General features: G+C 57.0%; 1 protein-coding gene, 7 non-coding genes and 1 pseudogene across 8 annotated transcripts; all 9 read right to left on the bottom strand.

Moving 5' to 3' along the window:
• Positions 1-7,314: 7,314 nt before the first annotated feature.
• LOC126423500 (U2 spliceosomal RNA) lies at positions 7,315-7,513 on the bottom strand. Its single transcript, XR_007576153.1, has one exon. It is a non-coding gene; the product is annotated as a U2 spliceosomal RNA (small nuclear RNA).
• A 12,128-nt stretch (positions 7,514-19,641) lies between these two features.
• LOC126423489 (U2 spliceosomal RNA) lies at positions 19,642-19,840 on the bottom strand. Its single transcript, XR_007576152.1, has one exon. It is a non-coding gene; the product is annotated as a U2 spliceosomal RNA (small nuclear RNA).
• A 12,050-nt stretch (positions 19,841-31,890) lies between these two features.
• LOC126423323 (U2 spliceosomal RNA) lies at positions 31,891-32,089 on the bottom strand. Its single transcript, XR_007576140.1, has one exon. It is a non-coding gene; the product is annotated as a U2 spliceosomal RNA (small nuclear RNA).
• Positions 32,090-32,822: 733 nt separating this feature from the next.
• LOC126480402 (uncharacterized) lies at positions 32,823-41,015 on the bottom strand. Its single transcript, XM_050103865.1, has 2 exons — positions 40,493-41,015; positions 32,823-35,452 (listed from the first exon to the last, which is right to left on the bottom strand). The coding sequence occupies exons 1-2, from the start codon at positions 41,013-41,015 to the stop codon at positions 32,823-32,825; spliced, it is 3,153 nt and encodes a 1,050-aa protein (XP_049959822.1).
• Positions 41,016-44,268: 3,253 nt separating this feature from the next.
• On the bottom strand, positions 44,269-44,454 carry LOC126421118 (U2 spliceosomal RNA). Its single transcript, XR_007576120.1, has one exon. It is a non-coding gene; the product is annotated as a U2 spliceosomal RNA (small nuclear RNA).
• A 6,128-nt stretch (positions 44,455-50,582) lies between these two features.
• LOC126421107 (U2 spliceosomal RNA) lies at positions 50,583-50,768 on the bottom strand. Its single transcript, XR_007576119.1, has one exon. It is a non-coding gene; the product is annotated as a U2 spliceosomal RNA (small nuclear RNA).
• Positions 50,769-56,886: 6,118 nt separating this feature from the next.
• LOC126421096 (U2 spliceosomal RNA) lies at positions 56,887-57,072 on the bottom strand. The gene has a single exon (XR_007576118.1). It is a non-coding gene; the product is annotated as a U2 spliceosomal RNA (small nuclear RNA).
• A 6,128-nt stretch (positions 57,073-63,200) lies between these two features.
• LOC126421085 (U2 spliceosomal RNA) lies at positions 63,201-63,386 on the bottom strand. The gene has a single exon (XR_007576117.1). It is a non-coding gene; the product is annotated as a U2 spliceosomal RNA (small nuclear RNA).
• A 6,134-nt stretch (positions 63,387-69,520) lies between these two features.
• Positions 69,521-69,696, bottom strand: LOC126421063 (U2 spliceosomal RNA; annotated as a pseudogene).
• Between the last annotated feature and the right edge of the window lie 367 nt (positions 69,697-70,063).

Below are 70,063 nucleotides of genomic sequence, written 5' to 3'. Positions count from 1 at the left end.
AATCCCGCGATAGGCGCGGCCTTAGATATTTCAGACCGGGGAAAGTTTGGAACTAGTTTGGGATCTATTTTGTTTATTGCATTCTTCTCCATGCCCTGACAGCACACTGCACATGCACGGCTGCCAGCGGCTGGTGTGCCACGCACGCAGGCGGGTCACACACAGCCGGACTCCTCCCCTCTGTCCGCCTTGCGGCAGACGTCACTGGGGTGTCGTGGCAGGAGGGCGTTGCTTCCCACGCTGGCTGGAGACTGCCGGGCAGTAGGCACACGTTTGGCGCCGCCCAGCACCGCGCCAACCGAGGTGGGGGCCATATTCGGCGGACACCATGGAGGGAGGGGCACCAGGCAGCACCGCACGCACCGCTACTGACTCGGCACTGCTGCAGTGCGGCGCGAAGATGGTGTAGCGCCGCAGGTCCCGCGTCGTGGAGGAGAATCTCGACGCCGACGTCACGAAGGCACCGACCTCGAAGTTCTCAGACGACTGCAGTCTCGAGGGTCTCGCAGCCTGACGTCAGAGCATGCCACAGTCTAGGGGGACACATACTGGCGGTGGCCAGTAATGTGTTCCACGTAAATGTCTTGGGACCACTTGATGGTGTCAGACACCATCAGCCGCCGCATCAGTTGGCAGTAGCGGCTAGCGATGCCTAGGTGCCGAAGCACTGCATCGTTCTGGCGGTCCCACGCCCCCAGACTGCCGACAACCAGGGCGTCGACAGTGACGGAATAGCCGCGAGCGGCTAATCCGCGCGCAACGTCGGCGTACTTTATCCTCTTCAGTTGCCGAGCGTTGTCGAGCGCAATCCGCCTGTTCTCGAAGGGGATTGTCACATCGACGATGGTTACAGTCTTCGCGGCCTCGTCAGTTATTACGAGGTCCGGACGCAGCCCACTGCTGTCCCCTATGACGGCTTGGTTGATCCTGATGTCAGGAACAGCAGTGTTTCCTCTTCTTGGCCGCCCTGCGACTGCTGTCGCGAGGCGGTTGAGGACCGCGTTGTGGCGATACTGCAGGGCTGCTGAGTGCACCATACACGCGTTGATTACGTGTGGGAGCGTCTCGTTGTTGTGTCCACAGCGTCGGCAGGCTTTGTTGTTGTTTGCCCGCCCATCAAAGCGGCGACAACCGTTCAGAGGCACGACTCCGAGCCTGGCGCAGATACTACACTTTTTTTTTTTTTTTTTTTTATATTATGGGCCTCCTTCCTCCCCTACAGCCCTACCTTGTCCTCTCCAAATTTGCCGCCATCCTAGAGTGTCGACGCAGCACGTACAACAGGGTGCATTGAGTAGCAAGACTTGTTGCCAGGAACGAAATTAAAAGCAAGGGGCATACTCTGCTATGCCGCAATGGGCGACGACACTTGACTCAGAAAGACACCTCGCTCTGCAGGTGTGAAGAAATAGTGATTTGAGAACCAAAAGGAAGAAAGAAAGATAGAAATGAAAGGAAATTAAAAACAGGGACGGCAGCACACACAGGTGAAAATGAAACTGGCGAGATAATCCCATTGCCCAGAGAATTAACGAAGAAATAAGCTTCTAAGATTGATGGCGTGATTCCTATTTTTCCAATAAAGTTTTTGCAATAATTGTTCCAATTGCGAATCTAAGGTGAGTCAAGTCAAGGATTGGTGCAAAGAACCAGGGGCAAGCCCAGGCAATGCCTGGATAAGGTGCCCTAGGCAACCTGGAACACCGTTTGACATCCATGGATCATTGCAACTTTCAAAAACCGGGCAAAAGTGGTCGTATAGTTTCGAGCAGACTCCGCCACGCGATGCTGGCTCCACAGGTAGTCCATGAAAGAGACAGCATCGGTGAGGGAAAAGTCGTAGATCGTGAAAATGGTGTGGCCCAAGAGCCACACCATTGCGTTACGTCTTGGTCGGGGTTGTGTTTGAAGATCAGGGGTAATGAACCAGTCTGTGGACACATTTGCTGGTGTCGTCCCACCTATCAGCGCTATGAGCACACGTGCAAGGGCCCACACTTCTGTGACGTGGGGGCAGAGGAGGTGATGCTCCCTGGTGTCGACGTCACCACAGCGGCCGCAAGCAGCCGAGGGCCGTAGGCGGATGGCCGCCAGGCGATGGTTAGTGGGGATTAAATTGTTGACGACACGGTACCAAAGCGTCGAAACTGCCGTGGGAAGGGCTGGGTTGGTAATATTAGCCCAAACTTGGTGCCAGATGACCGATGGTCGTCTGTCCTCTAATTTATGTGGCGTGGGCTGGCCTCGGAGTGCCTGGTAAAGGCGCTTCGACGTTCTTGCCTTGTCAGTGGCCACTGTGAGGACATAACTGCGGTGGAAGTAATAGTCTCTGACCGTCGTCAGCCGGAACGGAATATGTGTCAAACAGACCGGTGCACGCGCCGAGTGTGGACGATAACGGTCGAAGAGGACCGCTGTAGTCCCACCGGGGTCGGCGTCGCGCAAAGCGGCGACACGGTGAATCAGAAGGGCCGCACATTTCCGGGAAAAGTCAATGAGGCCGAGGCCGCCATCGACCTTCGGCAGTGTACAGGTCAGCGCATCAACCTTGAACAGCGCATGCCGCCACAAGAGCCAATATACTGCTTGTGAGATGGCTCGGCCGATCTGCTTCGGCAGTGTAAGGAGTTGGGCGACATACCATGCTCGTGAGAGGAGATAACCATTAATCAGCTGGATGCGTTGATGGAGGTCGAGCCGCCGATCAGCGTGGCTCACGCAAAGTCCCCTGATGCGTGTGAGAAGCCGCCGCCACGTGAGGGTTAACATACGCTGCGGACAGGCAGTCACCTCAAGACCCAATATACGCTGTTCCCCCACAACTCGGTACCAGGGGCGTGCGACGGTCAATGATCGTGGCCCTAGCGGAAGCAACACGGTCTTGTTGGGATTTAACTGAGCACCGGAGGCCCGTTCATAAACGTCGAGAACGCGGCGAACGGAATCGATGTCCCTGGCGATAGCAACGAACACACCAACGTCATCGGCGTAGGCCGCACAGCGGAAGGTGACGCCTGGGAGAGCGACACCGTCGACCAACCGGCCAATGTCACGCAGCAAGGGGTCCAGCGCTAAGGCAAACAAATACATCGACAAGGGACACCCCTGTCGAACTGACCGTCTGATGGGAATGGGGCGCGACCGGCAACCGTTCACCACGATAGTTGAATTCGCCCCATCCAAGAAATGCCGGATGATGCGTATGAAACGCTCCCCAAAACCCATCCGCGACATAACGACCAGCAGGTAAGGGTGCGAGACCCTGTCAAAAGCACCGGCGAAGTCCAAGGAAAGAATGGCAGCCGGGGTGCGAGTGTCAGCGGTGAGGAAGACAACATCGCGGTACAGGGAAGCGGCGGTGAAGATGTTCCGACGCGAAACGCCACAGGATTGAGTGGGGCAAAGTACCTTAGTCATCGCCTGTTTGAGACGAGAGGCCACGCATCGTGCCACCAACTTATAGTCAGTGTTAAGGACAGTGATAGGACGCAGGTCTTGAGCTCGACAGTGACCAGTCACCTTGGGAATAAGGGCAATACGTCCAGATAAAAAGTCGGCGGGTAAGTCGCATCCAGCAAAAATCTCCTCGCACATTTTGCAGAAACGGTCGCCGAGCAGGTCCCAAAATTGTTGGTAGAACTCATAAGGGAGACCGTCGGGGCCAGGTGATTTGCGTCCCGGACAGGCACGGAGGACAGATGTGAGGTCAGCGAGTGTCAGGGGCTCAGTTAAAGAGTCGCGGTCATGACGATCCAAAGAAGTTGGCACCCCACTGACAAGTGCACGTTGGGCGGCGACGTCGACCTCAACATCCTGGAAGAGGTGTGTGAAATGGTCCGTCAGGTGTTGGAGGACGTCACGGTTGTCCGTGATACGCGCACCATCGTCTGTCTTAAGGCGCAGAATGGTGTTCTTCTTGGCACGAGTTCGTTCAGAGGCAAGGTGATAAAGGGATGGCTCCTCGCCTTCAATCAGAGATGCAGAACGACACCGCACCACCATACCGTCGGCTTTCTCCCGAGAGAAGCGAAGGATTTGCATTTTTAAGTTTGTTGAGGCGCATGCGGAGCTGATCGCACCTGTCAGCAGGAAGAGTCAGGGCGTCAGTGAGACACTGCTGATAGAAAGCCAACGTGCTACGTTTCCAGTGGGCGACGTCGCGACTATATTGCCGGATAACACGTCGCAGCCGGGGCTTCGCACAGCGGAGCCACCAAACCACCGTGGTAGGGTACCGGGAAGTGTCCACGAGACAATCCTGCCACGTTTTCGTGACAAGAGCACGAAGTTCGGGCAGGGACAGATGAAGGGTATTCATCTTCCAAGAGGTGCCACGAGGAACCGGGGCAGGACCCGCGATAGGCAAGGAACACGAGTACGCACAGTGGTCACTAAAGGCCACGGGTATGACTTGGACGGCACAAGGGGCGGGAGTCAAATCAGCCGAGACATAAACACGATCAATACGGCTGGCTCCAGTGGGATAGATGTGGGTAAATTGCGTGTAGGCGGGATGGAAGTGGCGCCACGTGTCAGTAAGGTCAGCCGCCCGAAGGAGTGAAGCGAGCGCTTCACACCGCATAGGCGTCGGGACCTGGTCAACTTCAGCTACCACACAGTTGAAGTCTCCGCCAAAGACGATAGGGCGACGAGCTGCTAAGAAAGGGGGGAGATCAGACTGAAAAAGTGTTGTTCTGTCATGCCTGTGGTTAGCACCGGATGGAGCATAGACATTTAGAAAAAGGACATCTTGAAGGATACATGCAAGAACGCGACCGTTGGGTAGCGTGGTAACGTGGGATGGAGTAAACTCTGATCGGTAGAGCAAAGCAGTACCCCGCCGGGCGTCAGGGTCGATGTTATACAGTGCCTCATAACCAGTAAGGTCAGATAGAAAAGGGGCACAAACCTCCTGGAGAAAGACCACATCAAACGCACCAAGGCGGAGAAAGTCCTTCAGAGACCGAAGTTTGACTGGGTTGGAGATGGAGTTGATATTGACCGTTAAAAGGGAGAGGGCTCCCGGCGGACGGTCAAAGGCAGGCATGGGAGAGCAACACAGAGTAGACAACGGCAGATAGGGTCACGGCCGTAGGGAAGCAGGTGTGGAAACATCCACACCAGAACCCAGCGATATCACCCCGGATGTGAGAAACAAATACCAAGCAGCTCATGTGGGGAAAGGCCCACTCAATCACGCATGTCATCGCCCTCGTCGTCAGCCCAGTTCAGGCCTCCCCCATCGGCAGGATAGTCTGAGCCAGGCGGCGCAGACGCGTCGGACACAGTAGGATGTGAAAGGGTACGAGTACGCTGCATTGGCTGGTCGCTACCCTGGTCATGTTTTCGTTTTGCAGGGATCGCTCCCCGATCTCGCGAGGAACTGATAAGAGCCTCTAGTTGCCGAGCAGTTTGCCGCATACCGCCCGAGCGGTCAGCGGAAACAGAGCGGGAAACTGAGGAGGCCTGAGAGTCAGCCTCACTGCCGCTCTCAAGGGGACGGAAACCGTCCGCCTCCTCCGCCGGCTGGTCCGGGTTCGCCTTCTTGCGCCGATGACGACGGCGGGGGGACTTAGCGTCATCTGCCGGGAGGGGCGGGGTAGGAAGAACGACCTCCATCTGTTCTACAGCGACCACATCACTCGCCATAGCAGGCACATCAGACGCCGCCGGCGGTACCGCCACAACGGGCGTCTGGTCCGGGACGGGTCCGTGTACCGGTGCACTGGGTGCCGGTTGCACTGCTTCTGGCGGGGGCGACACGTCAGTTCGCTCAGCGGGACGGGGGGCAGCGCCCGCCACTACCTCGCTGAGGAGAGGCACAAGGTCGGTACCAGCAGTGCGTTCCCGCGGCAGTTGCACAGGACGCCGGCGCGGGCAGTCCACGCGGAGATGCTCCGTCGATTGACAAAGGGAGCAAGTCTGAGGTTGCCCAATATAGGTGACCTGGGCCCTGGTACTCGCAACATTTATATACGACGGGATGTGCTGGCGGAGGTCCATGCGGACACTACGAACGCCGCTGTTGCCCTGGAAACGGTAGGCACTTCCCCACTTCTCATTCGTGATGCTGAGCACCGTGCCATACCGCGACAGGACACGCCCGATTACGTCATTGGGACACTCTGGGGGTACGTTAAATACCCGCACAGTCCGTATCCCAAAGCCAGATGGCACTATATGCACTGTTCCGACAGTTCCATCGAAGTAGCGGAACGGATGTTCGCCCGCGAGTGCCAGGCCATACTTTTCGTACTTCTCCTGGTCGATAAATTTCACGAATAACGAGAATAAGACAAAATCCAGTTGAAAGGTGTCGACGTCATTTTCCGGTACTTTCAGATCACCAAATATCCATTCCTGTATTTCAAAGGCCGTAGGCCGTCTCGCTGCTCTGTCGAATACGCATTGAATACTGTTCGACCGGTTCGACATATTCACCGCAAAAATATCAACGCTGGAAAAACCAAGAACAAACGAAACGACCACGAAACGCGACTCGCGACCCGCTACAGAGCACAACGGACCGCTCCGACCGCGGGGTGCTTCTTAGCCAAAAGGCCGAGAAGCGATAAGGAAAAACCGCAGTCGAAGGGCCTAAATGCTTGCAGCGTGTGCGCTCCACATGTGGGAGTGACACACGGTGGTACGGGCCGATATGGCAACAGGCAACCGTCGAAAACATCGCAAAAGCAAGTGCCGGAAGGAAGGACAATTCGCGAGAGCACTCGTCAACAGCCCAGTACTACCCTCCATGGCGAACAGTAAATTGCGACTCCCATTTGAACGCCGCCGGCTGCCAAGGCAGTGGAGAAGCCGTGAGGCCGCCCCACAGCAGCGCCAGGCCGGCGCGAGCTACACCGGCGCGAGCTACACCTAGCCGAGTGCTTACATCGTCCACCGCCTACTGCATACGTGTGTACACACGTATTCTGCGTGCGTGCGGCGGCGACGACGACGACGTTCGCGAGGAGCTAAGGATATAACTCCAAAAAATGTAATTAAAATTATCTGTGGCCGGACCATATGTGACGCCAACGAGGCATCCGAAGGCACTCTTCCGTGGCCACATAAATAACCAGCCTAGTGTAATGCGGCTGCAAGAGCGTTCCGGCTAACAGCAAAAAAAAAAAAAAAATAAATAAATAAATAAATAAATAAACTTCGTAAGATAATGTTAAATTAATTACAAGAAATCGTGGTGTGTAAGCAGCTAACTACTGGGCAAATCGACAACTACAACAAGTTTTGCTACCAGCAGAATATCCGATCACTGCAGAATATTAACCCATTTCAGGCTGTGTTTCAATTAATTTTAGGTGGGCCGATCCCGGCGGTACTGCAATGCCGGGCCAACCCGCGACAGAGGTGGAGCAAGCCCCTAGCACTCCGTCATGAGCCAAAAATGAGTTTAATATTCTGGTCCTGCGATGCAGGACGTATCAGATATTAAGCTGATAAGAACAGATTTTTATTTTCCGAGATAATTCTTAGTTACAGTTTTAAGAAGTATAAATTTAAGAAAGAACATTCATGACTCTATACAAATCGAGTTTTACAAATTTAATGAAAATTTAAGTTGAAATATATAGTAGACGGTTCTAACCGCACTTAAGTAGTTGAATCTAATTCTAATTCGTGGGTTAAGCCCACTACTTAAATATTGGAAGACCGCGTTAGGCGCGGATGCTTAAGTATATTACCTTAAGATTAATCCCGCGATAAGCGCGGCCTTAGATATTTCAGACCGGCGAGGTTTGGAACTAGTTTTAGGATCTATTTTGTTTATTGCATTCATCTCCATGCCCTGACAGCACACTGCACATGCACGGCTGCCAGCGGCTGGTGTGCCACGCACGCAGGCAGGTCACGCACAGCCGGACTTCTCCCCTCTGTCCGCCTTGCGGCAGACGTCACCGGGGTGTCGTGGCAGGAGGGCGTTGCTTCCCACGCTGGCTGGAGACTGCCGGGCAGTAGGCACACGTTTGGCGCCGCCCAGCACCGCGCCAACCGAGGTGGGGGCCATATTCGGCGGACACCACGGAGGGAGGGGCACCAGGCAGCACCGCACGCACCGCTACTGACTCGGCACTGCTGCAGTGCGGCGCGAAGATGGTGTAGCGCCGCGGTCCCGCGTCGTGGAGGAGAATCTCGACGCCGACGTCACGAAGGCACCGACCTCGAAGTTCTCCGACGACTGCAGTCTCGAGGGTCTCGCAGCCTGACGTCAGAGCATGCCACAGTCTAGGGGGACACATACTGGCGGTGGCCAGTAATGTGTTCCACGTAAATGTCGCGGGACCACTTGATGGTGTCAGACACCATCAGCCGCCGCATCAGTTGGCAGTAGCGGCTAGCGATGCCTAGGTGCCGAAGCACTGCATCGTTCTGGCGGTCCCACGCCCCCAGACTGCCGACAACCAGGGCGTCGACAGTGACAGAATAGCCGCGAGCGGCTAATCCGCGCGCAACGTCGGCGTACTTTATCTTCTTCAGTTGCCGAGCGTTGTCGAGCGCAATCCGCCTATTTTCAAAGGGGATCGTCACATCGACGATGGTCACAGACTTCGCGGCCTCGTCGGTTATTACGAGGTCCGGACGCAGCCCACTGCTGTCCCCTATGACGGTTTGGTTGATCCTGATGTCAGGAACAGCAGTGTTTCCTCTCCTTGGCCGCCCAGCGACTGCTGTCGCGAGGCGGTTGAGGACCGCGTTGTGGCGATACTGCAGGGCTGCTGAGTGCACCATGCACGCGTTAATCACGTGCGGGAGCGTCTCGTTGTTGTGGCCACAGCGTCGGCAGGCTTTGTTGTTGTTTGCCCGCCCATCAAAGCGGCGACAACCGTTCAGAGGCACGACTCCGAGCCTGGCGCGATGGATAAAGCGCCAGTCTGCGAAGCGGGTGTATTTGCCTCCCGCTATGAAGTGGTTGGACGCTGTGGACTCCCTGGTGCACTCGAACACCTTCCCCTGGTCCGGTTTCCTGAGTAGGATGTGGCGCAGGCGCTGCCTCAGACACTCGCGGAGCGTCCGCGAGAGAAGACGTTTGGCGCCCCCTCCCACCCGGACATGCTCGACGCCAGTGTTGGCGGTGCGTCCCACGCTGTCATCATCGTGTTGCGGTCCATCGCCGCCATCATCGAGGTGTCGTGTAGTCACAGGCGCCGTCCCCTCCGTGGCCGGCTGCGTCACCCCTCCGATGCCGCCGTGTTCCGCGTCGTCAGCGATGGCGGGTCGGCCGCCGACCTCCACCTGCAACTCGGAAAGCAGCTCACTCCAGCGCCAAGTGACGCCACGCGGCGCTAGGCGCCTTGTGGCGTTCCTGACGCGCGTCCACAGTGACTGGATGTCACCTCCGTCGCGTGCGAGGTCACCCTCAGTGCTGCCGCTAAGGTAGGTGGCCAAGTCGGAACGACTCGGCTCCCTCCCCAGTCGGCGGCGCGCGGCCGTAGATAGTGTGGCCCAGGCGATGTCGCAGACGGTGGCGTCGTCGCAGTGCAGCATGCGGAAGCCGTGGACGATGGTGGAGATGTCCGCAGCGTCCGCGAGCGGCGTCAGGCCGCATCCTCCCTCTCCCAGCGCGAGGTACAGCTGTTCGGTGGACGCACGCTGTGGGAGGAACAGCCATGATTTGACAGCCGCTTTCACTGCCTTGTCGAGTGCAGATAGCGGCCCCTTGCGTACCGCTCCGCCCCGCATGACAAAGTCAAGCCTAGGGAGGAGAAAGACACGCACAGCGTCAATCTTCTGCCAGGGAGCCAGCAGGGAAGCGTCCAGGTGCTGCAAGTCGCGTCGAATTGCCGCGATCGCATCCGTTGGCGTCTGCGTGACTTTGTACCCGGTGGGGACGCCAAGATGGAGGTAGGCGTCACCCGCACCGAGCACGGCTGGTTCTCCCCCTTGCAGGGCGAATACCGAGCCTAGTGTCTGCCGACGGCGGATGTGAAGCGTGGCACACTTCGACGGCTTGAAGGTAAGCCCGGCCCACGTCGCCGCCTCACCCACAACATTGAGGAGCGTCTGCATCGCCTCTGAATCCCGCGCCAGAAGCACGATATCGTCCGCATACGCCAGTGCACTCACACTGACGCCGCTGAGCGGAATACCACACTCATTTCTGAGTGAGGTTGCGGCGCGAAGTACCGGCTCGAGCGCGAGATTAAAGACGATGGGCGACAGTGGACAGCCCTGCTTGACCCCTGCCTGGATCTCTATCTCCTCCGTTAGTCCGTCAGATGTACGGACGCGGGTGGAGCAACCACCGTACATGTCGGCAATTAGATGGTGCAATTGCTCTGGTAGTCCCATCCTGCTCAGTACTCCAAGGAGGTGAGCGTGAGGCACTGAACCGAAAGCATTCGCTAGATCAAGCCAAGCAAAGCATGCTTGGCCTCCCCTGCGCCTTGCATCATCAATTGCCGTCTGCACAATGAAGTTGTGCTCGTAGCAGCCTTCAAACGTGCGGAAGCCCTTCTGTTCTGGGGAGAGCAGGTTCAACCGCTCTGCCCAGAGAGAAGTGCGGTCCGCAACGATTGCAGCAAAGAGCTTAGAGATGGTAGAGCTCAATGCTAAAGGCCGCCAGTTTGTCACGTCCGAGACGTCCCCTGTCTTGTGGATGAGGACGGTAGTGGATATTTTCCACTGCACCGGAGTCTTCCGCTCATTCCAGCAGCGTGAGAAGATCTTAGCTAGCACGTGGCAGCCAGGATCCTCACGTCGCAGGTCCGAGTAGGTGACTCCGTCTGCCCCAGGAGCAGTATTGCTCGCCGTCTGGAGCCGCTGTTGCACCTCCGCGGCGGTGATCAGCGACAGGACCTCCTCGCTGACATCAGGGGGCGTGGTGGCGGCAAACTCCGGGACAGCAGCTGGTGCATCTGTAACGGAAAAGTCGGATTTAGAGTATATTACCTTAAAGTGCTCCGTGAGCACGTTGCCATCGATTTGGCAGTACGGCGACGTCTCGCCAAGGACGCGCTGCATCGCCTTGCGCCGGTCCGCGCGGTACAGCTTCTGAATCTCAGACGCTGCATTCGCGTCGTACCGACGCTCGGCAGCCGCCGCGCGCCGTGCGCCACGTCCACCGCGCCGCCCACCGCGGCCGCGTGTAGGGGCAGGGGGAGGGGGATTGGCAGCAGCGTCGGCGCGGCCCTGGCCGCGGTGCACTGCTGCTGGTGGCCCATCCTGTCGACCTCCGGCTGCCTGGCGTTGTGGCTTCGTCTCGGCGATCTCGGAGATGAAGTCCTCGACGGCCGCGACGAATGCGTCCCACGGTTGGTTGTGGACGCTCTCCAGGGCCGCCAGCCAGCGCCGCTGCCTCTCCGTTAGCCGAGCGTCGGCCGGGGGAGGGGGGGGGCGGAGCTGCCTCAGTTGCGCCCTGTTCGGAGGGTACAGGAGGGTTGGTCGGGTTCGGTGTAGGACGGGAGTTTTGCGGCGGAAGGTTAGGACTGGGCCGGTTGTTACGGCGTCGGCGTCTCCTCCTCTTGCTGCCAGTTCTCGGAGACGCAGCTGCAGTCCCTCCGTTCACGTCGCGCCGCTCCGTCGTCTGCGTCGGTGGTGGTGCCGTGCTGCCATCTGGCGTGGGCCTCTCAGTGCTGCTTTCGATCGCCGCGCTGGTGACAGGTGGCGCAGCGGTAGCAGCAGGGGCCGGTGTAGCTTGCGCCGGCCTGGCGCTCGGGTCGGGCGTACAGCGGCTGGTGTTCGCCGCGCCGCCAACAGATGGCCCGGCGGTCGCCAGCGGCCCGCCGCCGGCGCGAGAAACACGGGGTGTAGCTCGCGCCGGCTGACCGGACGCGCCGGCTCGGCCCGGGCCGCTGTTACGCGGACTGGGTGCCCGACGATCGCTACCAGATGGCGCAGTGGTCGTAGGGGTGGCCGGTGTAGCCCGCGCCGGCCGGGCGTCTCGAGGTGTAGCTCGCGCCGGCCTGGCGCTCGGGCCCAGCGCACCGCGGCTGTTGTTCGCCGCGCCGCCAACAGATGGCCCAGCGGTCGCCCGCGCCCTGCCGCCGGCGCGAGATACACGAGGTGTAGCTCGCGCCGGCCGCCCAGGCGCGTTGGCTCGCGCCGGGCCGCTGTTACGCGGACTGGGCGGTATGATGCGCCGTCGGTCCGGGGGCGGTGGTCTGCGTCCTGCAGCACGGCGTCTGTCCCTCCGTGGGGTGACTACGTGCCACTCGTTATCTGTAACAGGAGCTTTCTGATTAGTAGCACTCCCTGCCTGAGCGGAGACGGAGTGACGGGCGTCACTCGTCGTAACCGCCGGCAGGGCAGAGGAAACGCGGCGCGTGTACGTCTGCGACCGCACAAGCACCACACCATCCGGTGCATCCGCCGGGCGCGCGGCCTTTGGTGCGTCAACCGGCGGCGCGGCTGCGCCGTGAATGACAACACCAACGGTCGCGGCGAGCGAGGCAGCCTGCCTGCCACTGTTCGCCCGCACCGCAGAGCCACCTGTTGGCGGCGTAGCGAATGCGGGCGGCAGTCCCAGGCCGGTACCCACGCTCCCGACAGATGGCGGGCGGGAGGCACCTGCGGCAGCCGCACGACGTGGCCAGCGTACGCCACTGGGTGCAATGGCCGGCGCGGGCGGCGGCGAGCCGCGGCCCATGCCGGACACTGCGCCTCTGGCCGGAGCGACGCGTTCGGCGGTAGGCGTCGGCAGCGTGCTGCCTTCGCCTCCCGAACTTGCGCTCGGCACTCGTGGCGACGCGGTTGACGTCGCGGAGCGTGTCGGCAGGGGGATGCCAGACCTCCTCGGCGTGCGCACACAAAGTACACACGACGCGGGGGTGGCAACCACCGCCGTCCTGGGCGTCGCAGACGCCTGCACACTCACACAGGGTGAGGGCAAGGCAGCCTGTGAGCCCACCACGCTGCTGCGGGTCAGGACCGCCGCGTATGTTAAACCTAAGTCCAGCCGGTCTGTCCTACTAGCTTCGGGGACCGGACTGGGCTGTGGCCATAGCCCCTCTCTATTATCTAAGGCTAGGCGGCCTATGGTACTAGCTTCCCGAGCCGCTTTCGCCTGTGGCTTTCGCCCAGCACTAACTAAGGACGAAGGGCCTGTCCTACTAGCTTCGGGGGCCCTCGCCTGTGACCTCCCGCCGGCTGACCTCTCTGGGTGCCCCAGAGAGCCAGACACGGCATCGTGTCCCATACTCACTCTCCCCCGACTGGCAGCGCCGGGGGTTGCGGAATCTGCATTGCAGAGCCGCTGGTGTAGCCGCAGCGTCTTCAGCCGCGGGTTGCGTCGGCCGCAAAACAGACACTCGAAAACGGGAACCGTTTCCGGGTCGTGCAGCCTCCTGTAGTGGCGGAGAAGGGCCGAGTGGTCCTTGTACTCCCCAAAAGTTGGCCTGCCTGCAGCCTTTGTGACGAAGCAGATCCGGCAGCGGAAGACCTCCGCCGGCAGCGTCACCACAAGCTCCATTGTTCAGGTCGCGGACCTGAAACAGGAGAATAAAAGCGACCGCTTCCCAGTGCAGAAATCAGCCCATATCAGCCCATATTAAGCTGATAAGAACAGATACTACACTTTTTTTTTTTTTTTTTTTTTTTTTGGGCCTCCTTCCTCCCCTACAGCCCTACCTTGTCCGCTCCAAAATTGCCGCCATCCGAGAGTGTCGACGCAGCACGTACAGCAGGGTGCATTGAGTAGCAAGACTTGTTGCCAGGAACGAAATTAAAAACGAGGGGCATACTCCGCTATGCCGCAACGGGCGACGACACTTGACTCAGAAAGACACCTCGCTCTGCAGGTGTGAAGAAATATTGATTTGAGAACCAAAAGGAAGAAAGAAAGATAGAAATGAAAGGAAATTAAAAACAGGGACGGCAGCACACACAAGTGAAAATAAAACTGGCGAGATAATCCCATCGCCCAGAGAATTAACGAAGGAATAAACTTCTAAGATTGATTACGTGATTCCTATGTTTCCAATAAAGTTTTTGCAATAATTGTTCCAATTGCGAATCTGAGGAGTGTCAAGTCAAAGATTGGTGCAAAGAACCAGGGGCAAGCCCAGGCAATGCCCGGACAAGGTGCCCTAGGCAACCTGGAATACCGTTTGACATCCATGGATCATTGCAACTTTCAAAAACCGGGCAAAAGTGGTCGTATAGTTTCGAGCAGATTCCGCCACGCGATGCTGGCTCCACAGGTAGTCCATGAAAGAGACAGCATCGGTGAGGGAAAGGTCGTAGATCGTGAAAATGGTGTGGCCCAAGAGCCACACCATTGCGTTACGTCTTGGTCGGGGTTGTGTTTGAAGATCAGGGGTAATGAACCAGTCTGTGGACACATTTGCTGGTGTCGTCCCACCTATCAGCGCTATGAGCACACGTGCAAGATCCCACACTTCTGTGACGTGGGGGCAGAGGAGGCGATGCTCTCTGGTGTCGACGTCACCACAGCGGCCGCAAGCAGCCGAGGGCCGTAGGCGGATGGCCGCCAGGCGATGGTTAGTGGGGATTAAATTGTTGACGACACGGTACCATAGCGCCGAAACTGCCGTGGGAAGTGCTGGGTTGTTAATATTAGCCCAAACTTGGTGCCAGATGACCGATGGTCGTCTGTCCTCTAATTTATGTGGCGTGGGCTGGCCTCGGAGTGCCTGGTAAAGGCGCTTCGACGTGCGTGCCTTGTCAGTGGCCACAGTGAGGACATAACTGCGGTGGAAGTAATAGTCTCTGACCGTCGTCAGCCGGAACGGAATATGCGTCAAACAGACCGGTGCACGCGCCGAGTGGGGACGATAACGGTCGAAGAGGACCGCTGTAGTCCCACCGGGGTCGGCGTCGCGCAGAGCGGTGACACGGTGAATCAGAAGGGCCGCACATTTCCGGGAAAAGTCAATGAGGCCGAGGCCGCCATCGACCTTCGGCAGCGTACAGGTCAGTGCATCAACCTTGAACAGCGCATGCCGCCACAAGAGCCAATATACTGCTTGTGAGATGGCTCGGCCGATCTGCTTCGGCAGCGTAAGGAGTTGGGCGACATACCATGCTCGTGAGAGGAGATAACCATTAATCAGCTGGATGCGTTGATGGAGGTCGAGCCGTCGATCAGCGTGGCTCACGCAAAGGCCCCTGATGCGTGTGAGAAGCCGCCGCCACGTGAGGGTTAACATACGCTGCGGACAGGCAGTCACCTCAAGACCCAAGATGCGCTGTTCCCCCACAACTCGGTACCAGGGGCGTTCGACGGTCAATGATCGTGGCCCTAGCGGAAGCAACACGGTCTTGTTGGGATTTAACTGAGCACCGGAGGCCCGTTCATAAACGTCGAGAACGCGGCGAACGGAATCGATGTCCCTGGCGTTAGCAACGAACACACCAACGTCATCGGCGTAGGCCGCACAGCGGAAGGTGACGCCTGGGAGAGCGACACCGTCGACCAACCGGCCAATGTCACGCAGCAAGGGGTCCAGCGCTAAGGCAAACAAATACATCGACAAGGGACACCCCTGTCGAACTGACCGCCTGATGGGAATGGGGCGCGACCGGCAACCGTTCACCACGATAGTGGAATTCGCCCCATCCAAGAAGTGCCGGATGATGCGTATGAAGCGCTCCCCAAAACCCATCCGCGACATAACGCCCAGCAGGTAAGGGTGCGAGACCCTGTCAAAGGCACCGGCGAAGTCCAAGGAAAGAATGGCAGCCGGAGTGCGAGTGTCAGCGGTGAGGAAGACAACATCGCGGTACAGGGAAGCGGCGGTGAAGATGTTCCGACGCGAAACGCCACAGGATTGAGTGGGGCAAAGTACCTTAGTCATCGCCTGTTTGAGACGAGAGGCCACGCATCGTGCCACCAACTTATAGTCAGTGTTAAGGACAGTGATAGGACGCAGGTCTTGAGCTCGACAGTGACCAGTCACCTTTGGAATAAGGGCAATACGTCCAGATAAAAAGTCGGCGGGTAAGTCGCATCCAGCAAAAATCTCCTGGCACATTTCGCAGAAACGGTCGCCGAGCAGGTCCCAAAATTGTTGGTAGAACTCATAAGGGAGACCGTCGGGGCCAGGTGACTTGCGTCCCGGACAGGCACGGAGGACAGATGTGAGGTCAGCGAGTGTCAGGGGCTCGGTTAAAGAGCCGCGGTCATGACGATCCAAAGAAGTTGGCACCCCACTGACAAGTGCACGTTGGGCGGCGACGTCGACCTCAACATCCTGGAAGACGTGTGTGAAATGGTCCGTCAGGTGTTGGAGGACGTCACGGTTGTCCGTGATACGCGCACCATCGTCTGTCTTAAGGCGCAGAATGGTGTTCTTCTTGGCACGAGTTCGTTCAGAGGCAAGGTGATAAATGGATGGCTCCTCGCCTTCAATCAGGGATGCAGAACGACACCGCACCACCATACCATCGGCTTTCTCCCGAGAGAAGCGAAGGATTTGCGCCTTAATTTTGTTGAGGCGCATGCAGAGCTGATCGTACCTGTCAGCAGGAAGAGTCAGGGCGTCAGTGAGACACTGCTGATAGAAGGCCAACGTGCTACGTTTCCAGTGGGCGACGTCGCGACTATATTGCCGGATAACACGTCGCAGCCGGGGCTTCGCACAGCAGAGCCACCAAACCATCGTGGTAGGGTACCGGGAAGTGTCCACGAGACAATCCTGCCACGTTTTCGTGACAAGAGCACGAAGTTCGGGCAGGGATAGATGAAGGGTATTCATCTTCCAAGAGGTGCCACGAGGAACCGGGGCAGGACCCGCGATACGCAAGGAACACGAGTACGCACAGTGGTCACTAAAGGCCACGGGTATGACTTGGACGGCACAAAGGGCGGGAGTCAAATCAGCCGAGACATAAACACGATCAATACGGCTGGCTCCAGTGGGATAGATGTGGGTAAATTGCGTGTAGGCGGGATGGAAGTGGCGCCACGTGTCAGTAAGGTCAGCCGCCTGAAGGAGTGAAGCGAGCGCTTCACACCGCAGAGGCGTCGGGACCTGGTCAACTTTGGCTACCACACAGTTGAAGTCTCCGCCAAAGACGATAGGGCGACGAGCTGCTAAGAAAGGGGGGAGATCAGACTGAAAAAGTGTTGTTCTATCATGCCTGTGGTTAGCACCTGAAGGAGCATAGACATTTAGAAAAAGGACATCTTGAAGGATACATGCAATGACGCGACCGTTGGGTAGCGTGGTAACATGGGATGGAGTGAATTCTGATCGGTAGAGCAAAGCAGTACCCCGCCGGGCGTCAGGGTCGATGTTATACAGTGCCTCATAACCAACCAGGTCAGATAGAAAAGGGGCACAAACCTCCTGGAGAAATACCACATCAAACGCACCAAGGCGGAGAAAGTCCTTCAAAGATCGAAGTTTGACCGGGTGGGAGATGGAGTTAATGTTGACCGTTAAAAGGGAGAGGGCTCCCGGCGGACGGTCAAAGGCAGGCATGGGAGAGCAACACAGAGGAGACAACGGCAGATAGGGTCACGGCCGTAGGGAAGCAGGTGTGGAAACATACACACCGGAACCCAGCGATATCACCCCGGATGGGAGAAACAAAGACGAAGCAGCTCATGTGGGGAAAGGCCCACTCAATCACGCATGTCATCGCCCTCGTCGTCAGCCCAGTTCAGGCCTCCCCCATCGGCAGGATAGTCTGAGCCAGGCGGCGCGGACGCGTCGGACACAGTAGGATGTGAAAGGGTACGAGTACGCTGCATTGGTTGGTCGCTACCCTGGTCATGTTTCCGTTTTGCAGGGATCGCTCCCCGATCTCGCGATGAACTGATAAGAGCCTCTAGTTGCCGAGCAGTTTGCCGCATACCGCCCGAGCGGTCAGCGGAAACAGAGCGGGAAACCGAGGAGGCCTGAGAGTCAGCCTCACTGCCGCTCTCAGGGGGACGGAAACCGTCCGCCTCCTCCGCCGGCTGGTCCGGGTTCGCCTTCTTGCGTCGATGACGACGGCGGGGGGACTTAGCGTCATCTGCCGGGGGGGGGCGGGGTAGGAAGAACGACCTCCATCTGTTCGACAGCGACCACATCACTCGCCATAGCAGGCACATCAGACGCCGCCGGCGGTACCGCCACAACGGGCGCCTGGTCCGGGATGGGTCTGTCAACCGGTGCACTGGGTGCCAGTTGCACCGCTTCTGGCGGGGGCGACACGTCAGTTCGCTCAGCGGGACGGGGGGCAGCGCCCGCCACTACCTCGCTGAGGAGAGGCACAAGGTTGGTACCAGCAGTGCGTTCCCGCGGCAGTTGTACAGGACGCCGGCGCGGGCACTCCACGCGGAGATGCTCCGTCGATTGACAAAGGGAGCAAGTCTGCGGCTGCCCAATATGGGTGACCTGGGCCCTGGTACTCGCAACATTTATATACGATGGGATGTGCTGGCGGAGGTCCATGCGGACACTACGAACGCCGCTGTTACCCTGGAAACGGTAGGCACTGCCCCACTTCTCATTCGTGATGCTGAGCACCGTGCCATACCGCGACAGGACACTCAGGGGGTACGTTAAATACCCGCACAGTCCGTATCCCAAAGCCAGATGGCACAATATGCACTGTTCCGACAGTTCCATCGAAGTAGCGGAACGGATGTTCGCCCGCGAGTGCCAGGCCATACTTTTCGTATTTCTCCTGATCGAGAAATTTCACGAATAACGAGAATAAGACAAAATCCAGTTGAAAGGTGTCGACGTCATTTTCCGGTACTTTCAGATCACCAAATATCCATTCCTGTATTTCAAAGGCCGTAGGCCGTCTCGCTGCTCTGTCGAATACGCATTGAATACTGTTCGACCGGTTCGACGTATTCACCGCAAAAATATCAACGCTGGAAAAACCAAGAACAAACGAAACGACCACGAAACGCGACCCGCTACAGAGCACAACGGACCGCTCCGACCGCGGGGTGCTTCTTAGCCAAAAGGCCGAGAAGCGATAAGGAAAAACCGCAGTCGAAGGGCCTAAATGCTTGCAGCGTGTGCGCTCCACATGTGGGAGTGACACACGGTGGTACGGGCCGATATGGCAACAGGCGACCGTCGAAAACATCGCAAAAGCAAGTGCCGGAAGGAAGGAGAATTCGCGAGAGCACTCGTCAACAGCCCAGTACTACCCTCCATGGCGAACAGTAAACTGCGACTCCCATTTGAACGCCGCCGGCTGCCAGGGCAGTGGAGAAGCCGTGAGGCCGCCCCACAGCAGCGCCAGGCCGGCGCGAGCTACACCGGCGCGAGGCCGGCGCGAGCTACACCTAGCCGAGTGCTTACATCGTCCACCGCCTACTGCATACGTGTGTACACACGTATTCTGCGTGCGTGCGGCGGCGACGACGACGTTCGCGAGGAGCTAAGGATATAACTCCAAAAAATGTAATTAAAATTATCTGTGGCCGGACCATATGTGACGCCAACGAGGCATCCGAAGGCACCCTTCTGTGCCCACATAAATTACCAGCCTAGCGTAATGCGGCTGCAAGAGCGTTCCGGCTAACCGCGAAAAAAAAAAAATAAATAAATAAATAAATAAACTTCGTAAGATAATGTTAAATTAATTACAAGAAATCGTGGTGTGTAAGCAGCTAACTACTGGGCAAATCGACAACTACAACAAGTTTTGATACCAGCGGAATATCTGATAACTGCAGAACATCAACCCATTTCAGGCTATGTTTTAATTAATTTTAGGTGGGCCGATCCCGGCGGTACTGCAATGCCGGGCCAACCCGCGACAGAGGTGGAGCAAGCCCCTAGCACTCCGTCATGAGCCAAAAATGAGTTTAATATTCTGGTCCTGCGATGCAGGACGTATCAGATATTAAGCTGATAAGAACAGATTTTTATTTTCCGAGATAATTCTTAGTTACAGTTTTAAGAAGTATAAATTTAAGAAATAATATTCATGACTCTATACAATGCGAGTTTTACAAATTTGTTAAGTTTAGATAAAATAAAATTTAGAAAAACGGTTCTAACCGCACTTAAGTAATTGAACCTTATTCTAACTCGTGGGTTAAGCCCACTACTTAAATATTGGAAGGCCGCGTTAGGCGCGGATGCTTAAGTATATTACCTTAAGATTAATCCCGCGGTAGGCGCGGCCTTAGATAATTTCAGAACGGGGAATGTTGGAGCTAGTTTAGGGTCTATTTTGTTTATTACATTCTTCTCCATGCCCTGACAGCACACTGCACATGCACGGCTGCCAGCGGCTGGTGTGCCACGCACGCAGGCGGGTCACACACAGCCGGACTTCTCCCCTCTGTCCGCCTTGCGGCAGACGTCACCGGGGTGTCGTGGCAGGAGGGCGTTGCTTCCCACGCTGGCTGGAGACTGCCGGGCAGTAGGCACACGTTTGGCGCCGCCTAGCACCGCGCCAACCGAGGTGGGGGCCATATTCGGCGGACACCACGGAGGGAGGGGCACCAGGCAGCACCGCACGCACCGCTACTGGCTCGGCACTGCTGCAGTGCGGCGCGAAGATGGTGTAGCGCCGCAGGTCCCGCGTCGTGGAGGAGAATCTCGACGCCGACGTCACGAAGGCACCGACCTCGAAGTTCTCCGACGACTGCAGTCTCGAGGGTCTCGCAGCCTGACGTCAGAGCATGCCACAGTCTAGGGGGACACATACTGGCGGTGGCCAGTAATGTGTTCCACGTAAATGTCGCGGGACCACTTGATGGTGTCAGACACCATCAGCCGCCGCATCAGTTGGCAGTAGCGGCTAGCGATGCCTAGGTGCCGAAGCACTGCATCGTTCTGGCGGTCCCACGCCCCCAGACTGCCAACAACCAGGGCGTCGACAGTGACGGAATAGCCGCGAGCGGCTAATCCGCGCGCAACGTCGGCGTACTTTATCCTCTTCAGTTGCCGAGCGTTGTCGAGCGCAATCCGCCTGTTCTCGAAGGGGATTGTCACATCGACGATGGTCACAGTCTTAGCGGCCTCGTCAGTTATTACGAGGTCCGGACGCAGCCCACTGCTGTCCCCTATCACGGCTTGGTTGATCCTGATGTCAGGAACAGCAGCGTTTCCTCTCCTTGGCCGCCCAGCGACTGCTGTCGCGAGGCGGTTGAGGACCGCGTTGTGGCGATACTGCAGGGCTGCTGAGTGCACCATGCACGCGTTGATCACGTGCGGGAGCGTCTCGTTGTTGTGGCCACAGCGTCGGCAGGCTTTGTTGTTGTTTGCCCGCCCATCAAAGCGGCGACAACCGTTCAGAGGAACGACTCCGAGCCTGGCGCGATGGATAAAGCGCCAGTCCGCGAAGCGCGTGTATTTTCCTCCCGCTATGAAGTGGTTGGACGCTGTGGACTCCCTGGTACACTCGAACACCTTCCCCTGGTCAGGTTTCCTGAGTAGGAGGTTGCGCAGGCGCTGCCTCAGACACTCGCGGAGCGTCCGCGAGAGAAGACGTTTGGCGCCCCCTCCCACCCGGACATGCTCGACGCCAGTGTTGGCGGTGCGTCCCACGCTGTCATCTTCGTGTTGCAGTCCATCGCCGCCATCATCGAGGTGTCGTGTAGTCACAGGCGCCGTCCCCTCCGTGGCCGGCTGCGTCACCCCTCCGATGCCGCCGTGTTCCGCGTCGTCAGCGATGGCGGGTCGGCCGCCGACCTCCACCTGCAACTCAGAAAGCAGCTCACTCCAGCGCCAAGTGACGCCACGCGGCGCTAGGCGCCTTGTGGCGTTCCTGACGCGCGTCCACAGTGACTGGATGTCACCTCCGTCGCGTGCGAGGTCACCCTCAGTGCTGCCGCTAAGGTAGGTGGCCAAGTCGGAACGACTCGGCTCCCTCCCCAGTCGGCGGCGCGCGGCCGTAGTTAGTGTGGCCCAGGCGATGTCGCGGACGGTGGCGTCGTCGCAGTGCAGCATGCGGAAGCCGTGGACGATCGTCGAGATGTCCGCAGCGTCCGCGAGCGGCGTCAGGCCGCATCCTCCCTCTCCCAGCGCGAGGTACAGCTGTTCGGTGGACGCACGCTGTGGGAGGAACAGCCATGATTTGACAGCCGCTTTCACTGCCTTATCGAGTGCAGATAGCGGCCCCTTGCGTACCGCTCCGCCCCGCATGACAAAGTCAAGCCTGGGGAGGAGAAAGACACGCACAGCGTCAATCTTCTGCCAGGGAGCCAGCAGGGAAGCGTCCAGGTGCTGCAAGTCGCGTCGAATTGCCGCGATCGCATCCGTTGGCGTCTGCGTGACTTTGTACCCGGTGGGGACGCCAAGATGGAGGTAGGCGTCACCCGCACCGAGCACGGCTGGTTCTCCCCCTTGCAGGGCGAATACCGAGCCTAGTGTCTGCCGACGGCGGATGTGAAGCGTGGCACACTTCGACGGCTTGAAGGTAAGCCCGGCCCACGTCGCCGCCTCACCCACAACATTGAGGAGCGTCTGCATCGCCTCTGAATCCCGCGCCAGAAGCACGATATCGTCCGCATACGCCAGTGCACTCACACTGACGCCGCTAAGCGGAATACCACACTCATTTCTGAGTGAGGTTGCGGCGCGAAGTACCGGCTCGAGCGCGAGATTAAAGACGATGGGCGACAGTGGACAGCCCTGCTTGACCCCTGCCTGGATCTCTATCTCCTCCGTTAGTCCGTCAGATGTACGGACGCGGGTGGAGCAACCATCGTACATGTCGGCAATTAGATGGTGCAATTGCTCTGGTAGTCCCATCCTGCTCAGTACTCCAAGGAGGTGAGCGTGAGGCACTGAACCAAAAGCATTCGCCAGATCAAGCCAAGCAAAGCATGCTTGGCCTCCCCTGCGCCTTGCATCGTCAATTGCCGTCTGCACAATGAAGTTGTGCTCGTAGCAGCCTTCAAACGTGCGGAAGCCCTTCTGTTCTGGGGAGAGCAGGTTCAACCGCTCTGCCCAGAGAGAAGTGCGGTCCGCAACGATTGCAGCAAAGAGCTTAGAGATGGTAGAGCTCAATGCTAAAGGCCGCCAGTTTGTCACGTCCGAGACGTCCCCTTTCTTGTGGATGAGGACGGTAGTGGATATTTTCCACTGCACCGGAGTCTTCCGCTCATTCCAGCAGCGCGAGAAGATCTTAGCTAGCACATGGCAGCCAGGATCCTCACGTCGCAAGTCCGAGTAGGTGACTCCGTCTGCCCCAGGAGCAGTATTGCTCGCCTTCTGGAGCCGCTGTTGCACCTCTGAAGGTGTGATCGGCAGCAGGACCTCCTCGCTGACATCAGGAGGCGTGGTGGCGGCAAAGTCCGGGACAGCAGCTGGTGCATCTGAAAGAGAGAAGTCAGATTTAGCATAGATCTTTTTAAAGTGCTCCGTGAGCACGCTGCCATCGATTTGGCAGTACGGTGACGTCTCGCCAAGGACGCGCTGCATCGCCTTGCGCCGGTCCGCGCGGTACAGCTTCTGAATCTCAGACGCTGCATTCGCGTCGTACCGACGCTCGGCGGCCGCCGCGCGCCGTGCGCCACGTCCACCGCGCCGCCCACCGCGGCCGCGTGTAGGGGCAGGGGGAGGGGGATTGGCAGCAGCGTCGGCGCGGCCCTGGCCGCGGTGCGCTGCTGCTGGTGGCGGCCCATCCTGTCGACCTCCGGCTGCCTGGCGTTGTGGCTTCGTCTCGGCTATCTCGGAGATGAAGTCCTCGACGACCGCGACGAATGCGCCCCACGGTTGGTTGTGGACGCTCTCCAGGGCCGCCAGCCAGCGCCGCTGCCTCTCCGTTAGCCGAGCGTCGGCCGGGGGAGGGGGGGGCGGAGCTGCCTCAGTTGCGCCCTGTTCGGAGGGTACAGGGGGGCCTGTCAGGTCTGGTGAAGGACGGGAGTCTTGCGGCGGGAGGTTGGGACTGGGCCGGGTGTTACGGCGTCGGCGTCTCCTCTTCTTGCTGCCAGTTCTCGGAGACGCAGCTGCAGTCCCTCCGTTCACGTCGCGCCGCTCCGTCGTCTGCGTCGGTGGTGGTGCCGTGCTGCCATCTGGCGTGGGCCGCTCAGTGCTGCTTTCAATCGCCGCGCTGGTGACAGGTGGCGCAGCGGTAGCAGCAGGGGCCGGTGTAGCTTGCGCCGGCCTGGCGCTTGGGTCGGGCGCACCGCGGCTGGTGTTCGCCGCGCCGCCAACAGATGGCCCGGCGGTCGCCAGCGGCCCGCCGCCGGCGCGAGAAACACGGGGTGTAGCTCGCGCCGGCTGACCGGACGCGCCGGCTCGCCCCGGGCCGCTGTTACGCGGACTGGGTGCCCGACGATCGCTACCAGATGGCGCAGTGGTCGTAGGGGTGGCCGGTGTAGCCCGCGCCGGCCGGGCGTCTCCAGGTGTAGCTCGCGCCGGCCTGGCGCTCGGGCCCAGCGCACCGCGGCTGTTGTTCGCCGCGCCGCCAACAGATGGCCCAGTGGTCGCCCGCGCCCTGCCGCCGGCGCGAGATACACGAGGTGTAGCTCGCGCCGGCCGCCCAGGCGCGTTGGTTCGCGTCGGGCCACTGTTACGCGGACTGGGCGGTATGATGCGCCGTCGGTCCGGGGGCGGTGGTCTGCGTCCTGCAGCACGGCGTCTGTCCCTCCGTGGGGTGACTACGTGCCACTCATGATCTGCAACAGGAGCTTTTGGGTTAATAGCACTCCCTGCCTGAGCGGAGACGGAGTGACGGGCGTCACTCGACGTAACCGCCGGCAGGGCAGAGGAAACGCGGCGCGTGTACGTCTGCGACCGCACAAGCACCACACCATCCGGTGCATCCGCCGGGCGCGCGGCCTTTGGTGCGTCAACCGGCGGCGCGGCTGCGCCGTGAATGACAACACCAACGGTCGCGGCGAGCGAGGCAGCCTGCCTGCCACCGCTCGCCCGCACCGCAGAGCCACCTGTTGGCGGCGTAGCGAATGCGGGCGGCAGTCCCAGGCCGGTACCCACGCTCCCGACAGATGGCGGGCGGGAAGCGCCTGCGGCAGCCGCACGACGTGGCCAGCGTACGCCACTGGGCGCAATGGCCGGCGCGGGCGGCGGCGAGCCGCGGCCCACGCCGGACATAGCGCCTCTGGCCGGAGCGACGCGTTCGGCGGCAGGCGTCGGCAGCGTGCTGCCTTCACCTCCCGAACTTGCGCTCGGCACTCGTGGCGACGCGGTTGACGTCGCGGAGCGTGTCGGCAGGGGGATGCCAGACCTCCTCGGCGTGCGCACACAGAGCACACACGACGCGGGGGTGGCAACCACCGCCGTCCTGGGCGTCGCAGACGCCTGCACACTCACACAGGGTGAGGGCAAGGCAGCCTGTGAGCCCACCACGCTGCTGCGGGTCAGGACCGCCGCGTAAGTTAATCCTAAGTCCAGCCGGTCTGTCCTACTAGCTTCGGGGACCGGACTGGGCTGTGGCCATAGCCCCTCTCTATTATCTAAGGCTAGGCGGCCTATGGTACTAACTTCCCGAGCCGCTTTCGCCTGTGGCTTTCGCCCAGCACTAACTAAGGACGAAGGGCCTGTCCTACTAGCTTCGGGGGCCCTCGCCTGTGACCTCCCGCCGGCTGACCTCTCTGGGTGCCCCAGAGAGCCAGACACGGCATCGTGTCCCATACTCACTATCCCCCGACTGGCAGCGCCGGGGGTTGCGGAATCTGCATTGCAGAGCCGCTGGTGTAACCGCAGCGTCTTCAGCCGCGGGTCGCGCCGGCCGCAAAACTGACACTCGAAAACGGGAACCGTTTCCGGGTCGTGCAGCCTCCTATAGTGGCGGAGAAGGGCCGAGTGGTCCTTGTACTCGCCAAAAGTAGGTCTCCCGGCAGCCTTGGTGACGAAGCAGATCCGGCAGCGGAAGACCTCCGCCGGCAGCGTCACCACAAGCTCCATTGTTCAGGTCGCGGACCTGAAACAGGAGAATAAAAGCGACCGCTTCCCGGTGCAGAAATCAGCCCATATCAGCCCATATTAAGCTGATAAGAACAGATACTACACTTTTTTTTTTTTTTTTTGTTTTTATTTTTTTTTTTTTTTTTTTTTTTTTTTTTTTTTTTTTTTTTTTACGACACTTGACTCAGAAAGACACCTCGCTCTGCAGGTGTGAAGAAATAGTGAGTTGAGAACCAAAAGGGAAGAAAGAAAGAAAGATAGAAATGAAAGGAAATTAAAAACAGGGACGGCAGCACACACAAGTGAAAATGAAACTGGCGAGATAATCCCATCGCCTAGAGAATTAACTAAGGAATAAGCTTCTAAGATTGATTGCGTGATTCCTATTTTTCAATAAAGTTTTTGCAATAATTGTTCCAATTGCGAATCTGGGGTGAGTCAAGTCAGAGATTGGTGCAAAAAACCAGGGGCAATCCTAGGCAATGCCTGGACAAGGCGCCCTAGGCAACCTGGAACACCGTTTGATATCCATGGATCATTGCAACTTTCAAATACCGGGCAAAAGTGGTCGTATAGTTTCGAGCAGATTCCGCCACGCGATGCTGGCTCCACAGGTAGTCCATGAAAGAGACAGCATCGGCGAGGGAAAGGTCGTAGATCGTGAAAATGGTGTGGCCCAAGAGCCACACCATTGCGTTACGTCTTGGTCGGGGTTGTGTTTGAAGATCAGGTGTAAGGAACCAGTCGGTGGACACATTTGCTGGCGTCGTCCCACCGATCAGCGCTATGAGCACACGTGCAAGGGCCCACACTTCTGTGACGTGGGGGCAGAGGAGGCGATGCTCCCTGGTGTCAACGTCACCACAGCGGCCGCAAGCAGCCGAGGGTCGTAGGCGGATGGCCGCCAGGCGATGGTTAGTGGGGATTAAATTGTTGACTACACGGTACCATAGCGCCGAAACTACTGTGGGAAGGGCTGAGTTGTTAATATTAGCCCAAACTTGGCGCCAGATGACCGACGGTCGTCTGTCCTCTAATTTATGTGGCGTGGGCTGGCCTCGGAGTGCCTGGTAAAGGCGCTTCGACGTGCGTGCCTTGTCAGTGGCCACTGTGAGGACATAACTGCGGTGGAAGTAATAGTCTCTGACCGTCGTCAGCCGGAACGGAATATGCGTCAAACAGACCGGCGCACGCGCCGAGTGTGGACGATAACGGTCGAAGAGGACCGCTGTAGTCCCACCGGGGTCGGCTTCGCGCAAAGCGGTGACACGGTGTATCAGAAGGGCCGCACATTTCCGGGAAAAGTCAATGAGGCCGAGGCCGCCATCGGCCTTCGGCAACGTACAGGTCAGCGCATCAACCTTGAACAGCGCATGCCGCCACAAGAGCCAGTATACTGCTTGCGAGATGGCTCGGCCGATCTGCTTCGGCAGCGTAAGGAGTTGGGCGACATACCATGCCCGTGAGAGGAGATAACCATTAATCAGCTGGATGCGTTGATGGAGGTCGAGCCGTCGATCAGCGTGGCTCACGCAAAGGCCCCTGATGCGTGTGAGAAGCCGCCGCCACGTGAGGGTTAACATACGCTGCGGACAGGCAGTCACCTCAAGACCCAAGATACGCTGTTCCCCCACAACGCGGTACCAGGGGCGTTCGACGGTCAATGATCGTGGCCCTAGCGGAAGTAACACGGTCTTGTTGGGATTTAACTGAGCACCGGAGGCCCGTTCATAAACGTCGAGAACGCGGCGAACGGAATCGATGTCCCTGGCGTTAGCAACGAACACACCAACGTCATCGGCGTAGGCCGCACAGCGGAAGGTGACGCCTGGGAGAACGACACCGTCGACCAACCGGCCAATGTCACGCAGCAAGGGGTCCAGCGCTAAGGCAAACAAATACATCGACAAGGGACACCCCTGTCGAACTGACCGCCTGATGGGAATGGGGCGCGACCGGCAACCGTTCACCACGATAGTGGAATTCGCCCCATCCAAGAAGTGCCGGATGATGCGTATGAAGCGCTCCCCAAAACCCATCCGCGACATAACGCCCAGCAGGTAAGGGTGCGAGACCCTGTCAAAGGCACCGGCGAAGTCCAAGGAAAGAATGGCAGCCGGAGTGCGAGTGTCAGCGGTGAGGAAGACAACATCGCGGTACAGGGAAGCGGCGGTGAAGATGTTCCGACGCGAAACGCCACAGGATTGAGTGGGGCAAAGAACCTTAGTCATCGCCTGTTTGAGACGAGAGGCCACGCATCGTGCCACCAACTTATAGTCAGTGTTAAGGACAGTGATAGGACGCAGGTCTTGAGCTCGACAGTGACCAGTCACCTTTGGAATAAGGGCAATACGTCCAGATAAAAAGTCGGCGGGTAAGTCGCATCCAGCAAAAATCTCCTCGCACATTTTGCAGAAACGGTCGCCGAGCAGGTCCCAAAATTGTTGGTAGAACTCATAAGGGAGACCGTCGGGGCCAGGTGACTTGCGTCCCGGACAGGCACGGAGGACAGATGTGAGGTCAGCGAGTGTCAGGGGCTCGGTTAAAGAGCCGCGGTCATGACGATCCAAAGAAGTTGGCACCCCACTGACAAGTGCACGTTGGGCGGCGACGTCGACCTCAACATCCTGGAAGAGGTGCGTGAAATGGTCCGTCAGGTGTTGGAGGACGTCACGGTTGTCCGTGATACGCGCACCATCGTCTGTCTTAAGGCGCAGAATGGTGTTCTTCTTGGCACGAGTTCGTTCAGAGGCAAGGTGATAAATGGATGGCTCCTCGCCTTCAATCAGGGATGCAGAACGACACCGCACCACCATACCATCGGCTTTCTCCCGAGAGAAGCGAAGGATTTGCGCCTTAATTTTGTTGAGGCGCATGTGGAGCTGATCGTACCTATCAGCAGGAAGAGTCAGGGCGTCAGTGAGACACTGCTGATAGAAGGCCAACGTGCTACGTTTCCAGTGGGCGACGTCGCGACTATATTGCCGGATAACACGTCGCAGCCGGGGCTTCGCACAGCGGAGCCACCAAACCACCGTGGTAGGGTACCGGGAAGTGTCCACGAGACAATCCTGCCACGTTTTCGCGACGAGAGCACGAAGTTCGGGCAGGGATAGATGAAGGGTATTCATCTTCCAAGAGGTGCCACGAGGAACCGGGACGGGACCCGCGATACGCAAGGAACACGAGTACGCACAGTGGTCACTAAAGGCCACGGGTATGACTTGGACGGCACAAAGGGCGGGAGTCAAATCAGCCGAGACATAAACACGATCAATACGGCTGGCTCCAGTGGGATAGATGTGGGTAAATTGCGTGTAGGCGGGATGGAAGTGGCGCCACGTGTCAGTAAGGTCAGCCGCCTGAAGGAGTGAAGCGAGCGCTTCACACCGCATAGGCGTCGGGACCTGGTCAACTCCGGCTACCACACAGTTGAAGTCTCCGCCAAAGACGATAGGGCGACGAGCTGCTAAGAAAGGGGGGAGATCAGACTGAAAAAGTGTTGTTCTATCATGCCTGTGGTTAGCACCTGAAGGAGCATAGACATTTAGAAAAAGGACATCTTGAAGGATACATGCAAGGACGCGACCGTTGGGTAGCGTGGTAACATGGGATGGAGTGAATTCTGATCGGTAGAGCAAAGCAGTACCCCGCCGGGCGTCAGGGTCGATGTTATACAGTGCTTCATAACCAACCAGGTCAGATAGAAAAGGGGCACAAACCTCCTGGAGAAATACCACATCAAACGCACCAAGGCGGAGAAAGTCCTTCAGAGATCGAAGTTTGACCGGGTTGGAGATGGAGTTAATGTTGACCGTTAAAAGGGAGAGGGCTCCCGGTGGACGGTCAAAGGCAGGCATGGGAGAGCAACACAGAGGAGACAACGGCAGATAGGGTCACGGCCGTAGGGAAGCAGGTGTGGAAACATCCACACCGGAACCCAGCGAAATCACCCCGGATGTTAGAAACAAATACGAAGCAGCTCATGTGGGGAAAGGCCCACTCAATCACGCATGTCATCGCCCTCGTCGTCAGCCCAGTTCAGGCCTCCTCCATCGGCAGGATAGTCTGAGCCAGGCGGCACAGACGCGTCGGACACAGTAGGATGTGAAAGGGTACGAGTACGCTGCATTGGCTGGTCGCTACCCTGGTCATGTTTTCGTTTTGCAGGGATCGCTCCCCGATCTCGCGAGGAACTGATAAGAGCCTCTAGTTGCCGAGCAGTTTGCCGCATACCGCCCGAGCGGTCAGCGGAAACAGAGCGGGAAACCGAGGAGGCCTGAGAGTCAGCCTCACTGCCGCTCTCAGGGGGACGGAAACCGTCTGCCTCCTCCGCCGGCTGGTCCGGGTTCGCCTTCTTGCGTCGATGACGACGGCGGGGGGACTTAGCGTCATCGGTCGGGAGGGGCGGGGTAGGAAGAACGACCTCCATCTGTTCTACAGCGACCACATCACTCGCCGTAGCAGGCACATCAGACGCCGCCGGCGGTACCGCCACAACGGGCGTCTGGTCCGGGACGGGTACGTCAGCCGGTGCACGGGGTGCCGGTTGCGCTGCTTCTGGCGGGGGGGACACGTCAGGCCGCTCAGCGGGACGGTGGGCAGCGCCCGCCACTACCTCGCTGAGGAGAGGCACAAGGTCGGTACCAGCAGTGCGTTCCCGCGGCAGTTGCACAGGACGCCGGCGCGGGCAGTCCACGCGGAGATGCTCCGTCGATTGACAAAGGGAGCAAGTCTGCGGTTGCCCAATATATGTGACCTGGGCCCTGGTACTCGCAACATTGATATACGACGGGATGTGCTGGCGGAGGTCCATGCGGACACTACGAACGCCGCTGTTGCCCTGGAAACGGTAGGCACTGCCCCACTTCTCATTCGTGATGCTGAGCACCGTGCCATACCGCGACAGGACACGGCCGATTACGTCATTGGGACACTCAGGGGGTACGTTAAATACCCGCACAGTCCGTATCCCAAAGCCAGATGGCACTATATGCACTGTTCCGACAGTTCCATCGAAGTAGCGGAACGGATGTTCGCCCGCGAGTGCCAGGCCATACTTTTCGTATTTCTCCTGGTCGAGAAATTTCACGAATAACGAGAATAAGACAAAATCCAGTTGAAAGGTGTCGACGTCATTTTCCGGTACTTTCAGATCACCAAATATCCATTCCTGTATTTCAAAGGCCGTAGGCCGTCTCGCTGCTCTGTCGAATACGCATTGAATACTGTTCGACCGGTTCGACATATTCACCGCAAAAATATCAACGCTGGAAAAACCAAGAACAAACGAAACGACCACGAAACGCGACTCGCGACCCGCTACAGAGCACAACGGACCGCTCCGACCGCGGGGTGCTTCTTAGCCAAAAGGCCGAGAAGCGATAAGGAAAAACCGCAGTCGAAGGGCCTAAATGCTTGCAGAGTGTGCGCTCCACATGTGGGAGTGACACACGGTGGTACGGGCCGATATGGCAACAGGCGACCGTCGAAAACATCGCAAAAGCAAGTGCCGGAAAGAAGGACAATTCGCGAGAGCACTCGTCAACAGCCCAGTACTACCCTCCATGGCGAACAGTAAACTGCGACTCCCATTTGAACGCCGCCGGCTGCCAGGGCAGTGGAGAAGCCGTGAGGCCGCCCCACAGCAGCGCCAGGCCGGCGCGAGCTACACCGGCGCGAGGCCGGCGCGAGCTACACCTAGCAGAGTGCCTACATCGTCCACCGCCTATTGCATACGTGTGTACACACGTATTCTGCGTGCGTGCGGCGGCGACGACGACGTTCGCGAGGAGCTAAGGATATAACTCCAAAAAATGTAATTAAAATTATCTGTGGCCGGACCATATGTGACGCCAACGAGGCATCCGAAGGCACCCTTCTGTGCCCACATAAATTACCAGCCTAGCGTAATGCGGCTGCAAGAGCGTTCCGGCTAACCGCGAAAAAAAAAAAAAAAAAAAAATAAATAAATAAATAAACTTCGTAAGATAATGTTAAATTAATTACAAGAAATCGAGGTGTGTAAGCAGCTAACTACTGGGCAAATCGACAACTACAACAAGTTTTGATACCAGCGGAATATCTGATAACTGCAGAATATCAACCCATTTCAGGCTATGTTTTAATTAATTTTAGGTGGGCCGATCCCGGCGGTACTGCAATGCCGGGCCAACCCGCGACAGAGGTGGAGCAAGCCCCTAGCACTCCGTCATGAGCCAAAAATGAGTTTAATATTCTGGTCCTGCGATGCAGGACGTATCAGATATTAAGCTGATAAGAACAGATTTTTATTTTCCGAGATAATTCTTAGTTACAGTTTTAAGAAGTATAAATTTAAGAAAGAATATTCATGACTCTATATAAATCGAGTATTACAAATTTAATGAAAATTTTAAGTTAAAATATATAGTAAACGGTTCTAACCGCACTTAAATAGTTGAATCTTATTCTAATTCGTGGGTTAAGCCCACTACTTTAATATTGGAAGACCGCGTTAGGCGCGGATGCTTAAGTATATTACCTTAAGATTAATTCCGCGATAGGCGCGGCCTTAGATAATTCACACTGGGGAAAGTTTGGACGTAGTTTTAGGGTCTATTTTATTTATTGCATTCTTCTCCATGCCCTGACAGCACACTGCACATGCACGGCTGCCAGCGGCTGGTGTGCCACGCACGCAGGCGGGTCACACACAGCCGGACTTCTCCCCTCTGTCCGCCTTGCGGCAGACGTCACCGGGGTGTCGTGGCAGGAGGGCGTTGCTTCCCACGCTGGCTGGAGACTGCCGGGCAGTAGGCACACGTTCGGCGCCGCCCAGCACCGCGCCAACCGAGGTGGGGGCCATATTCGGCGGACACCACGGAGGGAGGGGCACCAGGCAGCACCGCACGCACCGCTACTGACTCGGCACTGCTGCAGTGCGGCGCGAAGATGGTGTAGCGCCGCGGTCCCGCGTCGTGGAGGAGAATCTCGACGCCGACGTCACGAAGGCACCGACCTCGAAGTTCTCCGACGACTGCAGTCTCGAAGGTCTCGCAGCCTGACGTCAGAGCATGCCACAGTCTAGGGGGACACATACTGGCGGTGGCCAGTAATGTGTTCCACGTAAATGTCGCGGGACCACTTGATGGTGTCAGACACCATCAGCCGCCGCATCAGTTGGCAGTAGCGGCTAGCGATGCCTAGGTGCCGAAGCACTGCATCGTTCTGGCGGTCCCACGCCCCCAGACTGCCGACAACCAGGGCGTCGACAGTGACGGAATAGCCGCGAGCGGCTAATCCGCGCGCAACGTCGGCGTACTTTATCCTCTTCAGTTGCCGAGCGTTGTCGAGCGCAATCCGCCTGTTCTCGAAGGGGATTGTCACATCGACGATGGTTACAGTCTTCGCGACCTCGTCAGTTATTACGAGGTCCGGACGCAGCCCACTGCTGTCCCCTATGACGGCTTGGTTGATCCTGATGTCAGGAACAGCAGTGTTTCCTCTTCTTGGCCGCCCTGCGACTGCTGTCGCGAGGCGGTTGAGGACCGCGTTGTGGCGATACTGCAGGGCTGCTGAGTGCACCATGCACGCGTTAATTACGTGCGGGAGCGTCTCGTTGTTGTGGCCACAGCGTCGGCAGGCTTTGTTGTTGTTGGCCCGCCCATCAAAGCGGCGACAACCGTTCAGAGGCACGACTCCGAGCCTGGCGCGATGGATAAAGCGCCAGTCTGCGAAGCGGGTGTATTTGCCTCCCGCTATGAAGTGGTTGGACGCTGTGGATTCCCTGGTGCACTCGAACACCTTCCCCTGGTCCGGTTTCCTGAGTAGGATGTGGCGCAGGCGCTGCCTCAGACACTCGCGGAGCGTCCGCGAGAGAAGACGTTTGGCGCCCCCTCCCACCCGGACATGCTCGACGCCAGTGTTGGCGGTGCGTCCCACGCTGTCATCATCGTGCTGCGGTCCATCGCCGCCATCTTCGAGGTGTCGTGTAGTCCCAGGCGCCGCCCCCTCCGTGGCCGGCTGCGTCACCCCTCCGATGCCGCCGTGTTCCGCGTCGTCAGCGATGGCGGGTCGGCCGCCGACCTCCACCTGCAACTCAGAAAGCAGCTCACTCCAGCGCCAGGTGACGCCACGCGGCGCTAGGCGCCTTGTGGCGTTCCTGACGCGCGTCCACAGTGACTGGATGTCACCTCCGTCGCGTGCGAGGTCACCCTCAGTGCTGCCGCTAAGGTAGGTGGCCAAGTCGGAACGACTCGGCTCCCTCCCCAGTCGGCGGCGCGCGGCCGTAGTTAGAGTGGCCCAGGCGATGTCGCGGACGGTGGCGTCGTCGCAGTGCAGCATGCGGAAGCCGTGGACGATGGTGGAGATGTCCGCAGCGTCCGCGAGCGGCGTCAGGCCGCATCCTCCCTCTCCCAGCGCGAGGTACAGCTGTTCGGTGGACGCACGCTGTGGGAGGAACAGCCATGATTTGACAGCCGCTTTCACTGCCTTGTCGAGTGCAGATAGCGGCCCCTTGCGTACCGCTCCGCCCCGCATGACAAAGTCAAGCCTAGGGAGGAGAAAGACACGCACAGCGTCAATCTTCTGCCAGGGAGCCAGCAGGGAAGCGTCCAGGTGCTGCAAGTCGCGTCGAATTGCCGCGATCGCATCCGTTGGCGTCTGCGTGACTTTGTACCCGGTGGGAACGCCAAGATGGAGGTAGGCGTCACCCGCACCGAGCACGGCTGGTTCTCCCCCTTGCAGGGCGAATACCGAGCCTAGTGTCTGCCGACGGCGGATGTGAAGCGTGGCACACTTCGACGGCTTGAAGGTAAGCCCGGCCCACGTCGCCGCCTCACCCACAACATTGAGGAGCGTCTGCATCGCCTCTGAATCCCGCGCCAGAAGCACGATATCGTCCGCATACGCCAGTGCACTCACACTGACGCCGCTAAGCGGAATACCACACTCATTTCTGAGTGAGGTTGCGGCGCGAAGTACCGGCTCGAGCGCGAGATTAAAGACGATGGGCGACAGTGGACAGCCCTGCTTGACCCCCGCCTGGATCTCTATCTCCTCCGTTAGTCCGTCAGATGTACGGACGCGGGTGGAGCAACCATCGTACATGTCGGCAATTAGACGGTGCAATTGCTCTGGTAGTCCCATCCTGCTCAGTACTCCAAGGAGGTGAGCGTGAGGCACTGAGCCGAAAGCATTCGCCAGATCAAGCCAAGCAAAGCATGCTTGGCCTCCCCTGCGCCTTGCATCGTCAATTGCCGTCTGCACAATGAAGTTGTGCTCGTAGCAGCCTTCAAACGTGCGGAAGCCCTTCTGTTCTGGGGAGAGCAGGTTCAACCGCTCTGCCCAGAGAGAAGTGCGGTCCGCAACGATTGCAGCAAAGAGCTTAGAGATGGTAGAGCTCAATGCTAAAGGCCGCCAGTTTGTCACGTCCGAGACGTCCCCTTTCTTGTGGATGAGGACGGTAGTGGATATTTTCCACTGCACCGGAGTCTTCCGCTCTTTCCAGCAGCGCGAGAAGATCTTAGCTAGCACGTGGCAGCCAGGATCCTCACGTCGCAAGTCCGAGTAGGTGACTCCGTCTGCCCCAGGAGCAGTATTGCTCGCCTTCTGGAGCCGCTGTTGCACCTCTGAAGGTGTGATCGGCAGCAGGACCTCCTCGCTGACATCAGGAGGCGTGGTGGCGGCAAAGTCCGGGACAGCAGCTGGTGCATCTGTAACGGAAAAGTCGGATTTAGAGTATATTACCTTAAAGTGCTCCGTGAGCACGTTGCCATCGATTTGGCAGTACGGCGACGTCTCGCCAAGGACGCGCTGCATCGCCTTGCGCCGGTCCGCGCGGTACAGCTTCTGAATCTCAGACGCTGCATTCGCGTCGTACCGACGCTCGGCGGCCGCCGCGCGCCGTGCGCCACGTCCACCGCGCCGCCCACCGCGGCCGCGTGTAGGGGCAGGGGGAGGGGGATTGGCAGCAGCGTCGGCGCGGCCCTGGCCGCGGTGCGCTGCTGCTGGTGGCCCATCCTGTCGACCTCCGGCTGCCTGGCGTTGTGGCTTCGTCTCGGCGATGAAATCCTCGACGGCCGCGACGAATGCGTCCCACGGTTGGTTGTGGACGCTCTCCAGGGCCGCCAGCCAGCGCCGCTGCCTCTCCGTTAGCCGAGCGTCGGCCGGGGGAGGGGGGGGCGGAGCTGCCTCAGTTGCGCCCTGTTCGGAGGGTACAGGGGGGCCTGTCAGGTCTGGTGTAGGACGGGAGCCTTGCGGCGGGAGGTTGGGACTGGGCCGGGTGTTACGGCGTCGGCGTCTCCTCTTCTTGCTGCCAGTTCTCGGAGACGCAGCTGCAGTCCCTCCGTTCACGTCGCGCCGCTCCGTCGTCTGCGTCGGTGGTGGTGCCGTGCTGCCATCTGGCGTGGGCCGCTCAGTGCTGCTTTCGATCGCCGCGCTGGTGACAGGTGGCGCAGCGGTAGCAGCAGGGGCCGGTGTAGCTTGCGCCGGCCTGGCGCTCGGGTCGGGCGCTCCGCGGCTGGTGTTCGCCGCGCCGCCAACAGATGGCCCGGCGGTCGCCAGCGGTCCGCCGCCGGCGCGAGAAACACGGGGTGTAGCTCGCGCCGGCTGACCGGACGCGCCGGCTCGCCCCGGGCCGCTGCTACGCGGACTGGGTGCCCGACGATCGCTACCAGATGGCGCAGTGGTCGTAGGGGTGGCCGGTGTAGCCCGCGCCGGCCGGGCGTCTCGAGGTGTAGCTCGCGCCGGCCTGGCGCTCGGGCCCAGCGCACCGCGGCTGTTGTTCGCCGCGCCGCCAACAGATGGCCCAGCGGTCGCCCGCGCCCTGCCGCCGGCGCGAGATACACGAGGTGTAGCTCGCGCCGGCCGCCCAGGCGCGTTGGCTCGCGCCGGGCCGCTGCTACGCGGACTGGGCGGTATGATGCGCCGTCGGTCCGGGGGCGGTGGTCTGCGTCCTGCAGCACGGCGTCTGTCCCTCCGTGGGGTGACTACGTGCCACTCATGATCTGCAACAGGAGCTTTTTGGTTATTAGCACTCCCTGCCTGAGCGGAGACGGAGTGACGGGCGTCACTCGACGTAACCGCCGGCAGGGCAGAGGAAACGCGGCGCGTGTACGTCTGCGACCGCACAAGCACCACACCATCCGGTGCATCCGCCGGGCGCGCGGCCTTTGGTGCGTCAACCGGCGGCGCGGCTGCGCCGTGAATGACAACACCAACGGTCGCGGCGAGCGAGGCAGCCTGCCTGCCACTGCCCACCCGCACCGCAGAGCCACCTGTTGGCGGCGTAGCGAATGCGGGCGGCAGTCCCAGGCCGGTACCCACGCTCCCGACAGATGGCGGGCGGGAGGCGCCTGCGGCAGCCGCACGACGTGGCCAGCGTACGCCACTGGGTGCAATGGCCGGCGCGGGCCGCGGCGAGCCGCGGCCCATGCCGGACACAGCGCCTCTGGCCGGAGCGACGCGTTCGGCGGCAGGCGTCGGCAGCGGGCTGCCTTCACCTCCCGAACTTGCGCTCGGCACTCGTGGCGACGCGGTTGACGTCGCGGAGCGTGTCGGCAGGGGGATGCCAGACCTCCTCGGCGTGCGCACACAAAGTACACACGACGCGGGGGTGGCAACCACCGCCGTCCTGGGCGTCGCAGACGCCTGCACACTCACACAGGGTGAGGGCAAGGCAGCCTGTGAGCCCACCACGCTGCTGCGGGTCAGGACCGCCGCGTAAGTTAATCCTAAGTCCAGCCGGTCTGTCCTACTAGCTTCGGGGACCGGACTGGGCTGTGGCCATAGCCCCTCTCTATTATCTAAGGCTAGGCGGCCTATGGTACTAGCTTCCCGAGCCGCTTTCGCCTGTGGCTTGCGCCCAGCACTAACTAAGGACGAAGGGCCTGTCCTACTAGCTTCGGGGGCCCTCGCCTGTGACCTCCCGCCGGCTGACCTCTCTGGGTGCCCCAGAGAGCCAGACACGGCATCGTGTCCCATACTCACTCTCCCCCGACTGGCAGCGCCGGGGGTTGCGGAATCTGCATTGCAGAGCCGCTGGTGTAACCGCAGCGTCTTCAGCCGCGGGTCGCGTCGGCCGCAAAACTGACACTCGAAAACGGGAACCGTTTCCGGGTCGTGCAGCCTCCTATAGTGGCGGAGAAGGGCCGAGTGGTCCTTGTACTCGCCAAAAGTAGGTCTCCCGGCAGCCTTGGTGACGAAGCAGATCCGGCAGCGGAAGACCTCCGCCGGCAGCGTCACCACAAGCTCCATTGTTCAGGTCGCGGACCTGAAACAGGAGAATAAAAGCGACCGCTTCCCGGTGCAGAAATCAGCCCATATCAGCCCATATTAAGCTGACAAGAACAGATACTACACTTTTTTTTTTTTTTTTTTTTTTTTTTTTTTTTTTTTTTTTTTTTTTTTTTTTTGGCCTCCTTCCTCCCCTACAGCCCTACCTTGTCCTCTCCAAAATTGCCGCCATCCTAGAGTGTCGCCGCAGCACGCACAACATGGTGCATCGAGTAGCAAGACTTGTTGCCAGGAACGAAATTAAAAGCGAGGGCATACTCTGCTATGCCACAGTGGGCGACGACACGTGACTCAGAAAGACACCTCGCTCTGCAGGTGTGAAGAAATAGTGAGTTGAGAACCAAAAAGGAAGAAAGAAAGAAAGATAGAAATGAAAGGAAATTAAAAACAGGGACGGCAGCACACACAAGTGAAAATGAAACTGGCGAGATAATCCCATCGCCTAGAGAATTAACTAAGGATAAGCTTCTAAGAGTGATTGCGTGATTCCTATATTTCCAATAAAGTTTTCGCAATAATTGTTCCAATTGCGAATCTGAGGTCAGTCAAGTCAAAGATCGGTGCAAAAACCAGGGGCAAGCCCAGGCAATGCCTGGACAAGGTGCCCTAGGCAACCTGGAACACCGTTTGGTATCCATGGATCATTGCAACTTTCAAATACCGGGCAAAAGTGGTCGTATAGTTTCGAGCAGATTCCACCACGCGATGCTGGCTCCACAGGTAGTCCATGTAAGAGACAGCATCGGCGAGGGAAAGGCCGTAGATCGTGAAAATGGTGTGGCCCAAGAGCCACACCATTGCGTTACGCCTTGGTCGGGGTTGTGTTTGAAGATCAGGTGTAAGGAACCAGTCGGTGGATACATTTGCTGGCGTCGTCCCACCGATCAGCGCTATGAGTACACGTGCAAGGGTCCACACTTCCGTGACGTGGGGGCAGAGGAGGCGATGCTCCCTGGTGTCAACGTCACCACAGCGGCCGCAAGCAGCCGAGGGCCGTAGGCGGATGGCCGCCAGGCGATGGTTAGTGGGGATTAAATTGTTGACGACACGGTACCATAGCGCTGAAACTGCCGTGGGAAGGGCTGAGTTGTTAATATTAGCCCAAACTTGGCGCCAGATGACCGACGGTCGTCTGTCCTCTAATTTATGGGGCTTGGGCTGGCCTCGGAGGGCCTGGTAAAGGCGCTTCGACGTGCGTGCCTTGTCAGTGGCCACTGCGAGGACATAACTGCGGTGGAAGTAATAGTCTCTGACCGTCGTCAGCCGGATCGGAATATGCATCAAACAGACCGGTGCGCGCGCCGAGTGTGGACGATAACGGTCGAAGAGGACCGCTGTAGTCCCACCGGGGTCGGCGTCGCGCAAAGCGGCGACACGGTGAATCAGAAGGGCCGCACATTTCCGGGAAAAGTCAATGAGGCCAAGGCCGCCATCGACCTTCGGCAGCGTACAGGTCAGCGCATCAACCTTGAACAGCGCATGCCGCCACAAGAGCCAATATACTGCTTGGGAGATGGCTCGGCCGATCTGCTTCGGCAGCGTAAGGAGTTGGGCGACATACGATGCTCGTGAGAGGAGATAACCATTAATAAGCTGGATGCGTTGATGGAGGTCGAGCCGTCGATCAGCGTGGCTCACGCAAAGGCCCCTGATGCGTGTGAGAAGCCGCCGCCACGTGAGGGTTAACATACGCTGCGGACAGGCAGTCACTTCAAGACCCAAGATACGCTGTTCCCCTACAACTCGGTACCAGGGGCGTTCGACGGTCAAAGATCGTGGCCCTAGCGGAAGTAACACAGTCTTGTTGGGATTTAACTGAGCACCGGAGGCCCGTTCATAAACATCGAGAATGCGGCGAACGGAATCGATGTCCCTTGCGTTAGCAACGAACACACCAACGTCATCGGCGTAGGCCGCACAGCGGAAGGTGACGCCTGGGAGAACGACACCGTCGACCAACCGGCCAATGTCACGCAGCATGGGGTCCAGCGCTAAGGCAAACAAATACATCGACAAGGGACACCCCTGTCGAACTGACCGTTTGATGGGAATGGGGCGCGACCGGCAACCGTTCACCACGATAGTGGAATTCGCCCCATCCAAGAAGTTCCGGATGATGCGTATGAAGCGCTCCCCAAAACCCATCCGCGACATAACGCCCAGCAGGTAAGGGTGCGAGACCCTGTCAAAGGCACCGGCAAAGTCCAAGGAGAGAATGGCAGCCGGGGTGCGAGTGTCAGCGGTGAGGAAGACAACATCGCGGTACAGGGAAGCGGCGGTGAAGATGTTCCGACGCGAAACGCCACAGGATTGAGTGGGGCAAAGTACCTTAGTCATCGCCTGTTTGAGACGAGAGGCCACGCATCGTGCCACCAACTTATAGTCAGTGTTAAGGACAGTGATAGGACGCAGGTCTTGAGCTCGGCAGTGACCAGTCACCTTTGGAATAAGGGCAATACGTCCAGATAAAAAGTCGGCGGGTAAGTCGCATCCAGCAAAAATCTCCTCGCACATTGTGCAGAAACGGTCGCCGAGCAGGTCCCAAAATTGTTGGTAGAACTCATAAGGGAGACCGTCGGGGCCAGGTGACTTGCGTCCCGGACAGGCACGGAGGACAGATGTGAGGTCAGCGAGTGTCAGGGGCTCGGTTAAGGAGCCGCGGTCATGACGATCCAAAGAAGTTGGCACCCCACTGACAAGTGCACGTTGGGCGGCAACGTCGACCTCAACATCCTGGAAGAGGTGCGTGAAATGGTCCGTCAGGTGTTGGAGGACGTCGCGGTTGTCTGTGATACGCGCACCATCGTCTGTCTTAAGGCGCAAAATGGTGTTCTTCTTGGCACGAGTTCGTTCAGAGGCTAGGTGATAAAGGGATGGCACCTCGCCTTCAATCAGAGATGCAGAACGACACCGCACCACCATACCGTCGGCTTTCTCCCGAGAGAAGCGAAGGATTTGCGCCTTAATTTTGTTGAGGCGCATGCGGAGCTGATCATACCGGTCAGCAGGAAGAGTCAGGGCGTCAGTGAGACACTGCTGATAGAAGGCCAACGTGCTACGTTTCCAGTGGGCGACGTCGCGACTGTATTGCCGGATAACACGTCGCAGCCGGGGCTTCGCACAGCGAAGCCACCAAACCACCGTGGTAGGGTACCGGGAAGTGTCCACGAGACAATCCTGCCACGTTTTCGTGACAAGAGCACGAAGTTCGGGCAGGGACAGATGAAGGGTATTCATCTTCCAAGATGTGCCACGAGGAACCGGGGCAGGACCCGCGATACGCAAGGAACACGAATACGCACAGTGGTCACTAAAGGCCACGGGTATGACTTGGACGGCACAAAGGGCGGGAGTCAAATCAGTCGAGACATAAACACGATCAATACGGCTGGCTCCAGTGGGATAGATGTGGGTAAATTGCGTGTAGGCGGGATGGAAGTGGCGCCATGTGTCAGTAAGGTCAGCCGCCCGAAGGAGTGAAGCGAGCGCTTCACACCGCATAGGCGTCGGGACCTGGTCAACTTCGGCCACCACACAGTTGAAGTCTCCGCCAAAGACGATAGGGCGACGAGCTGCTAAGAAAGGGGGGAGATCAGACTGAAAAAGTGTTGTTCTGCCACGCCTGTGGTTAGCACCGGAAGGAGCATAGACATTTAGAAAAAGGACATCTTGAAGGATACATGCAAGAACGCGACCGTTGGGTAGCGTGGTAACGTGGGATGGAGTAAACTCTGATCGGTAGAGCAAAGCAGTACCCCGCCGGGCGTCAGGGTCGATGTTATACAGTGCCTCATAACCAGCAAGGTCAGATAGAAAAGGGGCACAAACTTCCTGGAGAAAGACCACATCAAACGCACCAAGGCGGAGAAAGTCCTTCAGAGATCGAAGTTTGACCGGGTTGGAGATGGAGTTGATATTGATCGTTAAAAGGGAGAGGGCTCCCGGCGGACGGTCAAAGGCAGGCATGGGAGAGCAACACAGAGTAGACAACGGCAGATAGGGTCACGGCCGTAGGGAAGCAGGTGTGGAAATATCCACACCAGAACCCAGCGATATCACCCCGGATGTGAGAAACAAATACCAAGCAGCTCATGTGGGGAAAGACCCACTCAATCACGCATGTCATCGCCCTCGTCGTCAGCCCAGTTCAGGCCTCCCCCATCGGCAGGATAGTCTAAGCCAGGCGGCGCAGACGCGTCGGACACAGTAGGATGTGAAAGGGTGCGAGTACGCTGCATTGGCTGGTCGCTACCCTGGTCATGTTTCCGTTTTGCAGGGATCGCTCCCCGATCTCGCGAGGAACTGATAAGAGCCTCTAGTTGCCGAGCAGTTTGCCGCATACCGCCCGAGCGGTCAGCGGAAACAGAGCGGGAAACTGAGGAGGCCTGAGAGTCAGCCTCACTGCCGCTCTCAGGAGGACGTAAACCGTCCGCTTCCTCCGCCGGCTGGTCCGGGTTCGCCTTCTTGCGCCGATGACGACGGCGGGGGGACTTAGCGTCATCTGCCGGGATGGGCGGGGTAGGAAGAACGACCTCCATCTGTTCGACAGCGACCACATCACTCGCCATAGCAGGCACATCAGACGCCGCCGGCGGTACCGCCACAACGGGCGTCTGGTCCGGGACGGGTCCGTCAGCCGGTGCACTGGGTGCCGGTTGCACTGCTTCTGGCGGGGGCGACACGTCAGGTCGCTCAGCGGGACGGTGGGCAGCGCCCGCCACTACCTCGCTGAGGAGAGGCACAAGGTCGGTACCAGCAGCGCGTTCCCGCGGCAGTTGCACAGGACGCCGGCGCGGGCAGTCCACGCGGAGATGCTCCGTCGATTGACAAAGGGAGCAAGTTTGCGGTTGCCCAATATAGGTGACCTGGGCCCTGGTACTCGCAACATTTATATACGACGGGATGTGCTGGCGGAGGTCCATGCGGACACTACGAACGCCGCTGTTGCCCTGGAAACGGTAGGCACTTCCCCACTTCTCATTCGTGATGCTGAGCACCGTGCCATACCGCGACAGGACACGGCCGATTACGTCATTGGGACACTCAGGGGGTACGTTAAATACCCGCACAGTCCGTATCCCAAAGCCAGATGGCACTATATGCACTGTTCCGACAGTTCCATCGAAGTAGCGGAACGGATGTTCGCCCGCGAGTGCCAGGCCATACTTTTCGTATTTCTCCTGGTCGAGAAATTTCACGAATAACGAGAATAAGACAAAATCCAGTTGAAAGGTGTCGACGTCATTTTCCGGTACTTTCAGATCACCAAATATCCATTCCTGTATTTCAAAGGCCGTAGGCCGTCTCGCTGCTCTGTCGAATACGCATTGAATACTGTTCGACCGGTTCGACATATTCACCGCAAAAATATCAACGCTGGAAAAACCAAGAACAAACGAAACGACCACGAAACGCGACTCGCGACCCGCTACAGAGCACAACGGACCGCTCCGACCGCGGGGTGCTTCTTAGCCAAAAGGCCGAGAAGCGATAAGGAAAAACCGCAGTCGAAGGGCCTAAATGCTTGCAGCGTGTGCGCTCCACATGTGGGAGTGACACACGGTGGTACGGGCCGATATGGCAACAGGCGACCGTCGAAAACATCGCAAAAGCAAGTGCCGGAAGGAAGGACAATTCGCGAGAGCACTCGTCAACAGCCCAGTACTACCCTCCATGGCGAACAGTAAACTGCGACTCCCATTTGAACGCCGCCGGCTGCCAGGGCAGTGGAGAAGCCGTGAGGCCGCCCCACAGCAGCGCCAGGCCGGCGCGAGCTACACCGGCGCGAGGCCGGCGCGAGCTACACCTAGCCGAGTGCTTACATCGTCCACCGCCTACTGCATACGTGTGTACACACGTATTCTGCGTGCGTGCGGCGGCGACGACGACGTTCGCGAGGAGCTAAGGATATAACTCCAAAAAATGTAATTAAAATTATCTGTGGCCGGACCATATGTGACGCCAACGAGGCATCCGAAGGCACCCTTCTGTGCCCACATAAATTACCAGCCTAGCGTAATGCGGCTGCAAGAGCGTTCCGGCTAACCGCGAAAAAAAAAAAAAAAAATAAATAAATAAATAAACTTCGTAAGATAATGTTAAATTAATTACAAGAAATCGAGGTGTGTAAGCAGCTAACTACTGGGCAAATCGACAACTACAACAAGTTTTGATACCAGCGGAATATCTGATAACTGCAGAATATCAACCCATTTCAGGCTATGTTTTAATTAATTTTAGGTGGGCCGATCCCGGCGGTACTGCAATGCCGGGCCAACCCGCGACAGAGGTGGAGCAAGCCCCTAGCACTCCGTCATGAGCCAAAAATGAGTTTAATATTCTGGTCCTGCGATGCAGGACGTATCAGATATTAAGCTGATAAGAACAGATACTACACTTTTTTTTTTTTTTTTTTTGTTTTTGGGCCTCCTTCCTCCCCTACAGCCCTTCCTTGTCCTCTCCAAAATTGCCGCCATCCTAGAGTGTCGACGCAGCACGCACAGGGTGCATTGAGTAGCAAGACTTGTTGCCAGGAACGAAATTAAAAGCGAGGGCATACTCTGCTATGCCGCAGTGGGCGACGACACGTGACTCAGAAAGACACCTCGCTCTGTAGGTGTGAAGAAATAGTGAGTTGAGAACCAAAAAGGAAGAAAGAAAGAAAGATAGAAATGAAAGGAAATTAAAAACAGGGACGGCAGCACACACAAGTGAAAATGAAACTGGCGAGATAATCCCATCGCCTAGAGAATTAACTAAGGATAAGCTTCTAAGAGTGATTGCGTGATTCCTATTTTTCCAATAAAGTTTTCGCAATAATTGTTCCAATTGCGAATCTGAGGTCAGTCAAGTCAAAGATCGGTGCAAAAACCAGGGGCAAGCCCGGGCAATGCCTGGACAAGGCGCCCTAGGCAACCTGGAACACCGTTTGATATCCATGGATCATTGCAACTTTCAAATACCGGGAAAAAGTGGTCGTATAGTTTCGAGCAGATTCCACCACGCGATGCTGGCTCCACAGGTAGTCCATGTAAGAGACAGCATCGGCGAGGGAGAGGTCGTAGATCGTGAAAATGGTGTGGCCCAAGAGCCACACCATTGCGTTACGCCTTGGTCGGGGTTGTGTTTGAAGATCAGGTGTAAGGAACCAGTCGGTGGATACATTTGCTGGCGTCATCCCACCGATCAGCGCTATGAGTACACGTGCAAGGGTCCACACTTCCGTGACGTGGGGGCAGAGGAGGCGATGCTCCCTGGTGTCAACGTCACCACAGCGGCCGCAAGCAGCCGAGGGCCGTAGGCGGATGGCCGCCAGGCGATGGTTAGTGGGGATTAAATTGTTGACGACACGGTACCATAGCGCTGAAACTGCCGTGGGAAGGGCTGAGTTGTTAATATTAGCCCAAACTTGGCGCCAGATGACCGACGGTCGTCTGTCCTCTAATTTATGGGGCTTGGGCTGGCCTCGGAGGGCCTGGTAAAGGCGCTTCGACGTGCGTGCCTTGTCAGTGGCCACTGCGAGGACATAACTGCGGTGGAAGTAATAGTCTCTGACCGTCGTCAGCCGGATCGGAATATGCATCAAACAGACCGGTGCGCGCGCCGAGTGTGGACGATAACGGTCGAAGAGGACCGCTGTAGTCCCACCGGGGTCGGCGTCGCGCAAAGCGGCGACACGGTGAATCAGAAGGGCCGCACATTTCCGGGAAAAGTCAATGAGGCCAAGGCCGCCATCGACCTTCGGCAGCGTACAGGTCAGCGCATCAACCTTGAACAGCGCATGCCGCCACAAGAGCCAATATACTGCTTGGGAGATGGCTCGGCCGATCTGCTTCGGCAGCGTAAGGAGTTGGGCGACATACGATGCTCGTGAGAGGAGATAACCATTAATAAGCTGGATGCGTTGATGGAGGTCGAGCCGTCGATCAGCGTGGCTCACGCAAAGGCCCCTGATGCGTGTGAGAAGCCGCCGCCACGTGAGGGTTAACATACGCTGCGGACAGGCAGTCACTTCAAGACCCAAGATACGCTGTTCCCCTACAACTCGGTACCAGGGGCGTTCGACGGTCAAAGATCGTGGCCCTAGCGGAAGTAACACAGTCTTGTTGGGATTTAACTGAGCACCGGAAGCCCGTTCATAAACATCGAGAATGCGGCGAACGGAATCGATGTCCCTTGCGTTAGCAACGAACACACCAACGTCATCGGCGTAGGCCGCACAGCGGAAGGTGACGCCTGGGAGAACGACACCGTCGACCAACCGGCCAATGTCACGCAGCATGGGGTCCAGCGCTAAGGCAAACAAATACATCGACAAGGGACACCCCTGTCGAACTGACCGTTTGATGGGAATGGGGCGCGACCGGCAACCGTTCACCACGATAGTGGAATTCGCCCCATCCAAGAAGTTCCGGATGATGCGTATGAAGCGCTCCCCAAAACCCATCCGCGACATAACGCCCAGCAGGTAAGGGTGCGAGACCCTGTCAAAGGCACCGGCAAAGTCCAAGGAAAGAATGGCAGCCGGGGTGCGAGTGTCAGCGGTGAGGAAGACAACATCGCGGTACAGGGAAGCGGCGGTGAAGATGTTCCGACGCGAAACGCCACAGGATTGAGTGGGGCAAAGTACCTTAGTCATCGCCTGTTTGAGACGAGAGGCCACGCATCGTGCCACCAACTTATAGTCAGTGTTAAGGACAGTGATAGGACGCAGGTCTTGAGCTCGGCAGTGACCAGTCACCTTTGGAATAAGGGCAATACGTCCAGATAAAAAGTCGGCGGGTAAGTCGCATCCAGCAAAAATCTCCTCGCACATTGTGCAGAAACGGTCGCCGAGCAGGTCCCAAAATTGTTGGTAGAACTCATAAGGGAGACCGTCGGGGCCAGGTGACTTGCGTCCCGGACAGGCACGGAGGACAGATGTGAGGTCAGCGAGTGTCAGGGGCTCGGTTAAGGAGCCGCGGTCATGACGATCCAAAGAAGTTGGCACCCCACTAACAAGTGCACGTTGGGCGGCAACGTCGACCTCAACATCCTGGAAGAGGTGCGTGAAATGGTCCGTCAGGTGTTGGAGGACGTCGCGGTTGTCTGTGATACGCGCACCATCGTCTGTCTTAAGGCGCAAAATGGTGTTCTTCTTGGCACGAGTTCGTTCAGAGGCGAGGTGATAAAGGGATGGCTCCTCGCCTTCAATCAGGGATGCAGAACGACACCGCACCACTATACCGTCGGCTTTCTCCCGAGAGAAGCGAAGGATTTGCGCTTTAATTTTGTTGAGGCGCATGCGGAGCTGATCGTACCTGTCAGCAGGAAGAGTCAGGGCGTCAGTGAGACACTGCTGATAGAAGGCCAACGTGCTACGTTTCCAGTGGGCGACGTCGCGACTGTATTGCCGGATAACACGTCGCAGCCGGGGCTTCGCACAGCGGAGCCACCAAACCACCGTGGTAGGGTACCGGGAAGTGTCCACGAGACAATCCTGCCACGTTTTCGTGACAAGAGCACGAAGTTCGGGCAGGGACAGATGAAGGGTATTCATCTTCCAAGAGGTGCCACGAGGAACCGGGGCAGGACCCGCGATACGCAAGGAACACGAGTACGCACAGTGGTCACTAAAGGCCACGGGTATGACTTGGACGGCACAAAGGGCGGGAGTCAAATCAGTCGAGACATAAACACGATCAATACGGCTGGCTCCAGTGGGATAGATGTGGGTAAATTGCGTGTAGGCGGGATGGAAGTGGCGCCATGTGTCAGTAAGGTCAGCCGCCCGAAGGAGTGAAGCGAGCGCTTCACACCGCATAGGCGTCGGGACCTGGTCAACTTCGGCCACCACACAGTTGAAGTCTCCGCCAAAGACGATAGGGCGACGAGCTGCTAAGAAAGGGGGGAGATCAGACTGAAAAAGTGTTGTTCTGCCACGCCTGTGGTTAGCACCGGAAGGAGCATAGACATTTAGAAAAAGGACATCTTGAAGGATACATGCAAGAACGCGACCGTTGGGTAGCGTGGTAACGTGGGATGGAATAAACTCTGATCGGTAGAGCAAAGCAGTACCCCGCCGGGCGTCAGGGTCAATGTTATACAGTGCCTCATAACCAGCAAGGTCAGATAGAAAAGGGGCACAAACTTCCTGGAGAAAGACCACATCAAACGCACCAAGGCGGAGAAAGTCCTTCAGAGATCGAAGTTTGACCGGGTTGGAGATGGAGTTGATATTGATCGTTAAAAGGGAGAGGGCTCCCGGCGGACGGTCAAAGGCAGGCATGGGAGAGCAACACAGAGTAGACAACGGCAGATAGGGTCACAGCCGTAGGGAAGCAGGTGTGGAAATATCCACACCAGAACCCAGCGATATCACCCCGGATGTGAGAAACAAATACCAAGCAGCTCATGTGGGGAAAGACCCACTCAATCACGCATGTCATCGCCCTCGTCGTCAGCCCAGTTCAGGCCTCCCCCATCGGCAGGATAGTCTAAGCCAGGCGGCGCAGACGCGTCGGACACAGTAGGATGTGAAAGGGTGCGAGTACGCTGCATTGGCTGGTCGCTACCCTGGTCATGTTTCCGTTTTGCAGGGATCGCTCCCCGATCTCGCGAGGAACTGATAAGAGCCTCTAGTTGCCGAGCAGTTTGCCGCATACCGCCCGAGCGGTCAGCGGAAACAGAGCGGGAAACTGAGGAGGCCTGAGAGTCAGCCTCACTGCCGCTCTCAGGAGGACGTAAACCGTCCGCTTCCTCCGCCGGCTGGTCCGGGTTCGCCTTCTTGCGCCGATGACGACGGCGGGGGGACTTAGCGTCATCTGCCGGGATGGGCGGGGTAGGAAGAACGACCTCCATCTGTTCGACAGCGACCACATCACTCGCCATAGCAGGCACATCAGACACCGCCGGCGGTACCGCCACAACGGGCGTCTGGTCCGGGACGGGTCCGTCAGCCGGTGCACTGGGTGCCGGTTGCACTGCTTCTGGCGGGGGCGACACGTCAGGTCGCTCAGCGGGACGGTGGGCAGCGCCCGCCACTACCTCGCTGAGGAGAGGCACAAGGTCGGTACCAGCAGCGCGTTCCCGCGGCAGTTGCACAGGACGCCGGCGCGGGCAGTCCACGCGGAGATGCTCCGTCGATTGACAAAGGGAGCAAGTTTGCGGTTGCCCAATATAGGTGACCTGGGCCCTGGTACTCGCAACATTTATATACGACGGGATGTGCTGGCGGAGGTCCATGCGGACACTACGAACGCCGCTGTTGCCCTGGAAACGGTAGGCACTTCCCCACTTCTCATTCGTGATGCTGAGCACCGTGCCATACCGCGACAGGACACGGCCGATTACGTCATTGGGACACTCAGGGGGTACGTTAAATACCCGCACAGTCCGTATCCCAAAGCCAGATGGCACTATATGCACTGTTCCGACAGTTCCATCGAAGTAGCGGAACGGATGTTCGCCCGCGAGTGCCAGGCCATACTTTTCGTATTTCTCCTGGTCGAGAAATTTCACGAATAACGAGAATAAGACAAAATCCAGTTGAAAGGTGTCGACGTCATTTTCCGGTACTTTCAGATCACCAAATATCCATTCCTGTATTTCAAAGGCCGTAGGCCGTCTCGCTGCTCTGTCGAATACGCATTGAATACTGTTCGACCGGTTCGACATATTCACCGCAAAAATATCAACGCTGGAAAAACCAAGAACAAACGAAACGACCACGAAACGCGACTCGCGACCCGCTACAGAGCACAACGGACCGCTCCGACCGCGGGGTGCTTCTTAGCCAAAAGGCCGAGAAGCGATAAGGAAAAACCGCAAGTCGAAGGGCCTAAATGCTTGCAGCGTGTGCGCTCCACATGTGGGAGTGACACACGGTGGTACGGGCCGATATGGCAACAGGCGACCGTCGAAAACATCGCAAAAGCAAGTGCCGGAAGGAAGGAGAATTCGCGAGAGCACTCGTCAACAGCCCAGTACTACCCTCCATGGCGAACAGTAAACTGCGACTCCCATTTGAACGCCGCCGGCTGCCAGGGCAGTGGAGAAGCCGTGAGGCCGCCCCACAGCAGCGCCAGGCCGGCGCGAGCTACACCGGCGCGAGGCCGGCGCGAGCTACACCTAGCCGAGTGCTTACATCGTCCACCGCCTACTGCATACGTGTGTACACACGTATTCTGCGTGCGTGCGGCGGCGACGACGACGTTCGCGAGGAGCTAAGGATATAACTCCAAAAAATGTAATTAAAATTATCTGTGGCCGGACCATATGTGACGCCAACGAGGCATCCGAAGGCACTCTTCTGTGCCCATATAAATTACCAGCCTAGTGTAATGCGGCTGCAAGAGCGTTCCGGCTAACCGCAAAAAAAAAAAAAAAAAAAAAATAAAAAAAAAAAAAAATAAATAAACTTCGTAAGATAATGTTAAATTAATTACAAGAAATCGAGGTGTGTAAGCAGCTAACTACTGGGCAAATCGACAACTACAACAAGTTTTGCTACCAGCGGAATATCTGATCACTGCAGAATATTAACCCATTTCAGGCTGTGTTTTAATTAATTTTAGGTGGGCCGATCCCGGCGGTACTGCAATGCCGGGCCAACCCGCGACAGAGGTGGAGCAAGCCCCTAGCACTCCGTCATGAGCCAAAAATGAGTTTAATATTCTGGTCCTGCGATGCAGGACGTATCAGATATTAAGCTGATAAGAACAGATACTACACTTTTTTTTTTTTTTTTTTTGTTTTTGGGCCTCCTTCCTCCCCTACAGCCCTTCCTTGTCCTCTCCAAAATTGCCGCCATCCTAGAGTGTCGACGCAGCACGCACAGGGTGCATTGAGTAGCAAGACTTGTTGCCAGGAACGAAATTAAAAGCGAGGGGCACACTCTGCTATGCCGCAGTGGGCGACGACACTTGACTCAGAAAGACACCTCGCTCTGCAGGTGTGAAGAAATAGTGAGTGGAGAACCAAAAAGGAAGAAAGAAAGAAAGATAGAAATGAAAGGAAATTAAAAACAGGGACGGCAGCACACACAAGTGAAAATGAAACTGGCGAGATAATCCCATCGCCCAGAGAATTAACTAAGGAATAAGCTTCTAAGATTGATTGCGTGATTCCTATTTTTCCAATAAAGTTTTTGCAATAATTGTTCCAATTGCGAATCTGGGGTGAGTCAAGTCAAAGATTGGTGCAAAGAACCAGGGGCAAGCCCAGGCAATGCCTGGACAAGGCGCCCTAGGCAACCTGGAACACCGTTTGATATCCATGGATCATTGCAACTTTCAAATACCGGGCAAAAGTGGTCGTATAGTTGTGAGCAGATTCCGCCACGCGATGCTGGCTCCACAGGTAGTCCATGTAAGAGACAGCATCGGCGAGGGAAAGGTCGTAGATCGTGAAAATGGTGTGGCCCAAGAGCCACACCATTGCGTTACGCCTTGGTCGGGGTTGTGTTTGAAGATCAGGTGTAAGGAACCAGTCGGTGCACACATTTGCTGGCGTCGTCCCACCGATCAGCGCTATGAGTACACGTGCAAGGGTCCACACTTCTGTGACGTGGGGGCAGAGGAGGCGATGCTCCCTGGTGTCAACGTCACCACAGCGGCCGCAAGCAGCCGAGGGCCGTAGGCGGATGGCCGCCAGGCGATGGTTAGTGGGGATTAAATTGTTGACGACACGGTACCATAGCGCCGAAACTGCCGTGGGAAGGGCTGAGTTGTTAATATTAGCCCAAACTTGGCGCCAGATGACCGACGGTCGTCTGTCCTCTAATTTATGTGGCTTGGGCTGGCCTCGGAGTGCCTGGTAAAGGCGCTTCGACGTGCGTGCCTTGTCAGTGGCCACTGTGAGGACATAACTGCGGTGGAAGTAATAGTCTCTGACCGTCGTCAGCCGGAACGGAATATGCGTCAAACAGATTGGTGCACGCGCCGAGTGTGGACGATAACGGTCGAAGAGGACCGCTGTAGTCCCACCGGGGTCGGCTTCGCGCAAAGCGGCGACACGGTGTATCAGAAGGGCCGCACATTTCCGGGAAAAGTCAATGAGGCCGAGGCCGCCATCGACCTTCGGCAACGTACAGGTCAGCGCATCAACCTTGAACAGCGCATGCCGCCACAAGAGCCAATATACTGCTTGGGAGATGGCTCGGCCGATCTGCTTCGGCAGCGTAAGGAGTTGGGCGACATACGATGCTCGTGAGAGGAGATAACCATTAATAAGCTGGATGCGTTGATGGAGGTCGAGCCGTCGATCAGCGTGGCTCACGCAAAGGCCCCTGATGCGTGTGAGAAGCCGCCGCCACGTGAGGGTTAACATACGCTGCGGACAGGCAGTCACTTCAAGACCCAAGATACGCTGTTCCCCTACAACTCGGTACCAGGGGCGTTCGACGGTCAAAGATCGTGGCCCTAGCGGAAGTAACACAGTCTTGTTGGGATTTAACTGAGCACCGGAGGCCCGTTCATAAACATCGAGAATGCGGCGAACGGAATCGATGTCCCTTGCGTTAGCAACGAACACACCAACGTCATCGGCGTAGGCCGCACAGCGGAAGGTGACGCCTGGGAGAACGACACCGTCGACCAACCGGCCAATGTCACGCAGCATGGGGTCCAGCGCTAAGGCAAACAAATACATCGACAAGGGACACCCCTGTCGAACTGACCGTTTGATGGGAATGGGGCGCGACCGGCAACCGTTCACCACGATAGTGGAATTCGCCCCATCCAAGAAGTTCCGGATGATGCGTATGAAGCGCTCCCCAAAACCCATCCGCGACATAACGCCCAGCAGGTAAGGGTGCGAGACCCTGTCAAAGGCACCGGCAAAGTCCAAGGAGAGAATGGCAGCCGGGGTGCGAGTGTCAGCGGTGAGGAAGACAACATCGCGGTACAGGGAAGCGGCGGTGAAGATGTTCCGACGCGAAACGCCACAGGATTGAGTGGGGCAAAGTACCTTAGTCATCGCCTGTTTGAGACGAGAGGCCACGCATCGTGCCACCAACTTATAGTCAGTGTTAAGGACAGTGATAGGACGCAGGTCTTGAGCTCGGCAGTGACCAGTCACCTTTGGAATAAGGGCAATACGTCCAGATAAAAAGTCGGCGGGTAAGTCGCATCCAGCAAAAATCTCCTCGCACATTGTGCAGAAACGGTCGCCGAGCAGGTCCCAAAATTGTTGGTAGAACTCATAAGGGAGACCGTCGGGGCCAGGTGACTTGCGTCCCGGACAGGCACGGAGGACAGATGTGAGGTCAGCGAGTGTCAGGGGCTCGGTTAAGGAGCCGCGGTCATGACGATCCAAAGAAGTTGGCACCCCACTGACAAGTGCACGTTGGGCGGCAACGTCGACCTCAACATCCTGGAAGAGGTGCGTGAAATGGTCCGTCAGGTGTTGGAGGACGTCGCGGTTGTCTGTGATACGCGCACCATCGTCTGTCTTAAGGCGCAAAATGGTGTTCTTCTTGGCACGAGTTCGTTCAGAGGCTAGGTGATAAAGGGATGGCACCTCGCCTTCAATCAGAGATGCAGAACGACACCGCACCACCATACCGTCGGCTTTCTCCCGAGAGAAGCGAAGGATTTGCGCCTTAATTTTGTTGAGGCGCATGCGGAGCTGATCATACCGGTCAGCAGGAAGAGTCAGGGCGTCAGTGAGACACTGCTGATAGAAGGCCAACGTGCTACGTTTCCAGTGGGCGACGTCGCGACTGTATTGCCGGATAACACGTCGCAGCCGGGGCTTCGCACAGCGAAGCCACCAAACCACCGTGGTAGGGTACCGGGAAGTGTCCACGAGACAATCCTGCCACGTTTTCGTGACAAGAGCACGAAGTTCGGGCAGGGACAGATGAAGGGTATTCATCTTCCAAGATGTGCCACGAGGAACCGGGGCAGGACCCGCGATACGCAAGGAACACGAATACGCACAGTGGTCACTAAAGGCCACGGGTATGACTTGGACGGCACAAAGGGCGGGAGTCAAATCAGTCGAGACATAAACACGATCAATACGGCTGGCTCCAGTGGGATAGATGTGGGTAAATTGCGTGTAGGCGGGATGGAAGTGGCGCCATGTGTCAGTAAGGTCAGCCGCCCGAAGGAGTGAAGCGAGCGCTTCACACCGCATAGGCGTCGGGACCTGGTCAACTTCGGCCACCACACAGTTGAAGTCTCCGCCAAAGACGATAGGGCGACGAGCTGCTAAGAAAGGGGGGAGATCAGACTGAAAAAGTGTTGTTCTGCCACGCCTGTGGTTAGCACCGGAAGGAGCATAGACATTTAGAAAAAGGACATCTTGAAGGATACATGCAAGAACGCGACCGTTGGGTAGCGTGGTAACGTGGGATGGAGTAAACTCTGATCGGTAGAGCAAAGCAGTACCCCGCCGGGCGTCAGGGTCGATGTTATACAGTGCCTCATAACCAGCAAGGTCAGATAGAAAAGGGGCACAAACTTCCTGGAGAAAGACCACATCAAACGCACCAAGGCGGAGAAAGTCCTTCAGAGATCGAAGTTTGACCGGGTTGGAGATGGAGTTGATATTGATCGTTAAAAGGGAGAGGGCTCCCGGCGGACGGTCAAAGGCAGGCATGGGAGAGCAACACAGAGTAGACAACGGCAGATAGGGTCACGGCCGTAGGGAAGCAGGTGTGGAAATATCCACACCAGAACCCAGCGATATCACCCCGGATGTGAGAAACAAATACCAAGCAGCTCATGTGGGGAAAGACCCACTCAATCACGCATGTCATCGCCCTCGTCGTCAGCCCAGTTCAGGCCTCCCCCATCGGCAGGATAGTCTAAGCCAGGCGGCGCAGACGCGTCGGACACAGTAGGATGTGAAAGGGTGCGAGTACGCTGCATTGGCTGGTCGCTACCCTGGTCATGTTTCCGTTTTGCAGGGATCGCTCCCCGATCTCGCGAGGAACTGATAAGAGCCTCTAGTTGCCGAGCAGTTTGCCGCATACCGCCCGAGCGGTCAGCGGAAACAGAGCGGGAAACTGAGGAGGCCTGAGAGTCAGCCTCACTGCCGCTCTCAGGAGGACGTAAACCGTCCGCTTCCTCCGCCGGCTGGTCCGGGTTCGCCTTCTTGCGCCGATGACGACGGCGGGGGGACTTAGCGTCATCTGCCGGGATGGGCGGGGTAGGAAGAACGACCTCCATCTGTTCGACAGCGACCACATCACTCGCCATAGCAGGCACATCAGACGCCGCCGGCGGTACCGCCACAACGGGCGTCTGGTCCGGGACGGGTCCGTCAGCCGGTGCACTGGGTGCCGGTTGCACTGCTTCTGGCGGGGGCGACACGTCAGGTCGCTCAGCGGGACGGTGGGCAGCGCCCGCCACTACCTCGCTGAGGAGAGGCACAAGGTCGGTACCAGCAGCGCGTTCCCGCGGCAGTTGCACAGGACGCCGGCGCGGGCAGTCCACGCGGAGATGCTCCGTCGATTGACAAAGGGAGCAAGTTTGCGGTTGCCCAATATAGGTGACCTGGGCCCTGGTACTCGCAACATTTATATACGACGGGATGTGCTGGCGGAGGTCCATGCGGACACTACGAACGCCGCTGTTGCCCTGGAAACGGTAGGCACTTCCCCACTTCTCATTCGTGATGCTGAGCACCGTGCCATACCGCGACAGGACACGGCCGATTACGTCATTGGGACACTCAGGGGGTACGTTAAATACCCGCACAGTCCGTATCCCAAAGCCAGATGGCACTATATGCACTGTTCCGACAGTTCCATCGAAGTAGCGGAACGGATGTTCGCCCGCGAGTGCCAGGCCATACTTTTCGTATTTCTCCTGGTCGAGAAATTTCACGAATAACGAGAATAAGACAAAATCCAGTTGAAAGGTGTCGACGTCATTTTCCGGTACTTTCAGATCACCAAATATCCATTCCTGTATTTCAAAGGCCGTAGGCCGTCTCGCTGCTCTGTCGAATACGCATTGAATACTGTTCGACCGGTTCGACATATTCACCGCAAAAATATCAACGCTGGAAAAACCAAGAACAAACGAAACGACCACGAAACGCGACTCGCGACCCGCTACAGAGCACAACGGACCGCTCCGACCGCGGGGTGCTTCTTAGCCAAAAGGCCGAGAAGCGATAAGGAAAAACCGCAGTCGAAGGGCCTAAATGCTTGCAGCGTGTGCGCTCCACATGTGGGAGTGACACACGGTGGTACGGGCCGATATGGCAACAGGCGACCGTCGAAAACATCGCAAAAGCAAGTGCCGGAAGGAAGGACAATTCGCGAGAGCACTCGTCAACAGCCCAGTACTACCCTCCATGGCGAACAGTAAACTGCGACTCCCATTTGAACGCCGCCGGCTGCCAGGGCAGTGGAGAAGCCGTGAGGCCGCCCCACAGCAGCGCCAGGCCGGCGCGAGCTACACCGGCGCGAGGCCGGCGCGAGCTACACCTAGCCGAGTGCTTACATCGTCCACCGCCTACTGCATACGTGTGTACACACGTATTCTGCGTGCGTGCGGCGGCGACGACGACGTTCGCGAGGAGCTAAGGATATAACTCCAAAAAATGTAATTAAAATTATCTGTGGCCGGACCATATGTGACGCCAACGAGGCATCCGAAGGCACCCTTCTGTGCCCACATAAATTACCAGCCTAGCGTAATGCGGCTGCAAGAGCGTTCCGGCTAACCGCGAAAAAAAAAAAAAAAAATAAATAAATAAATAAACTTCGTAAGATAATGTTAAATTAATTACAAGAAATCGAGGTGTGTAAGCAGCTAACTACTGGGCAAATCGACAACTACAACAAGTTTTGATACCAGCGGAATATCTGATAACTGCAGAATATCAACCCATTTCAGGCTATGTTTTAATTAATTTTAGGTGGGCCGATCCCGGCGGTACTGCAATGCCGGGCCAACCCGCGACAGAGGTGGAGCAAGCCCCTAGCACTCCGTCATGAGCCAAAAATGAGTTTAATATTCTGGTCCTGCGATGCAGGACGTATCAGATATTAAGCTGATAAGAACAGATACTACACTTTTTTTTTTTTTTTTTTTGTTTTTGGGCCTCCTTCCTCCCCTACAGCCCTTCCTTGTCCTCTCCAAAATTGCCGCCATCCTAGAGTGTCGACGCAGCACGCACAGGGTGCATTGAGTAGCAAGACTTGTTGCCAGGAACGAAATTAAAAGCGAGGGCATACTCTGCTATGCCGCAGTGGGCGACGACACGTGACTCAGAAAGACACCTCGCTCTGTAGGTGTGAAGAAATAGTGAGTTGAGAACCAAAAAGGAAGAAAGAAAGAAAGATAGAAATGAAAGGAAATTAAAAACAGGGACGGCAGCACACACAAGTGAAAATGAAACTGGCGAGATAATCCCATCGCCTAGAGAATTAACTAAGGATAAGCTTCTAAGAGTGATTGCGTGATTCCTATTTTTCCAATAAAGTTTTCGCAATAATTGTTCCAATTGCGAATCTGAGGTCAGTCAAGTCAAAGATCGGTGCAAAAACCAGGGGCAAGCCCGGGCAATGCCTGGACAAGGCGCCCTAGGCAACCTGGAACACCGTTTGATATCCATGGATCATTGCAACTTTCAAATACCGGGAAAAAGTGGTCGTATAGTTTCGAGCAGATTCCACCACGCGATGCTGGCTCCACAGGTAGTCCATGTAAGAGACAGCATCGGCGAGGGAGAGGTCGTAGATCGTGAAAATGGTGTGGCCCAAGAGCCACACCATTGCGTTACGCCTTGGTCGGGGTTGTGTTTGAAGATCAGGTGTAAGGAACCAGTCGGTGGATACATTTGCTGGCGTCATCCCACCGATCAGCGCTATGAGTACACGTGCAAGGGTCCACACTTCCGTGACGTGGGGGCAGAGGAGGCGATGCTCCCTGGTGTCAACGTCACCACAGCGGCCGCAAGCAGCCGAGGGCCGTAGGCGGATGGCCGCCAGGCGATGGTTAGTGGGGATTAAATTGTTGACGACACGGTACCATAGCGCTGAAACTGCCGTGGGAAGGGCTGAGTTGTTAATATTAGCCCAAACTTGGCGCCAGATGACCGACGGTCGTCTGTCCTCTAATTTATGGGGCTTGGGCTGGCCTCGGAGGGCCTGGTAAAGGCGCTTCGACGTGCGTGCCTTGTCAGTGGCCACTGCGAGGACATAACTGCGGTGGAAGTAATAGTCTCTGACCGTCGTCAGCCGGATCGGAATATGCATCAAACAGACCGGTGCGCGCGCCGAGTGTGGACGATAACGGTCGAAGAGGACCGCTGTAGTCCCACCGGGGTCGGCGTCGCGCAAAGCGGCGACACGGTGAATCAGAAGGGCCGCACATTTCCGGGAAAAGTCAATGAGGCCAAGGCCGCCATCGACCTTCGGCAGCGTACAGGTCAGCGCATCAACCTTGAACAGCGCATGCCGCCACAAGAGCCAATATACTGCTTGGGAGATGGCTCGGCCGATCTGCTTCGGCAGCGTAAGGAGTTGGGCGACATACGATGCTCGTGAGAGGAGATAACCATTAATAAGCTGGATGCGTTGATGGAGGTCGAGCCGTCGATCAGCGTGGCTCACGCAAAGGCCCCTGATGCGTGTGAGAAGCCGCCGCCACGTGAGGGTTAACATACGCTGCGGACAGGCAGTCACTTCAAGACCCAAGATACGCTGTTCCCCTACAACTCGGTACCAGGGGCGTTCGACGGTCAAAGATCGTGGCCCTAGCGGAAGTAACACAGTCTTGTTGGGATTTAACTGAGCACCGGAAGCCCGTTCATAAACATCGAGAATGCGGCGAACGGAATCGATGTCCCTTGCGTTAGCAACGAACACACCAACGTCATCGGCGTAGGCCGCACAGCGGAAGGTGACGCCTGGGAGAACGACACCGTCGACCAACCGGCCAATGTCACGCAGCATGGGGTCCAGCGCTAAGGCAAACAAATACATCGACAAGGGACACCCCTGTCGAACTGACCGTTTGATGGGAATGGGGCGCGACCGGCAACCGTTCACCACGATAGTGGAATTCGCCCCATCCAAGAAGTTCCGGATGATGCGTATGAAGCGCTCCCCAAAACCCATCCGCGACATAACGCCCAGCAGGTAAGGGTGCGAGACCCTGTCAAAGGCACCGGCAAAGTCCAAGGAAAGAATGGCAGCCGGGGTGCGAGTGTCAGCGGTGAGGAAGACAACATCGCGGTACAGGGAAGCGGCGGTGAAGATGTTCCGACGCGAAACGCCACAGGATTGAGTGGGGCAAAGTACCTTAGTCATCGCCTGTTTGAGACGAGAGGCCACGCATCGTGCCACCAACTTATAGTCAGTGTTAAGGACAGTGATAGGACGCAGGTCTTGAGCTCGGCAGTGACCAGTCACCTTTGGAATAAGGGCAATACGTCCAGATAAAAAGTCGGCGGGTAAGTCGCATCCAGCAAAAATCTCCTCGCACATTGTGCAGAAACGGTCGCCGAGCAGGTCCCAAAATTGTTGGTAGAACTCATAAGGGAGACCGTCGGGGCCAGGTGACTTGCGTCCCGGACAGGCACGGAGGACAGATGTGAGGTCAGCGAGTGTCAGGGGCTCGGTTAAGGAGCCGCGGTCATGACGATCCAAAGAAGTTGGCACCCCACTAACAAGTGCACGTTGGGCGGCAACGTCGACCTCAACATCCTGGAAGAGGTGCGTGAAATGGTCCGTCAGGTGTTGGAGGACGTCGCGGTTGTCTGTGATACGCGCACCATCGTCTGTCTTAAGGCGCAAAATGGTGTTCTTCTTGGCACGAGTTCGTTCAGAGGCGAGGTGATAAAGGGATGGCTCCTCGCCTTCAATCAGGGATGCAGAACGACACCGCACCACTATACCGTCGGCTTTCTCCCGAGAGAAGCGAAGGATTTGCGCTTTAATTTTGTTGAGGCGCATGCGGAGCTGATCGTACCTGTCAGCAGGAAGAGTCAGGGCGTCAGTGAGACACTGCTGATAGAAGGCCAACGTGCTACGTTTCCAGTGGGCGACGTCGCGACTGTATTGCCGGATAACACGTCGCAGCCGGGGCTTCGCACAGCGGAGCCACCAAACCACCGTGGTAGGGTACCGGGAAGTGTCCACGAGACAATCCTGCCACGTTTTCGTGACAAGAGCACGAAGTTCGGGCAGGGACAGATGAAGGGTATTCATCTTCCAAGAGGTGCCACGAGGAACCGGGGCAGGACCCGCGATACGCAAGGAACACGAGTACGCACAGTGGTCACTAAAGGCCACGGGTATGACTTGGACGGCACAAAGGGCGGGAGTCAAATCAGTCGAGACATAAACACGATCAATACGGCTGGCTCCAGTGGGATAGATGTGGGTAAATTGCGTGTAGGCGGGATGGAAGTGGCGCCATGTGTCAGTAAGGTCAGCCGCCCGAAGGAGTGAAGCGAGCGCTTCACACCGCATAGGCGTCGGGACCTGGTCAACTTCGGCCACCACACAGTTGAAGTCTCCGCCAAAGACGATAGGGCGACGAGCTGCTAAGAAAGGGGGGAGATCAGACTGAAAAAGTGTTGTTCTGCCACGCCTGTGGTTAGCACCGGAAGGAGCATAGACATTTAGAAAAAGGACATCTTGAAGGATACATGCAAGAACGCGACCGTTGGGTAGCGTGGTAACGTGGGATGGAATAAACTCTGATCGGTAGAGCAAAGCAGTACCCCGCCGGGCGTCAGGGTCAATGTTATACAGTGCCTCATAACCAGCAAGGTCAGATAGAAAAGGGGCACAAACTTCCTGGAGAAAGACCACATCAAACGCACCAAGGCGGAGAAAGTCCTTCAGAGATCGAAGTTTGACCGGGTTGGAGATGGAGTTGATATTGATCGTTAAAAGGGAGAGGGCTCCCGGCGGACGGTCAAAGGCAGGCATGGGAGAGCAACACAGAGTAGACAACGGCAGATAGGGTCACAGCCGTAGGGAAGCAGGTGTGGAAATATCCACACCAGAACCCAGCGATATCACCCCGGATGTGAGAAACAAATACCAAGCAGCTCATGTGGGGAAAGACCCACTCAATCACGCATGTCATCGCCCTCGTCGTCAGCCCAGTTCAGGCCTCCCCCATCGGCAGGATAGTCTAAGCCAGGCGGCGCAGACGCGTCGGACACAGTAGGATGTGAAAGGGTGCGAGTACGCTGCATTGGCTGGTCGCTACCCTGGTCATGTTTCCGTTTTGCAGGGATCGCTCCCCGATCTCGCGAGGAACTGATAAGAGCCTCTAGTTGCCGAGCAGTTTGCCGCATACCGCCCGAGCGGTCAGCGGAAACAGAGCGGGAAACTGAGGAGGCCTGAGAGTCAGCCTCACTGCCGCTCTCAGGAGGACGTAAACCGTCCGCTTCCTCCGCCGGCTGGTCCGGGTTCGCCTTCTTGCGCCGATGACGACGGCGGGGGGACTTAGCGTCATCTGCCGGGATGGGCGGGGTAGGAAGAACGACCTCCATCTGTTCGACAGCGACCACATCACTCGCCATAGCAGGCACATCAGACACCGCCGGCGGTACCGCCACAACGGGCGTCTGGTCCGGGACGGGTCCGTCAGCCGGTGCACTGGGTGCCGGTTGCACTGCTTCTGGCGGGGGCGACACGTCAGGTCGCTCAGCGGGACGGTGGGCAGCGCCCGCCACTACCTCGCTGAGGAGAGGCACAAGGTCGGTACCAGCAGCGCGTTCCCGCGGCAGTTGCACAGGACGCCGGCGCGGGCAGTCCACGCGGAGATGCTCCGTCGATTGACAAAGGGAGCAAGTTTGCGGTTGCCCAATATAGGTGACCTGGGCCCTGGTACTCGCAACATTTATATACGACGGGATGTGCTGGCGGAGGTCCATGCGGACACTACGAACGCCGCTGTTGCCCTGGAAACGGTAGGCACTTCCCCACTTCTCATTCGTGATGCTGAGCACCGTGCCATACCGCGACAGGACACGGCCGATTACGTCATTGGGACACTCAGGGGGTACGTTAAATACCCGCACAGTCCGTATCCCAAAGCCAGATGGCACTATATGCACTGTTCCGACAGTTCCATCGAAGTAGCGGAACGGATGTTCGCCCGCGAGTGCCAGGCCATACTTTTCGTATTTCTCCTGGTCGAGAAATTTCACGAATAACGAGAATAAGACAAAATCCAGTTGAAAGGTGTCGACGTCATTTTCCGGTACTTTCAGATCACCAAATATCCATTCCTGTATTTCAAAGGCCGTAGGCCGTCTCGCTGCTCTGTCGAATACGCATTGAATACTGTTCGACCGGTTCGACATATTCACCGCAAAAATATCAACGCTGGAAAAACCAAGAACAAACGAAACGACCACGAAACGCGACTCGCGACCCGCTACAGAGCACAACGGACCGCTCCGACCGCGGGGTGCTTCTTAGCCAAAAGGCCGAGAAGCGATAAGGAAAAACCGCAAGTCGAAGGGCCTAAATGCTTGCAGCGTGTGCGCTCCACATGTGGGAGTGACACACGGTGGTACGGGCCGATATGGCAACAGGCGACCGTCGAAAACATCGCAAAAGCAAGTGCCGGAAGGAAGGAGAATTCGCGAGAGCACTCGTCAACAGCCCAGTACTACCCTCCATGGCGAACAGTAAACTGCGACTCCCATTTGAACGCCGCCGGCTGCCAGGGCAGTGGAGAAGCCGTGAGGCCGCCCCACAGCAGCGCCAGGCCGGCGCGAGCTACACCGGCGCGAGGCCGGCGCGAGCTACACCTAGCCGAGTGCTTACATCGTCCACCGCCTACTGCATACGTGTGTACACACGTATTCTGCGTGCGTGCGGCGGCGACGACGACGTTCGCGAGGAGCTAAGGATATAACTCCAAAAAATGTAATTAAAATTATCTGTGGCCGGACCATATGTGACGCCAACGAGGCATCCGAAGGCACTCTTCTGTGCCCATATAAATTACCAGCCTAGTGTAATGCGGCTGCAAGAGCGTTCCGGCTAACCGCAAAAAAAAAAAAAAAAAAAAAATAAAAAAAAAAAAAAATAAATAAACTTCGTAAGATAATGTTAAATTAATTACAAGAAATCGAGGTGTGTAAGCAGCTAACTACTGGGCAAATCGACAACTACAACAAGTTTTGCTACCAGCGGAATATCTGATCACTGCAGAATATTAACCCATTTCAGGCTGTGTTTTAATTAATTTTAGGTGGGCCGATCCCGGCGGTACTGCAATGCCGGGCCAACCCGCGACAGAGGTGGAGCAAGCCCCTAGCACTCCGTCATGAGCCAAAAATGAGTTTAATATTCTGGTCCTGCGATGCAGGACGTATCAGATATTAAGCTGATAAGAACAGATACTACACTTTTTTTTTTTTTTTTTTTGTTTTTGGGCCTCCTTCCTCCCCTACAGCCCTTCCTTGTCCTCTCCAAAATTGCCGCCATCCTAGAGTGTCGACGCAGCACGCACAGGGTGCATTGAGTAGCAAGACTTGTTGCCAGGAACGAAATTAAAAGCGAGGGGCACACTCTGCTATGCCGCAGTGGGCGACGACACTTGACTCAGAAAGACACCTCGCTCTGCAGGTGTGAAGAAATAGTGAGTGGAGAACCAAAAAGGAAGAAAGAAAGAAAGATAGAAATGAAAGGAAATTAAAAACAGGGACGGCAGCACACACAAGTGAAAATGAAACTGGCGAGATAATCCCATCGCCCAGAGAATTAACTAAGGAATAAGCTTCTAAGATTGATTGCGTGATTCCTATTTTTCCAATAAAGTTTTTGCAATAATTGTTCCAATTGCGAATCTGGGGTGAGTCAAGTCAAAGATTGGTGCAAAGAACCAGGGGCAAGCCCAGGCAATGCCTGGACAAGGCGCCCTAGGCAACCTGGAACACCGTTTGATATCCATGGATCATTGCAACTTTCAAATACCGGGCAAAAGTGGTCGTATAGTTGTGAGCAGATTCCGCCACGCGATGCTGGCTCCACAGGTAGTCCATGTAAGAGACAGCATCGGCGAGGGAAAGGTCGTAGATCGTGAAAATGGTGTGGCCCAAGAGCCACACCATTGCGTTACGCCTTGGTCGGGGTTGTGTTTGAAGATCAGGTGTAAGGAACCAGTCGGTGCACACATTTGCTGGCGTCGTCCCACCGATCAGCGCTATGAGTACACGTGCAAGGGTCCACACTTCTGTGACGTGGGGGCAGAGGAGGCGATGCTCCCTGGTGTCAACGTCACCACAGCGGCCGCAAGCAGCCGAGGGCCGTAGGCGGATGGCCGCCAGGCGATGGTTAGTGGGGATTAAATTGTTGACGACACGGTACCATAGCGCCGAAACTGCCGTGGGAAGGGCTGAGTTGTTAATATTAGCCCAAACTTGGCGCCAGATGACCGACGGTCGTCTGTCCTCTAATTTATGTGGCTTGGGCTGGCCTCGGAGTGCCTGGTAAAGGCGCTTCGACGTGCGTGCCTTGTCAGTGGCCACTGTGAGGACATAACTGCGGTGGAAGTAATAGTCTCTGACCGTCGTCAGCCGGAACGGAATATGCGTCAAACAGATTGGTGCACGCGCCGAGTGTGGACGATAACGGTCGAAGAGGACCGCTGTAGTCCCACCGGGGTCGGCTTCGCGCAAAGCGGCGACACGGTGTATCAGAAGGGCCGCACATTTCCGGGAAAAGTCAATGAGGCCGAGGCCGCCATCGACCTTCGGCAACGTACAGGTCAGCGCATCAACCTTGAACAGCGCATGCCGCCACAAGAGCCAATAAACTGCTTGCGAGATGGCTCGGCCGATCTGCTTGGGCAGCGTAAGGAGTTGGGCGACATACCATGCCCGTGAGAGGAGATAACCATTAATCAGCTGGATGCGTTGATGGAGGTCGAGCCGTCGATCAGCGTGGCTCACGCAAAGGCCCCTGATGCGTGTGAGAAGCCGCCGCCACGTGAGGGTTAACATACGCTGCGGACAGGCAGTCACCTCAAGACCCAAGATACGCTGTTCCCCCACAACGCGGTACCAGGGGCGTTCGACGGTCAATGATCGTGGCCCTAGCGGAAGCAACACGGTCTTGTTGGGATTTAACTGAGCACCGGAGGCCCGTTCATAAACGTCGAGAACGCGGCGAACGGAATCGATGTCCCTGGCGTTAGCAACGAACACACCAACGTCATCGGCGTAGGCCGCACAGCGGAAGGTGACGCCTGGGAGAGCGACACCGTCGACCAACCGGCCTATGTCACGCAGCAAGGGGTCCAGCGCTAAGGCAAACAAATACATCGACAAGGGACACCCCTGTCGAACTGACCGTCTGATGGGAATGGGGCGCGACCGGCAACCGTTCACCACGATAGTGGAATTCGCCCCATCCAAGAAATGCCGGATGATGCGTATGAAGCGCTCCCCAAAACCCATCCGCGACATAACGCCCAGCAGGTAAGGGTGCGAGACCCTGTCAAAAGCACCGGCGAAGTCCAAGGAAAGAATGGCAGCCGGGGTGCGAGTGTCAGCGGTGAGGAAGACAACATCGCGGTACAGGGAAGCGGCGGTGAAGATGTTCCGACGCGAAACGCCACAGGATTGAGTGGGGCAAAGTACCTTAGTCATCGCCTGTTTGAGACGAGAGGCCACGCATCGTGCCACCAACTTATAGTCAGTGTTAAGGACAGTGATAGGACGCAGGTCTTGAGCTCGACAGTGACCAGTCACCTTTGGAATAAGGGCAATACGTCCAGATAAAAAGTCGGCGGGTAAGTCGCATCCAGCAAAAATCTCCTCGCACATTTTGCAGAAACGGTCGCCGAGCAGGTCCCAAAATTGTTGGTAGAACTCATAAGGGAGACCGTCGGGGCCAGGTGACTTGCGTCCCGGACAGGCACGGAGGACAGACGTGAGGTCAGCGAGTGTCAGGGGCTCAGTTAAAGAGTCGTGGTCATGACGATCCAAAGAAGTAGGCACCCCACTGACAAGTACACGTTGGGCAGCGACGTCGACCTCAACATCCTGGAAGAGGTGTGTGAAATGGTCCGTCAGGTGTTGGAGGACGTCACGGTTGTCCGTGATACGCGCACCATCGTCTGTCTTAAGGCGCAGAATGGTGTTCTTCTTGGCACGAGTTCGTTCAGAGGCAAGGTGATAAAGGGATGGCTCCTCGCCATCAATCAGGGATGCAGAACGACACCGCACCATCATACCGTCGGCTTTCTCCCGAGAGAAGCGAAGGATTTGCGCTTTAATTTTGTTGAGGCGCATGCGGAGCTGATCGTACCTGTCAGCAGGAAGAGTCAGGGCGTCAGTGAGACACTGCTGATAGAAATCCAACGTGCTACGTTTCCAGTGGGCGACGTCGCGACTATATTGCCGGATAACACGTCGCAGCCGGGGCTTCGCACAGCGGAGCCACCAAACCACCGTGGTAGGGTACCGGGAAGTGTCCACGAGACAATCCTGCCACGTTTTCGTGACAAGAGCACGAAGTTCGGGCAGGGAGAGATGAAGGGTATTCATCTTCCAAGAGGTGCCACGAGGAACCGGGGCAGGACCCGCGATACGCAAGGAACACGAGTACGCACAGTGGTCACTAAAGGCCACGGGTATGACTTGGACGGCACAAAGGGCGGGAGTCAAATCAGCCGAGACATAAACACGATCAATACGGCTGGCTCCAGTGGGATAGATGTGGGTAAATTGCGTGTAGGCGGGATGGAAGTGGCGCCACGTGTCAGTAAGGTCAGCCGCCCGAAGGAGCGAAGCGAGCGCTTCACACCGCATAGGCGTCGGGACCTGATCAACTTCGGCAACCACACAGTTGAAGTCTCCGCCAAAGACGATAGGGCGACGAGCTGCTAAGAAAGGGGGGAGATCAGACTGAAAAAGTGTCGTTCTGTCATGCCTGTGGTTAGCACCAGAAGGAGCATAGACATTTAGAAAAAGGACATCTTGAAGGATACATGCAAGAACGCGACCGTTGGGTAGCGTGGTAACGTGGGATGGAGTAAACTCTGAGCGGTAGAGCAAAGCAGTACCCCGCCGGGCGTCAGGGTCGATGTTATACAGTGCCTCATAACCAGCAAGGTCAGATAGAAAAGGGGCACAAACCTCCTGGAGAAAGACCACATCAAACGCACCAAGGCGGAGAAAGTCCTTTAGAGATCGAAGTTTGACCGGGTTGGAGATGGAGTTGATATTGATCGTTAAAAGGGAGAGGGCTCCCGGCGGACGGTCAAAGGCAGGCATGGGAGAGCAACACAGAGGAGACAACGGCAGATAGGGTTACGGCCGTAGGGAAGCAGGTGTGGAAATATCCACACCAGAACCCAGCGATATCACCCCGGACGTGAGAAACAAATACGAAGCAGCTCATGTGGGGAAAGCCCCACTCAATCACGCATGTCATCGCCCTCGTCGTCAGCCCAGTTCAGGCCTCCCCCATCGGCAGGATAGTCTGAGCCAGGCGGCGCAGACGCGTCGGACACAGTAAGATGTGAAAGGGTACGAGTACGCTGCATTGGCTGGTCGCTACCCTGGTCATGTTTTCGTTTTGCAGGGATCGCTCCACGATCTCGCGAGGAACTGATAAGAGCCTCTAGTTGCCGAGCAGTTTGCCGCATACCGCCCGAGCGGTCAGCGGAAACAGAGCGAGAAACTGAGGAGGCCTGAGAGTCAGCCTCACTGCCGCTCTCAGGGGGACGTAAACCGTCCGCCTCCTCCGCCGGCTGGTCCGGGTTCGCCTTCTTGCGCCGATGACGACGGCGGGGGGACTTAGCGTCATCTGCCGGGAGGGGCGGGGTAGGAAGAACGACCTCCATCTGTTCGACAGCGACCACATCACTCGCCATAGCAGGCACATCAGACGCCGCCGGCGGTACCGCCACAACGGGCGTCTGGTCCGGGACGGGTCCGTCAACCGGTGCACTGGGTGCCGGTTGCACTGCTTCTGGCGGGGGCGACACGTCAGTTCGCTCAGCGGGACGGTGGGCAGCGCCCGCCACTACCTCGCTGAGGAGAGGCACAAGGTCGGTACCAGCAGTGCGTTCCCGCGGCAGTTGTACAGGACGCCGGCGCGGGCAGTCCACGCGGAGATGCTCTGTCGATTGACAAAGGGAGCAAGTCTGCGGTTGCCCAATATAGGTGATCTGGGCCCTGGTACTCGCAACATTTATATACGACGGGATGTGCTGGCGGAGGTCCATGCGGACACTACGAACGCCGCTGTTGCCCTGGAAACGGTAGGCACTTCCCCACTTCTCATTCGTGATGCTGAGCACCGTGCCATACCGCGACAGGACACGGCCGATTACGTCATTGGGACACTCAGGGGGTACGTTAAATACCCGCACAGTCCGTATCCCAAAGCCAGATGGCACAATATGCACTGTTCCGACAGTTCCATCGAAGTAGCGGAACGGATGTTCGCCCGCGAGTGCCAGGCCATACTTTTCGTATTTCTCCTGGTCGAGAAATTTCACGAATAACGAGAATAAGACAAAATCCAGTTGAAAGGTGTCGACGTCATTTTCCGGTACTTTCAGATCACCAAATATCCATTCCTGTATTTCAAAGGCCGTAGGCCGTCTCGCTGCTCTGTCGAATACGCATTGAATACTGTTCGACCGGTTCGACATATTCACCGCAAAAATATCAACGCTGGAAAAACCAAGAACAAACGAAACGACCACGAAACGCGACTCGCGACCCGCTACAGAGCACAACGGACCGCTCCGACCGCGGGGTGCTTCTTAGCCAAAAGGCCGAGAAGCGATAAGGAAAAACCGCAAGTCGAAGGGCCTAAATGCTTGCAGCGTGTGCGCTCCACATGTGGGAGTGACACACGGTGGTACGGGCCGATATGGCAACAGGCGACCGTCGAAAACATCGCAAAAGCAAGTGCCGGAAGGAAGGAGAATTCGCGAGAGCACTCGTCAACAGCCCAGTACTACCCTCCATGGCGAACAGTAAACTGCGACTCCCATTTGAACGCCGCCGGCTGCCAGGGCAGTGGAGAAGCCGTGAGGCCGCCCCACAGCAGCGCCAGGCCGGCGCGAGCTACACCGGCGCGAGGCCGGCGCGAGCTACACCTAGCCGAGTGCTTACATCGTCCACCGCCTACTGCATACGTGTGTACACACGTATTCTGCGTGCGTGCGGCGGCGACGACGACGTTCGCGAGGAGCTAAGGATATAACTCCAAAAAATGTAATTAAAATTATCTGTGGCCGGACCATATGTGACGCCAACGAGGCATCCGAAGGCACTCTTCTGTGCCCATATAAATTACCAGCCTAGTGTAATGCGGCTGCAAGAGCGTTCCGGCTAACCGCAAAAAAAAAAAAAAAAAATAAAAAATAAAAAAAAAAAAAAATAAATAAACTTCGTAAGATAATGTTAAATTAATTACAAGAAATCGAGGTGTGTAAGCAGCTAACTACTGGGCAAATCGACAACTACAACAAGTTTTGCTACCAGCGGAATATCTGATCACTGCAGAATATTAACCCATTTCAGGCTGTGTTTTAATTAATTTTAGGTGGGCCGATCCCGGCGGTACTGCAATGCCGGGCCAACCCGCGACAGAGGTGGAGCAAGCCCCTAGCACTCCGTCATGAGCCAAAAATGAGTTTAATATTCTGGTCCTGCGATGCAGGACGTATCAGATATTAAGCTGATAAGAACAGATACTACACTTTTTTTTTGTTTTTTTTTGTTTTTGGGCCTCCTTCCTCCCCTACAGCCCTTCCTTGTCCTCTCCAAAATTGCCGCCATCCTAGAGTGTCGACGCAGCACGCACAGGGTGCATTGAGTAGCAAGACTTGTTGCCAGGAACGAAATTAAAAGCGAGGGGCACACTCTGCTATGCCGCAGTGGGCGACGACACTTGACTCAGAAAGACACCTCGCTCTGCAGGTGTGAAGAAATAGTGAGTGGAGAACCAAAAAGGAAGAAAGAAAGAAAGATAGAAATGAAAGGAAATTAAAAACAGGGACGGCAGCACACACAAGTGAAAATGAAACTGGCGAGATAATCCCATCGCCCAGAGAATTAACTAAGGAATAAGCTTCTAAGAT

Source organism: Schistocerca serialis, chromosome 1 (assembly GCF_023864345.2).
Source record: "Schistocerca serialis cubense isolate TAMUIC-IGC-003099 chromosome 1, iqSchSeri2.2, whole genome shotgun sequence".
NCBI classification, from domain to species: Eukaryota; Metazoa; Arthropoda; class Insecta; order Orthoptera; family Acrididae; genus Schistocerca; species Schistocerca serialis.
This window is presented reverse-complemented; position numbering and strand designations above follow the sequence as displayed.

Excerpts from the sequence above, each read along its gene's own strand:
- LOC126480402 (XM_050103865.1), bottom strand. The coding sequence starts at position 41,015 with ATGCGCCTCAACAAAATTAAGGCGCAAATCCTTCGCTTCTCTCGGGAG. Across the intron at positions 35,453-40,492 it reads CGCCGACTTTTTATCTGGAC|ATGCACCAGCTGCTGTCCCG; the intron begins GTATTGCCCTTA and ends TTTCCGTTACAG.